This window comes from Neophocaena asiaeorientalis, unplaced genomic scaffold (genome assembly GCF_003031525.2).
Source record: "Neophocaena asiaeorientalis asiaeorientalis breed wild unplaced genomic scaffold, Neophocaena_asiaeorientalis_V1.1 scaffold497, whole genome shotgun sequence".
NCBI classification, from domain to species: domain Eukaryota; kingdom Metazoa; phylum Chordata; class Mammalia; order Artiodactyla; family Phocoenidae; genus Neophocaena; species Neophocaena asiaeorientalis.
Window position 1 is genome coordinate 255,117 of NW_020174568.1, and position 72,089 is coordinate 327,205.

General features: G+C 43.5%; 1 pseudogene; it reads left to right on the forward strand.

Annotated features, from left to right (window-relative positions):
* Positions 1–2,340: 2,340 nt before the first annotated feature.
* LOC112408373 (transmembrane protein 14C pseudogene) lies at positions 2,341–30,039 on the forward strand (annotated as a pseudogene).
* The last annotated feature ends 42,050 nt before the right edge of the window (positions 30,040–72,089 follow it).

A 72,089-nucleotide genomic window follows, 5' to 3' on the forward strand; every position in this document is an offset into this window, starting at 1 on the left:
GCGCCCCTGCGAAGATCTGATTCAACAGGGCAGCCATGTGAATGAGTAAATTCACGCTAGGTCCTGGTGTTCTAATACAGATCCCTGAGAGGCAGAGGTCTGTCCTTTCCTGAGCCACTGAATGCTTTGGTGGGAAGTAATTTTGAGCTGCCACACTCGGGCATTATAAGAATCAATTGAAAATACGATTGTTTAATTTTCCTTATAATCAATAGGATGCTTTCCTTGCTCGGAACCATGTGACGCTTTACTGGAGGGAAGTACTATTTCTGCTCCTTGGTTGCCAGAAGCCTTAGAAAAATGTAAAAATATGAAGAAGCCAATTTAAATGTATGGAGGAGACTGTCCTCTATTTCCTGAAAGGAATAATAGCAATTTTACCCATTCTCCTTGTTTTATCGTGGCCTGTAATATAAGAATATGAAAACCAAACAATGGAAATACTTTTTTTTTTTTTTTCTTCTGCGGTACGCGGGCCTCTCACTGCTGTGGCCTCTCCCGTTGCGGAGCACAGGCTCCGGACGCGCAGGCTCAGCGGCCATGGCTCACGGGCCCCGCCGCTCCACGGCATGTGGGATCGTCCCGGACCGGGGCACGAACCCACGCCCCCTGCATCGGCAGGCGGACTCCCAACCACTGCACCATCAGGGAAGCCCAATGAAGTTTTTAATTTAGCATTTATATTAGTTTCCTGGGGCTGCTGTAACAAATGACCACAAGCGTGGTGACTTACAGCAATAGAAATGTATTCTTTCCCAGTTCTGGAGGCCGGAAGTCTGGAATGAGGTTTGGGAAGGGCCTCTCTCAGTCTGAAGGCTCTGCGGAGGTTCCCTCCTCACCTCTCTGTTTCTGGTGGCTTCAGGTACTGCTTTCTGTGGCCGCACCACTCTGATGACTGTCTTCACGTGGCCGCCTCCTCTGTGACACGGTCATTGCATTTAGGGCAGATAATCCAGGATGACCTTGAGATATTTAATTCAACTACCTCTGCAGAGACCCTTTTCCCAAACAAGGTTACGTTCATAGGTTCCGGGGGGGTTAGGACTTAGACATATCTTCTTAGGGACCACCGTTCAATCCACTAGGGCATCTCTCTTTTTCTGAAAGACATGTGTCACTGGATTAAAATGGTAGTAAAATGAGGCTATATCAGAAAATCAAACACCTTTTCATTCCTTATTTACATTTTCCCTTTCCAGCATTTTTGCTCTTTGAGAACACGACATTGTTTAAAGACTTACAAATCCGTCTGAAGGTTTCCCAGTGCCTGCTGTTCTCTGCTGGTGCAGTAAGCATCCTGCAGGTGGCAGGGAGCAAGGGCTCCAAGTTCTGAGTCGGGATCTGGGGTGGGGTGGTGGTGAGGCCGCCGCGGACTCCCTTCAAGGCTGATTGGCTGGTCCAGTGTCACGCGACTGCCCCACAGCCTCTGCAGGGGCCCGTGGAACGAGTCCTTATGCTGAGCAAGGAGAAGACAGGTTTCCCCAGGTTCTGAACACAGTTCTCAGGTGAGGGATCCAGGGGAAGAGAGGGGGTCAGTTACCAGAAGAAGAGTAAAGGAGAGACTTTTCCAAGCGGCTCCGAAACCAAACCCCCGAAGTTGATCAGCCTCGGGGGGTTTTCCATGTGTTGAGACCCTGTTTCCTTGACATGTCTATACGGCCTGACAGTAATTCCTTTCTGGGGCTGCAGACACCCCAGGCCACCACCTCACTCTCCAAGGAATAACTCTGATGCCACATGCACAAATGAAATTCTGATGTCTGGGCTTCTCGTGCAACTCGCCAAGGGGGAGAGAATTCAGCAGCTGGGCTGACATAATTCTGTGGTCTGCTTGACCGTAAATATGAGAGCTGGCGTGCTGGCTGCATATTTCTGTGCCCTGTGAGCTGCGTATTAAGTGTTGTGAGGGCGGGATTGTGTGTCAGTAATCTCAGTTTTTGGCACAGAGCGTGCTGAGCTAAGCTTGCTGTTCTAGATCAAGGCTGCCCAACAGAACTCTCTGCGAAGATGGAAAGAGCCTGTATCTGTGCTGCCTGACACCACGGACAGTAGCCAACAGGTGGCTGTTGAATCCGTTGAAAGTCCTGTTGTGATTAAGAAACCGAATTTTAAATCTAATTTATTTTTAATTACCACAAATATAAATTAAAATGGCCACGTGTAAAACAAGGAGGAATGAGGAGATTGATGACGAATAGAATTAGAAAAAAATATTGTTAAACTTTGTGGCAGAAACAGTAGGGTTCCCAGGCCTGTGCACCCTCGTCGGCAAATGCAGACCCTGGGGAAGGAGGTGAAGGCCTGGTGTGATCTTCCATTTGGACGGAGTGAAAGAGAGCAATGCAGAAGGACTCCGGCCCCCTAGTGCCTTTACGTTGGATTGGCTTTGGCTGTGTAGCACTGGTTGCTTCCGGCGGGATCACTGGCTATGCAAAAGCAGGCAGTGTCCCGTCCCTGGCTGCCAGGCTCCTCTTAGGTGGATTAGTGGGCCTGGGTGCCTATCAGCTGTCTCAGGATCCAAGGAACATTTGGGTTTTCTTAGTTACATCTGGAACCTTGGCTGGCATTATGGGAATGAGATTCTACCACTCTGGAAAATGTATGCCTGCAGCCTTAATTGAAGGTGCCAGTTTGCAGATGGTCGCCAGACTTGGAATCAGTGCGTTGGGTAAGCCCGTCAGTAGGAGTCACGGCCCAGCTTGGACTCATGAAGAATTTTAAATTTTCACTATTTTTGGCATATTAAGATAAATTAGTACAGCATTTTCACATGTTCTGACATTTTGCCTAAAACAAAAACAAACCAAAAAAACCCAACTTTGCAGAGAAAAAAGTCAGTTATTATCATTACAACCCTAAAGGGGTGGGTAGAGTGTAACACAAGAGCTTCCTCCTATAGTAGAAGCATACAGTTTGATTCTTGTATGTTGGTGTTACCTTTTCTTTCTGAATCTGTAGGTGAAACCTCCAGGGATAAAATGTAAGGTGTCACCATTGGGGCCCCTGATAAACATCCGGATGCTGAGAACACATGTTAGACCAATGAAATCAAAATCACTGGGGATGAGACTCAGGCATCAGTAGTTTTTAAAGCTCCCCAGGTGTGATGATTAATTTTATGTGTCAACCTGGAGGGTGTTTTTGGATGAGATTAACATTTAAACTGGTGAACTTTGAATAAGCAGATTGCTCTCCATGGTGTGGGTGGGCCTCATCTAATCAATTGAAGACCCTGAATAGAACAAAAAGACCTGCTTACCCAAGCAAGGGGGAATTCTCCGTCAGACTGCCTTTGTTTTTTTCTTTTGTTTTGTTTGTTGGTTTTGTTTTTATAAAATAAATTTAATATCATCTTTTCAATATCCCCCCCAACACAGCCTTTTAATAATTTGGTAGAATATTCCTCTAAACCTTTCTCTGTATTGACACATATTGTTTCCTTATTCTGTCTTTCATTCTTTAATTTTTCAACAAAAAAGTTTACAGTCGGAAACTCCTGGAATTGATTTCCACAGTGTATGATAGCTTGTTCAAATGATAGGTGACTTTTACATTTATAGAAATTGTTTGACTGTTTTGCAAAAACTTTTGCAATCCACACTTTCCAGATAATAGTGGACATGCCCTTTTCTCCCCAAATTCTCTCCATCACAGAATACCATGGATTTTTTAAACTTTGGCTAATCTGACCATCAGACTACCTTTGGACTGGAACTGTACCATCCTGGGTCTCCAGCCTAGCAGCCCACACTGCCGATTTGGCGTTCACCTGCCTCCATGAATGTGTGACCCAATTCCTATTTACACACACACACACACACACACACACACACACACACACATTACTGGTTTTGTTTCTCTGGACAACCTCAACCTGACTAATATGCCAGGTGATTCCAATGTTGGAAGTTTAAAAATCAATAGTGAAAACCAATTAAGTTCATGCCAACCTCTGACCAGAGATTGCTGTAGGAAGGCAAATGTGTTTCTGCCCATTTCTACAGCAATTACCAGTACAAGGAACCATAGCTGTAAAATTCAAACCTATGTAACTTCTAATAGATAACACTGAGAAATTGTAGATAGCCTTAGGTTTGGTGATGACTTTTTTTTTTTTTAGAGTTTTAAAGTTTTATTTCTTTGTAAAATACTTACCGAGAGTTTAAACAGTGCTTGCCTTTTTCTCATTGTATAACATTTTTTTAAAATAGATCTTTATTGGAGTACAACTGCTTCACAATACCGTGTCAGTTTCTGTTGTACAACGAAGTGAATCAGCCATGTGCACACACGTCCCCATATCCCCTCCCTCTTGAGCCTCCCTCCCCCCATCCATTACTTTAGGAGGTGGTTCAGAAAAGATCTTGCTGTGGTTTATGTCAAAGAGTGTTTTTCCTATGTTTTCCTCTAAGAGGTTTATAGTGTCTGGTCCTACATTTAGGTCTTTAATCCATGTGGAGTTTATTTTTGTTTCTGGTGTTAGGTAGTGTTCTAATTTTATTCTTTTGCATGTAGCTGTCCAGTTTTCCGTGCACCACTTATTGAACAGACTGTCTTTTCTCCATTGTATGTTCTTGCCTTCTTTGTTGTGGGTTTATGTGCGTGGGTTTATCTCTTGGCGTTCTATCGCGTACCATTGATCTATATTTCTGTTTTTGTGCCAGTACCATACTGTCTTGATTACTGTAGCCTTGTGGTGTAGTTTGAAGTCGGGGAGCCTGATTCCTCCAACTCTGTTTTTTTTCCTCAAGATTGCTTTGGCTATTCAGGGTCTTTTGTGTTTCCATACGAATTGTAAGATTTTTTGTTCTAATTCTGTGAAGAATGCCATTGGTAGTTTGATACGGATTGCATTGAATCTGTAGATTGGGTAGTATAGTCATTTTCACAGTATTGATTCTTCCAATCCAAGAACATGGTATATTTCTCCATCTGTTTATGTCATCTTTGATTTCTTTCTTTTTATTTTTAAAGTGTTTTTAAAAATTTATTTATTTTATTGATTTCTGGCTGTGTTGTGTCTTTGTTGCTGTGCGCGGGCTTTCTCTAGTTACGGTGAGTTGTGATTTCTCCTCTTTCATTTCTAATTTTATTGATTTGCGTCCTCTCCCTTTTTTTCTTGATGAGTCTGGCTAAGGGTTTATCAATTTTGTTTATATTCTCAAAGGACCAGCTTTTAGTTTTATTGATCTTTGTTTTGTTTTCTTAGCCTCCACTGTATTTCCGAGATTCTGGATCATCTTTACTATCATTACTCTGAATTCTTTGTCAGGTAGGTGGCCTATTTCCCCTTCATTTAATTGGTCATGTAGGTTTTACCTTGCTTCTTCATCTGTGACATAGTTTTTTGCTGTCTCATTTTTTTTTTTTTATGAGTGGGATTGTGTTCCTGTCTTACTGGTTGTTTGGTCTGAGGTTTCCAACACTGGAGTTTGTAGGCTATTGGGTAGAACTGGGTCTTAGTGCTGAGATGAAGACCTCTGTGAGACCTCACTCTTTTGAATATTCCCTGGGGTCTGAGGTTCTCTGTTAATCCAGTGGTTTGGACTCAGAGCTCCCACCACAGGTGCTTCTGCCCGACCCCAGGCTCTCAAACCAAGATCCCAGAAGCTGCATGGGGTGGCAAAACAAAACAAAACAAAACAAAAGGACAATAACAAAGTAAAAAATAAAATTAGACTAGGAAACTAACAGATATGTTAGAAAGAATGTAAAAATAAAAATATAGATGAATCAGGCTTCCCTGGTGGCACAGTGGTTGAGAATCCGCCTGCCGATGCAGGAGACGCGGGTTCGTGCCCCGGTCCGGGAAGATCCCGCGTGCCGTGGAGCGGCTGGGCCCATGGGCCATGGCCACTGGTCCAGAGCCTGTGCTCCGCAGCGGGAGAGGCCATAGCAGTGAGAGGCCCGCGTACCACCAAAAAAAAAAAATATATATATATAGATGAATCAGCAACTGGAAAGTACATCAGTACCACAATAGTAAAAAAGAGGAGGAGGGAAAAGAAAAAAAAAAAGAAAGAAAAGGCGGGGGGAGGCCTTAGCTGTGGAGGGCAGGGCCTAAGCAAGGGTGAGGTTTGGGTGGTGGGTGGGGCCTATGCTCAGGACCCACAGGGCTGGAAAAGGCCCTGGGGGGTGTCCAGGGTGGGGCATAGGCTCAAGGAACAGAAGGGGCCTAGGCGTGCCCCCCATCCCTGGTCTCAGAGGGCAGGGGACCTCACCTGGGAGCCCAGCAGCCTTCCTGGGCTCGAGTGGGTGGGGCAAACGCCCTCCTCTCCTCTCCTGATCCTTCGGTCCCGGAGGGCCCCTCCCACCTGCTTCTCCTGATCTCCCCGGCCTCAGGGCCGATGACCCTGTCTGGCCTCCACTTCTCCTCCCCCCTCAGTCCCCCCACGTCCTACTGGTTCACCTTGGGGTTCCTCCCGTCTCCTTGGGCATCAGAGTCCCCCACCAGCTGCCGACAGGCGCCCTAGTTGTGGGGAGACGCCAACTCTGTGTCTTCCCACACTGCCATCTTGACTCTGCCCTCTCCGGTGATGACTTTTTAGGTACAAAATGAAAAGCATGATTCATGAAAGAGAAAAAATTATTAAGGTGGACTTCTTTAAAATTAAAATAAAATTAGCTTTGTGAATGACACTGTAAAGAAAATGTAAAGACCCCCTGGGAGAAAATCTCTACAAAACACATATCTGATAAAGAACTGTTATTCAAAATATTCACAAACTTTTAAAACTTAACAGTAAGAAAACAAGGAATCCAATTTAAAAAATGGGCCAAAGTTCTGCACAGAATTCATCATTGCTGCTGCTGGTGGTGGGTCTCTGAGAAGGTTTTCTTCTTTATTAAAAAGTGGTGCAAAGGAGGACCATTCTCTCCCCAGGTCTTGGCTACCGCTGTGTGAAGATGGAATGCTCACTTCAGCGAGCTGTAATCTTTTTGCTGGTAGAGGGGCTTGCCTTGAAGCCGATGGCTCCTGACTGATCAGGGTGGTGGTTGCCGAAGGTTGGGGTGACTGTGGAAATTTCTTAAAATAAAACAACAATGAAGTCTGCCAAAAAAAAAAAAAAAAGATGGAATGCTCAGACCTGCTCAGCCTTCCTGCAGTCATGAGGGGACAAGCATGTGGGTAAAAGACAAGCAAATGGTAAAACAGAAGGTGGAAAGAACATAGATCTCCGGGGAAGTTGTTGTGACTCTGTTTTCCAATCGTCAAACCACCTGACCCCTGATTTCTCATTACGTGGCATAATACATCCCTTTATCGTTAAAGACAAACAATTCAAAGCATAATGATTTGAACCATTTTTGGAAAAATGGCTTCTGTTGCCTTGGTTTTAACAATTAAGTTAGAAAAACATCATCATCATACAATAGCAGGTTCAGAGCTGTGAAGTGTCAGGGTAGCTGCTGGCCTAGGTGTTGCTTCCAATCCCTTCTCTAGCTGAAGGGATGATTCTGGCACCACCTCCCTTGTCATCCTCCTACTTTCTTCACAAATGGGGAGGTCAGATGACAGTGTTAAACGTAGTTCTCTACTCACTACTCGCGTTGCCTTTGTTGTCTAATTGGTTATAGTGAGCTGGGATGCTACCTTCTCCAGGTCAATGAATTCCTGTTCCCAAGCTTTACGTGAACTGTGAAAATCTGAGGTTGATATAAATATTTGAAAGACATTTGCAGAAAAGATAGATACTTACGGCATTGTAATGAAATAAGGTTCTCTCTAAAAGGTCAAACCAGAAGGTCTCCTTAGCATGAAAAAACTTGTATTAATGTATTACAGGGTAAAAATACTAAATGCTAGAGTACCACATGCTAACACTTAAAAATGTTTTAGTAGGACCTACTGTATAGCACAGGGAACTCTAGTCAGTACCCTGTAATAACCTATATGGGAAGAGAATCTGAAAAAGAATGGATGTATTATGTATAACTGAATCACTTTCCTGTACACCTGAAACTAACACAACATTGTAGCTAAACTCTATTCCACTATAAAATAAAAATTAAAAAAAAAGTTTTAGTTGCCAGGATCATGGTGAATAAAGTAAGTAGTAGAATCCCTCTCTTCTCTGCATTTTTCTGTGTCCTCCTCAATTTATTCATTATTGCTGACAACTAATAGCTAAGCAGTGGGATTGTGGGTTCTGAGATGTACGTAAACGGAGAGCAGAGGAAAAGAACAGCTGAAAACGTTCATGGTCATCAGATGGTTTGTATCTGCATTTATAAGCAGGAGCCATGAAAAAGACAAGACCAGCAGGGCACAGGCTCTGTCCTAGAGCAATAAACAGTAGTTATTCAACTAGTCACGTGTTGAGTGGATGGAAGGGATCCCCGGACAGAACACTCTAGACTGGAATGCCGCTGGTTTTCAGAGACTGAGGGGACATGTTCCACATGGTCGCCCTCTCCAGGACCACCCCTCCACACGGATTCAGGTATGTCGATTGGGTAAGTGGATCTCTGCAGGTCTCAGTGACCTCATCTAGTAAGTGGGACTGATTTCGTAGGTTGCCGTAGGACTAAATGCATAGGTGTAAACGTGAAGTGCTCAGAACAGTTCTTGATATACAACAATCAATCAGTAAGTCACAGCTGCTCTTTGCAGTAGTGTTAGCGGTATCATAGGAGCAGTACAGATTACATGCCGGGGGTATTTAGAGGCTTAATGAGGTGAATTACTTGGCCCCCACCTGTTGGAATGGATCCTCAGAGATGTTGGCTGTCAGTCTATCTTTGGTGGTGTGTCCTAGTTCACCTCCTGTCTTCTTGCTGGAGGACAGGCCAGCCCCCGAAGTGCTCTCCCCACGGCTGTTCCATTTCTCTGGAACTCTGCGCCCTTCTGAGACGTAAGATGCTCTGACTTTTTAAAAAAAATTTTATTGGAGTATAGTTGATTTACAATGTGTTAATTTCTGCTGTACAGCCAAGTGATCAGTTATACATGTATATACATATATATATTCTTCTTTTCCATTATGGTTTATTACAGGATACTGAATATAGTTCCTCGTGCTATGCAGTAGGACCTTGTTGTTTATCCATCCTATATATAATAGTTTGCATCTGCTAATCCCAAACTCCCAATCCATCCCTCCTGCATCCCTCCTCCCCCTTTGGCAACCACAAGTCTCTTCTCTGTGTCTGTGAGTCTCTGTTTGGTAGATAAGTTCATTTGAAGACACTGACTTTTATGTAAGAAACACAGGGCAGTTTTAAAGAGAATTTTAGCTCTGAAGAGGGATCCACTCATCAAAAGGTTGTGTTTGATGTCTCCAAAGACCTGAGTGTTTCACTTCATGACAATTCAATGACAGGTAATTTGCTTGATTTTTCTTTTTCAGTTTCCATCCAGGTGTTTGGCTCGGCTCCACAAGGAGAGAGTCTGAATGTTGCTCCCTTGTCAGTGTCGAACGCTATTTGCGATTATACTTGAAATCATGTAACAAAGATGTATTCTTCTGTAGCTCTTCCTCTGACTACCCAATCATGTGAGTATTCTTGAAGACTTTGTGTTTTACAAAACAAGCCACCGTCATCAGGATGGTAACTTACATCACGTGATCACGAGTCCCAGGCAAGCCTGATCCTCTGCGTTCTAATCTTATCTCAAACACACCTGAGAGGTATTGTTTGCAATATTCCTTCCCTACTTCCTCTGTGTTCATTTGAGCCACAAAATGAGGTTATGAAGAAAGAAAAATGAGGTAAGAAAAAAGCTGAAAAAAAAAAAAGACTAGAAATGAGACAGTAGACTTGAAAATTATAATATATGTCCACAAACTGGTAAAAATCCAGGGAGACTGATTTTTTTTCCCTCTCACGCTCAAGCCTGTCTGTCTGCATTTGGAACAGGGAGGCTAAAGCATGGTTAAACAGTAAATGCAAATGTCATGCTTGCTGACTTCATTTAGCCTCGCTGCATTTATTAAAGCTTATGTTTAACATCTTGGCTATCCAACATATAACATATGGACATGTGGGTGAGAGTGCTATAAGAACCTTTGCTTGTTCAGTCTTTGACTGCAAAGGCTTCAAAATAACCTGAATGTTAAATTGCTATTTTTTAAGAAAATGACTTTTTAAAACCCTAGGAAAAACACCATAGCCAAGAATTATTTCTTCAAGTCTCCAGGACAGGCTAACAGGGCCAGGAGACCTCTGGAGAGCTGGTGGCGGGGAGATTCTGAGATTCCCGAGCACAGGAGAGGGTCTGGGGGCAGGGGCAGAGTCAGTGCAAAGACTTCCTGAGAGGAAGCATGAGACCTTCGCTGCCCTTGAACTCAAACAAGGAATTTGTTCCAGCCATTGGGTGTGTGTGTGTGTGTGTGTGTGTGTGTGTGTGTGTGTGTGTGTGTGTTTAAAACTTGAGAAACAACACAACCTCTTTATCAGCATCTCAAAAGGAAAACCTCCACTGGCACACTTGAGAATCTAGCCGTTGTTTCTGCACTGCCTCTAAAAAGTTTGCATCTTTTGAAAGGAGACAGCCAATGAGCTTAGGTCAAAATCCACTGGAGAACAAATGAACTTTTATCATCTTTTTAGTGTATATTTTGAGTCAGTTATATTAACAGGCTTTGTGTGTGTGTGTGTGTGTGTGTGTGTGTGTGTGTGTGTGTGTGTGATTTTGATTCCCCAAATCTTCATGCTTCTTTTTAATGAAATCTGTATAAAGAAAGACAGTGGCCAGGAAGAGAAGATAAGGTCTGCCAGAAATCGAGGACATAGCAAGTTGTATGAATGTTATGGATCAACGTTCGTTCCATAAACAAGGTCAACCTCATCTTAGTGAGAACTTGAAATCTAGAACTTTTGTATACCTTTAAAATGTGTTTAAGTAATAAAAATAGTCTGTTTTAATTTTAGAAAAACTATATTCTCTACTTTTGAAATAGATGGAACCGTTTTAACACGACTTCTTTCTTTACAAACGTACAATGGGTTGCATTTTGCTGAGATCATGAATGTAATTTCAGCGCAGTTGTTAATCCAAGCTGTTTAATTCCATCATACAAGGTTTCTTCTCATCTTTGGGTGACAGATTTACAGAGTTAAGAGAATATCAAACATCATATTGTGAGTGGAGGCTAGGGTTGTTTGGTCACTGCAGGTCACTGTTGTAAATACACACAGCACCTGTCCTGAGACACCGGCTCTGGTCCTGGAACTGAGCCCAGGGCTACTGCAAGTGGGTAGACCTGGACTTGACATTGTCTTTTCCTCCCAGGAGCTTTGTGTTCTCAAACAAGACAGTTTGCAAACTTGCATCACTGTTTCTTTAGGTGTAAACTAGAAATGACAATGCCTGCTTTGCAGTGTGCTCTTTGAGCCTTAAGTGAGGGGGTCGGAGCCTCACTCACGGTCATTGTGGAGACTGAAGACCACGGTCCCTTCTGCTCCTCCCTGGGCAGGCTCTTTCCCCAGCCTCCACTTTCCTCTTCCCTAACTGATGTGAACATTTGCGCTTCCTTCCTTTGTGGATGCAGGCAACAAATCACATCGCCTTTGAGGTTGGTCCAGAGACAGAGCCTTGGGCTGAAGTATTGTTGGATTCGTTGGATGTTTCTAATATGCTCGTAGCCTTTTGAGGTGTTGACATTCTATGTCCAAGGTAGGTCTGTGGCTGGTCTCAAAATCCAGCCCTCTGTCTGTTTTTGTGAAGGAAGTGGTGTTAACACAGCCATGCTTGTTTGTGTTCTGTTGTCTAGGGAAGGCTCTGTCTGAAAAGGATAGAGTTGAGGACTTGCACCAGAGACCCCGTATCCTGCACATGTAAAACTGACCATCTGTCCCTTTAAGGAAAACTTTGCAACCCCTGGTATATTAAACACACCACTGCTACCTCGGCCAGGTCATTGCTGACTCGTGTGTAGCTGTTTCTCAGATGGGAGTCGACAGCCTAGGAAACATCAACATCAAGCCCTACTATGAGCCAGCTCCTGTGCTACATACCAGGGATGTAAAGATGAAAGAACGCAATTATTGCCCTAGGGTCTTTCTAGTTGGGTGGTGGACACCTAAGAAAACAGGGAGCTGCACACACTACGGGAAGAGCTATGATGTAGGAAGACATATGCGCTTCACGAGGACTTTTGACTGGCCAGTCCAGCTGTGTTGCTACCACAGTGAGTGGTCCAGTATGTACATCTATACTTCTGCCCTCAGAAAATTAACCGTTGCTTGAGGGATCTGATATTAACTCATGGAACCCTAGCAAGACCAGGGACAGTAGTTACTTAACTATGCATCAGACAGAACGTGGAGTTCAGGGTCACGGGCTCTCGCAGGCTGTGAGGATGATACTGGAGGCAAGCAGAGAGCTGAGTGTGCTTCAAGGATCTGCACCAGCTTCAAGGAATAGGCGGGATGTGGATCGGAGCCGACCCTCAAATATCTCAGTTTTTGCCTCTCACTGTGGATTTATTACTTACTCAGCTCTTGGTCAAATTTTTTTGATAGCAGGACCTTGGAAGAAACGGGGGCAACAAGATGGTCTCCTTCATGGTTACCTGACATGTCTGTTCTGTTATGATTGTTTCCATAGGGGACATTTCCTGACCTTGACTTTAAGTTTCAATGACACTGAGTAACTTACGATGTCCTTCTCAAAGGACAAAAATGTACTGATTAAGTCTCTGCTTGCCCTACTCAAATCCTTTCTGATTTTATAGGTATTTATCATCTTAATTCCCAAACCCGTTTTTTTTTTTCTTGTGGTAGTAAACAAAGGTCACTGAATGAAAACAAACAGAGGCTGTTTTTTTATGGCTGGGGGTTAGGCACTGTCACCGTGTTTCGGCAGAGACTCAAGACTCAGAGGCAGAGAGAGGAATGGGTAAGAGTTATGGTGGACTAAAGTGCAGGGCTCGGGTGCTCTGAGAGAGGCTGGGGGCCATACGCATATGACGTTTTCTTTATCAGTTCATCCATCGGTGAACACGTTCCACATTGTATCTTGGCTATTTTAAGTAATGCAATGGACTTGGGGGTGTGGATACCTCGTCATGTTAATGATTTCATTTCCTTTGAATGTATACCCAGTAGTTGGGTTACTGGATCATATGGGAATTTTATTTTTAATTTTTTAAAGGAACCTCCATACTGTTTCCCATAGGAGCTGGACCAATTTATATTCCCACCAACAGCACACAAGGGCTCCCTTTTCTCCACACCCTCAACATTCATCGCATTGGCTTTAACTTAATTTTAGTTTAGTTTAATTTATGTTAGTTGAGTGTTTTTTATGTTAGTTTAGTTTAGTTTGTCTTTGTAACATAAGGAGTTTATATTGACTCTTCATCCTTATTTGGGGTTTAAGAGCTAAGAACCTGTGGTCTAAATAGAGTGTTTTTGTTTTTTTTTTTTTAACACTTGTAAATAGCAAAATAATCATGAACCATGCTTACTGCTTCTTCAAGGGAAACATCTCCACTCCTGGTGCTTTTTGAGGAAATGTCCTCATCCATTTTTGTGCAGCAGGAAGGCATGTTTCTCAGGCCCTGACTGAGTCGGGGCGGGCAGTTCCTCCAAATTTGGGTGGGGTCTACATGCTTTTTAAGTGGCTTATGCCAAAGCTCGCTGGACAAGTCCGAATCGGTGTCTTGGGAATTTAAGGTGAGAAATACGGAGAAATACAGGTAGCTGGAATCAGGCTTAATAGGATGCTCCAAGAAAGGCCATGAGATAGACTGTGAGCCTGGAGGAAGGTGATATTCTGAGAAGCAAACGTTATGACTAACCAGAGCCGCGGTGGAGAGCCAGTGTCTGGGTGGAAGAGGAGGAAAGCCAGCTGTCAGAGGGCGGGACGTGCCATAGATGTGAACGGGAGCAGAAGCACAGTGGACAGAGTGCAGGCAAAGTGGAGACAAACTCACACTTCTGAGTATATAATTTCCTAGGATCTTTGAGATTTTACATTGTATGTTCTATACAAAAATATAAATTTGTTATCTGACTCCTTTAGAAGAATGCAAGCAGATGAGGTCAAAGGCTTTGATTTGCTAGTGTGTCCCCAAGGCCTGGCATAGAGCAGATAAATATATGTTGAGTTAGTAAAAAAGGTTTATAATTTTATGATTTTATACAAGTCACGTTTATTGGTTTGGAGCTTGTTCTTATCTACGGAGCAGATCTTAGGCAGGTGTGAACCAAGGGATTTTACTCTGCAATTTGAAAATCATTGATAAAAATAACAGATAAGGTAGAGTCCAGGTCCATTGTTTAATGAGCTCAGTACTTAGCCTTTTTCATCCACAAAATCCATTTCTAGTAAGTTGCTTGAGTTTGAGGAAATGTGAAACATTATATGAGGATATATATTAAGTAGCCTTCCCATAACTTCCCTGTTAACGGATTAGCCCAAGTCTTTCCCAAAATGAATAATTTGAGGTTAAATGCTGAGAATAAAAGGTGTAATCATAAAAAAAGACTGGAAAAACCCACTAATGATAATCAAAAGCATGTGATTCTACATATAATACGATAATTTTGAAAAAAATTAAGTTCTTTCAAAGAAATTATTGAAGTATGGTTGTGTGTTAATTTCTACTGTACTGCAAAAACTAAATTCTATGTTAAATAAAATTGAGGATAGAAGTACAATTCAGAACCTGAATATTAATAAAACATACAACCACAGCTAAGAAGAAACTCGCATTGTGTTCATGTGTACATATGTGCGGATGCATAGCCATAACATCTGCATCATCTCATCTAAAAAGTTGTAGAGAGTGTATCAGCATAAGTTAGGTCGTGCTGCATTACAAGCAACCCCACATCTCACCGGCTCACCACATCACAGTTTATTTCTCACTACACTCACTTCTGACACAGTCAGCAGATTTGTCACATTCGCTCACATATTCGTCCCAGCAGACTTTGATTTCAAACAGCTTGTGATTCCTGAGGTGGAGGGGGGATGGCGTTGTGATTCATACACTTGCTTTTAAAGCTTCTGCCCAGAAGTGATACTTGTTCCACTCGCATTTCATGACCAAAGCGTGTGACACGTCCACACCCAGTTTCAAAGGGTGAGGGAAGTACAGTCCTACCGTGTCATTATAAGGAGAAGAACCAGGATATATCGAAACGGCAGTAATGGCTGCCACAAAATGTATTTTTACTTTGGCTTTGAGTGAAGGTCTGTAAACAGGGTGGAATGGTTGGCTGTAGGAGTCAGTCCCTGGTTACTCCCCGTTCCCTTTCTGACACCCTTCTTCTCTTCAGGATAAAAGTGTCCTGGGCAAATGCATTATAGGTTCTAAGTTTTTTCTACTCAAGCCCTTTTGCATTTATTTATTTCATATCTTCCTTGATTGCATATTGAGTTAAAGTGCTTTTTCTCTGACTGAGAACAAAACAATGTTAGAAGAAGACAGGAAAAGAGACAGTGACCAAAAACAGAAAAGAAAATAGAAGAGGCATAACAAAATGGTTACCTTGACTTAACCTTATCAATAATTACTTTAAATGTAAATGATATAAACACTCCTATTAAAAGGCTGAGATTTTCAGACTAGATACAAAGCAGAGCTGACTCTATGCTACTTAATGAGAGAAAGCAGACAGAGCAGGAATCACTGAAAACGGAAACTGGCAAGTGATAAAGACAATTAGCCAACTCAAATGTTGCTTCTTAGGAACCCACCTCAGCAACCTTGGCCGGCCTAAACTCCACGTCTGTCTTTGAAGCTTAGGGTGCTGCTGAAAGCTTTACTGGCTTCTCGGCCTCCCAACACCTTCCCACTGACCAGCTTCTCACACTCTTGCCATGAGTCATGGATCCAAACACGTTTTGAGAAGAAGAGCTACACTCAGACAGGTAAGTACACCTTAAGAACTTCCCTTCTCTCCAAGATCTGGCCACTCAAATCTTGTCACAGCTGCTCCCCAGTTCCTTCAGAAGGATTTTTAAATGAATTTTAATCCAGATCTTGTAGGCAAGTAGGAGCATGGGTGTACTACAAGCCAGAAGTAGAACTTCTCTGTAAATGATTATGGGTTATTATTACTCATGGATTTGCCCTAGAAAGTACTGTCCATCCTCCACATATGTAGAGTTATTTGCAATAGAAATGGTAGTAGTAGAAGCCTTTGAAATTTAACTCAGTTTTAGATCTGTAAGTCATTGCTTAAGATATATTAAAACATAAATTTACAACTATAACTTTAAGAATACAGCCACTTCCTATGCCAAAAAATGCCTGTCACCTTACAGGCAATATAATCAAAGGCTGTAGGAATTGCCAGGAGTCTCAAAGTGGGAATTTGGAATGGTTGGCATAATGAACTCATATTCCTATCACTCAGGGAACGCCTGTCTGTCAAAATGTCTGTCCAGAAGAGCTGCTTAACGTTCAGCAAAATATGATTCAAGTCAGACAGAAACTAAAGCTACACATTTAATCGTAGGAGATTCATGCAAAACCATAATGTTACTGGACGTGTTTCAGAATTATGCTGTTGATTCTAAAACAGCGAAATGGGTCCAAAACACCAACAAGTATGGATTTTGTGAGACAATGTGCCACCATAATCTTATCTATGGCTAATGGTGGCCAAAAGTCTTCTAGAATAATCTTTCACTTCTGAAAGTAGGGAAACTTTTGTAACAACAGAAGGAAAGAATAATGAGTTAGTATGTGGTATGTGTGTTATTTTTGTTTAGTCAAAAAATCAACACAAAACCCAAACATATGTACATTCTTTTCTCCAAAAGTCTGTTATTAAGTTGATGAAGCAGCTTCTATTTGAGGGTGTCAGAGAATCAAGGAAATAGCAAACATCTGTATAATAAGGAAGCACAGGCTCTTCTTGTCGTTTTTATTTTCCAGTATTTTGTCTATGATCATTTTCTTCTAAACTCAAATCCCAGTTTTCTGATCTGTTGACTTCACTGACCGAAGGGGCCCCATGGCCTACCCCTCCCAACTCTCTTGTGGGGTGCCTTAGCAAAGAACAGTTTATAGCTAATGTGTCTCTTGCTTGTGTTGTGACTGAATCCTTCAGAAATGTATTTTTGTGATTTTAGATGCAAATTCAATCCTGTGGGAGAGAAAACATTTGGAAAAACCTTGCCCCTTCCTTGTGATTTGCATATCGGGATGACCCATGATCTGAATTTCCGATGTTGGCTGACCACAGCTCACATGATGTGCTCTGAACATTTCATAATTAAAATGGATGACTTTTACCTCTGGGGTGTCACTGAGGTTTTCAGTATATCCGATTAACTTTTACCTTTGAAGCCAAAATTACAAGAAGCGGAACGGTACATTGGATACTAGGTCTGGGTTGTTTGAAAATATTTAGAGATTATGTAGGAAGATACATTTTGTGTGATGGTGCTCTTTTTAGATGTGGCTGAAGTTATCACCCTGTAACGATTTCTAAATTACACGCATGTTCCTGGAGTAGTTTTCAGCACACACTTTTTAAAACATTTATTTTATCGAAGTATAGTTGATTTACAATGCTGTGCTCATTTCTGCTGTACAGCAAAATGGTTCAGTTATACACATATATACATTCTTTTTCATAGGCTCTTCCATTATGGTTTATCCCAGGATATTGAACATAGTTCCCTGCGCTATACCGTAGGACCTTGTTATCTACCCATCCTATATAAACTAGTTTGCATTGAGCAGAGACTTTTTAATAGTACATTATGGGCCAGTTAATTAAACTCAATGCGTGTCACCACTGAAGTGACACTGACAGGTGACAATTTTCAGGTTGAATGTTACATTCCCCATTATTTCCTCAGGTCATGTTGGGTAGCTCATCTAAATAAACACCTCATCTCCTCCTCTGAGGATTATCAGGTCAGTACCGTCCCATGCATTGTGCCATTTTTCTTATATCTGAATATTAGCAGACACATGCAGGAGAGAATTAGGTCCCCAGAACATCAAGATGAACATTTCTGAGCAAAGGAGAAAGCCATCCTCATCCTCTCAGAGCGAGTGACTGACCAGGCAGCTTACTTGAAGGCAAGACCTCCAGACACATGTTGCAGACTGTGTACATCCTCTGCGTACAGGGGATCTGTCAGACTCACCGGTCTCCAGGGAGCTGGGCGCGTTGTTCCTGGTGCAGCCATATAACCATGTGATTTGTCATCCATCCCCAAACATTTTTTTCAACCAAAGGAGGTGCTTTTAATAAGTACTTTGGGACCAAAGACTCAAATGGGGAACATCTGGGGAACGAGGATGGATGGCCAAGCTAAGTCAGCACAAAGTGGTGATTCCTGCCTGCCCACCTGCAGCTCTTATCAGGGCTTGCCTGTCCACTCGGAGGTGTAAGAATCGTGGTCTCAGCTCGGAAGTGTGAGAAAGTACCACTGGTGGGGCAAAGCTGTGATCACTGGGGAATGGGAGCCTGCACGCTGTCTTTCCTCTTCCTTCCCTGACACATGTAGGAAGAGGGCCCCTCCAAGACAGTGGTGGATGAGTGGACAGTGGGCCAAGCTTGCTGTGGAGCCGGGCAGCTCTGCCATGCACTCTGCTGGCCTCTCCCCCGTTCTCTGCTTCCTCTTCCTTTTTCCCACTCCTGATTCCAGAGATCTCACTTCCTAACAAAGCAGTAACACGTAAGCTCTCTGAGGAACCAGGCTAAGGGAATTCTGAACACTCACGTCCATAAAAAGCACGCTCGGACCTGTCTTAGGGGAATCCATTGAATGCATTTCAGTGAGTTCCCTGGGAAAAAACTACTAGCTGGTGGCAGCACGCAGCTGTAAACATGAGTGGCCGGGCTCTTAAGAAAATAGAATTTTTATGAGACCAAACCTATTGATTTAACGACCTGTGGGTGAATTTTCGCAAAGACAGAGCCCCGTGTCAACAGATTTTCAAGAGGCTCACAAAAGTGAAGTTTGAGGACATGTGGCTTTCACCCTGAGAAAGAAACTGTGAAAAACAATTACAGGAATAAGGTGACACAATACAAAGAAAAGCGGAGGAGGTGGACTGTGTGTGGAACTGCACAGAAACAGCAATTTTGCAGAAGGAGTTGCGTGTGGAGGCCAAGGAGTAGAGCACATGCTTTGTGGAAACACACCCGCTTCACCCTCACTCAGTCCTGCAGGCAACTGGCTCCAAATGCCCACTCACTTGACCAGCATGATGGAAAAAGAAGGAGAACCTTTCTGTACAGCACCCGTACAAAGATGCTGCAAAAGAAAAAAAAAGACAGTGAAGACAACCAACAGAGGAAGGGGATTCTCCAGAAAATCATTGCTTTGGAAGAGATGAAAATTGTAAAAAATAAAATTTTCATTAATTTAAAATAAGTGCTATTTTAAAAGGTATACAATGAAGCAGAAATGTAAGAACTCAGGTGAAAGATGATGAAACACAAATCATCACCAAAAGGAGGATGGAATTGGATAGAGTCTAAGGGCAAATAAACACTAAAAAAAAAATGAAGTGACATGAGTAGAAATGAGAAAGCTCAAAAGAAAACAGGGAAAAAAGTGTTAAAAACATTACAGGACAAAGGTGAGCAGGAAACTAGCCCAAAAAACTTTGAACACAATATTTTGACTATTTACCTCAGCCCGAAGATAAAAATAGTATATACATATGGAATCCTAATTAGTGACTGTGTTTTTCACAGTCATTTCGGTTACTAGCTCTGAAACTACCTCCGATTATTTTAGGATTGAGAAAATAAGTAAATATCTTGAGGATACTTGGCCTCAACTTTCTCCTCTCCTGTTGGATGGCTGAGCTACAAGTACAGAGAGGGTGGAAATTAAAACGAGCCCCATTGTGTGCAGAGGAATTGGAGGTGTCTGTAATCTCACGACTGTGTGCATGCACACGCACACACACATGTGCAGGTACACACATGTGTGACTCTATCCATAGAGTCCCCAGCTCTCTCAGCACCAGGGGCACCCGCATCTTGAGCTCTGCAAACCATCCTCTAACAAAAGGCTTGAAAAAAATGGTTTCCTTGGAGAAGTGGCTGATTCTAGGATTGCAGCAAGGAAAGTACAAGATGAGGAACAGAGCATCCTTTTGTGCTCAAAGTAAGAAAGGAACCAGAGAATGGAGACCTGCCAAAAGGCCCTACGAGCCAACTTACAAACACATTCCCCCTGGTCCATTCTGAAACCATTTGAGCGTCAAAATAAATAACAAGGGAAAGAAAGTATTATCCATCAAATAAGCTGAGAATCAGTCAATCCTTGAATGAATGAATGAATGAATGAGAAGGAAACACTCCTTCTTCATGTAGAAAACCAACAGAGAAAAGAGGAAGGGACAGTGGCCTTAGGAAATCACTGTTGGACAGCCATTGACTCGGGTCAAAACCAGGGGGAGAAAGTTTGAGCCTGTAAACATCTTGTTTCCATCCAAGTGTCTCCCCACAAGACACTTATTAGAGGCAAAGAAACCTTGCAGACACCATATTCCCTGAAGGATGGAAGTTAACTTCGCACCAAAGCGAGATCAAGTACCTCTTGCTATGATTCACTGAGAAGATCACAACATCACGTCTGTGGTGTTTCTGCCCCAAACATGTAAAACCTGCAACTAATCACACCAAAACATCCAAGTGCCCACATTGAATGATATTCTCAAAGACAACTGGTCAAAGTTATTAAAGAAAGCAAAGTGTAAGAACGCTTCAGTTTAAAGGAGACGCAAGAGATGATGATGAACTATGATGTGTGGCCTTTTATGAAACCCTGGGCTGGGCAGGGCTGGGGGGCGGTCTTTATGATAGACATTATTGAGACCGTTCATGACCTTTGAACAGAGACTGTGAATTACATAACTGTATTGTATCAATATTAAATTTCTTGGATTTGAACATTGTGGTTTTATAAAAGAATAGCCTTGTTGTCAGGGAATATACTGATATATTTAAGGTGAAGGAGTGCAAATAAAAATATATGTGAGAGGGGCTTCCCTGGTGGTGCAGTGGTTGAGAGCCCGCCCACCAATGCAAGGGACACGGCTTCGTGCCCCGGTCCGGGAAGATCCCACATGCTGCGGAGCGGCTGGGTCCGTGAATGCACAAACCATAAGGCAAATGGGGCAAAATATTTTAAAAATGGGTGAACCAGGGTAAAGGGAAAATAAGAGTACTGCAACTCTTGCAACTTTTCTGTATGCTTGAAATTTTATCAGAAAAAAAATTATAAAGAGAAAAATAAATATAGATGATAGGCAAAAGAGATCCAGCATGTGAGTTACTGAAAAAGGAAACCAAAATAACAGAATTGAAAAATGTATTTAAAAACATAACTTCAAGGGTAAAGAAAGAACTTTTAATGCAGCAGGGCACACTAAGACATAGGGGGAGAATGAAGTTTATTTTGTTCTTTTCCACAGGAACTTTTGCAGCAGGACCAAGACATCCGAAGAAATGAAGAGTGAGCTAAGGATTTTATACTCATTGAAATGTTAAAAGAGAAAAGGAAAAAGAAATTGAGAAAAATTAGCTATCTTATTTGTAATAACTGGAGTCCAAGGATCACAATTTTAAAACTGACATATTTAGGAGTAGACGTAAGATATGAGGGAAAGATACAAAATTGCCCATGGAAAAAAATTTTAAAAAAGGATTTGAGGAAAACTCTGAAGAAGAAGACTGATGGACAGGAATTATGCTTAGGAGACATAAAAAGTTACTTGTAAAGTCAGATACATTAAAACAGCATGGCATTGCTGCATAACTAGATAGACCAATGGAAAACAAAATCAGTTAGAAAAGAAACAGTCCAGCACCTGACCCTAATTCAAATTTTGTGTATGGTAACTGAAGAAAGACAAACTACTCAACAATTTGAGATGATACTACTGGACAAGCATCTGGGAAAAAACAAAGGTAAATCCTACAACAGAAACAGAGTAAAAGGGGCCCTAAAATCGCAGGGGTTTAGTTTAATCTAACTGAATTGAACAAAGGTTTATTACTCATTCACATTATTTATCCATCATTGAGCAGAGTGCAAAAATTTGCAGTTTTTAGGTAAATCTGAAACTATTCTAGAATTTTAAAAAGTTTATTTAAAAATCCAAATACCGTATTCTCCCCTGAATTGCTGCCTTCTCTGAAGTGGGTGGGGAGCCCCATGGCCTGGCGATGTCCATCTCCTGAACTTGCCCTCCCTCTGGACAGACTCTGACTCTTGTATTGTCTCCCCCACCTGCCCTTAGTCAGCAGGAAATGCAAAGGCACGAGGATTAGGCCATTGCTGTGGGTTATTGCTGTTCCTAGATCCGGAGGCCTTTCCAGAAATCCCTGGGGATCTGATCCTTTATTCCTCACCAGCAGCCAGGCCTCCAACCTCCTCTAACTCTGATCACCCAGCTCCTGGCCTCTGCTTTGACGTCCTTCTTGCCTCTCACCATTTGATTTATTTCTGAAGAAGAATCAAAGCCTGTTAGTTCTGGAAAGAAACTTAGACTGTGTAGTCAGATCCTTTTGAGTTGTATAAAAAATGAAACAGAGACAGAGAAACGGAGGGCTCAGTGCTAATCCTGACCTTGGGGAGATGTGCCCCGGCCCACCCCCTGCAGACCTGGCTGTCAAGGTTGGTCTTGGCCCTTCTCGACCAGCTGGACACTCCTGACAGCAGCTCTGTTTTAGATTTCGTGTTATATGTCTTGTGCATACACACAGAACCACAAGTGTGCGTGTGTGTTCGTGTGAAGTTTGAGGCTGAAATCAGCTTAGATCTTCCTCGTGTTTTATACACAATGTTTTCGGGAAAGGGTTAGCAGGAGTAAAGGAATATCAGTTGGCTAAAAAGACATACTTCTAATTTTTGAACATTCTGAACTACTTTTTCAATCTTTTGGAGTAAATGTAAGATAAAAGCTTTAGCTGGTTTCTTTCTCCTCAGATGTCAAAGCTCCTAAAACTCCTTTTCAAAAGAAAAGGTCATCTAGGTTGGATTCGTTAGTTAATGCAGCAGAGTGTAAAACGTAGAATTAATTTTGACTTTTAAGCCTCGGTCTGTATCTGCCTTTAGAGGCAGAGCTTGCATTTTTCTTCATGGAAATGAGCTTGAGAAGACCGTGCGTTTGAATGATGCGGTGACCACGTTAAGCTCTCATCTGGATGACGTGGGGAGGTGTGTGGAAGCATTTCCCAGGAAGCAATCTGAAAGCAGAGCTGTGCTTTGGGTAAGACGTTGCAGGCTCTCAAGATAATGTGTTTGCTCGAGGGCTTCTGCAGATGGTCCCAGTACTACCCCAGCAGTAATAAAAATGGGGACTCTTCTGAAAATATGCTCCTGGTACAGAGGCATGGGATTTCTGCCTCTTCCGACCGGTCATATATTTGAAAATAGGCATGCTGGCCGTGTGGTTTTTTTTTCCTTTCAAAAATCATTTTAGACCTTCTAGACTGAAAAAAAAAGGAAGACGGAATCAATTAGCACCTCCTTGAAACGGTTCCACCAAATCTGAGGGTGGGTTTCAGAAATGGAAGAAAATATACGGGATTTGAACGTGTTGTACACAAAAAGTTACGGTGACTTTTGAAAATACTGTTTCTCAGTGCTCAGAGGCAATCGTGTTTGATGTTTATTCTAATCCCATCAAAGCAACAGGACAGGAGTATCATCACTCACATTTCAAGGAAAAACACATTTGTGTCACCCCACCCCCACCCCCGCTCTCTGTTATCTTGTTTGATTTTCAGCTTTGAGAAGAAGTTACTTTGAAAATCGTAACTATTTCCTAGAACGGATCATATGAAAGTAGATCCAGAGCATCTTTTTAATGGAAAGGATAGATCAAACACTGTACCGGGGTGAGAATGAACGGACTATCATTACAAGCAACAGCGTGGAAGAACAGTTGAGTTGAAGGTGCCAGACACAGAGCACAGTGTGCGAGTCTGTTTGTGTAAAGCTCAGCGGCAGGGGAGCTAATTTATGGGGTCAGGGTCTGGTTGCCACTGGGGGACGGTGACGGGAAGGAACACAGAGGTCCCTCTGCCTTCTTATTCTGTCTTACGTTCTGTTTCTTCTTCTAGGTGCTGGTTACACGGGTGTTGGGCTGATTACACTTAGGTACATCCCTCTACCTGAATATAACATGCTTCAATGAAAAGGTCATTGAAACAGATGACTTTTAGCTTAGGTTTTTTAGTAAAGCCAATCCACATTCGATCAAGGAAGCTTAAGTTGTAATTATAAACCCACTAAAAGGTTTGCCTGGATTTTAAGGTTGTTCCTTCAGACGTTGGCTGTGGGTTCCATGATTACCAGGGTCTCCTCCAGGCAGGATCTGAGGAGACCACTTGCTCCAAATTCCAGTAATTATAGGCACCTCACTGCATTTTTAAAATGTTGGGTGTCAGAAGCATTTTAGATGTATTGAAGTCAAGGGTATTTTGCATAAAACTCAGAGAACTGAATCTTGGTTGCCTGGAAATGCTACTGTAGTATGGGTACTATTCATTCCTATTTCAACCAAAGTGAAATTGCTTTGTGGATACAGTATTTTCTTAAGGGAATGAGTCAAGTATATACAGCAAGTGAAGGTCAGAGGCATCCCACTGTGTTTTTACTATGTTGATTTCTAGAACCTGTCCAACTCCTGGCATTAAATTCACCTCGGAAAGAACTTCCTGTGATCTAGGGCTACTATACTTTTTCATTAATTCTGTCCAACCTTCCTGAAAGCAAGTAAGCAGAGCTGCCCAAAGAATGGGAGTTTTGACTTGACATGTGAATAAAACTGGTATTAGCGCGAATGGTTATTTAGGACTAAAAACAGTTCAGATTGTCCATCCTTTCAATTTTTTTTTTAAAAGAAAAGCATTTAAAATTGATCTTGAAACATAGCATTTAGTATCTCTCCACAGTGTACACATTTTAGGAGGTTTGAAAATGCTTATTGGATAACCCAGAAGCGCTTATCATCCCAGACCCCTGCACATTCAAAAATCTGTCCATCATCTGGTGGTTGCTACAGCAACAGCCTAGTTCCAGCTGGAGAGACCAGATCCCTTGTGTTGGCTCACATGGGACTCTGAGCTTGCTTTCCCCTACCCGTCCAGCTATAAACCATCATTTCTAGTGGGGCGTGTAACATGGTACCAAAATTCTGGTGGCTTGAATGGAAGGCATGTCCTTGTTGCTGCCTCTTGTTTGTTTCCTTCCAAGTTAGTAACGATGCCTTACCAGGTAGATGCCTTGTAATTACTTCAGATGCCTTGGTTTTTGATCAAGATTCTATATTAAGACAAGCAGTTTTACATAATTTAAACATAATTTTTGCCCTTTCTCTTCTGCTGGAAATCTTGTTAGCATCTCCTGGTTGTCCTCAGGCCCCTTCATGCCTGGAGGGCAGTTTTGATGCTACCAATGGAAATTCCTAGTAATGTTCTCCAGATGGGATGGGCTGAATGCGGTTTCCAGGCTGGAAGCTTGCTCTGAGTGGTTAGGAAGAGGCCCTCTTTGGCATGTCTGATACTGGCCCACTGTCCTCGCATGTTTCAACATGTGGATTTAATTCCGAGTCAGAACACTTGCAAAGATGGCTGTCTAGGGTCCTTTGTAAGAGCTCAGGGTCAGATACTTCAATAAATCCAGCAGGCATTGCAAGTTTCTCTTTAGATCTACACAGCTCTTGCCTTTAAGTGTCTTCAAAACTATCCATTAAAGAGTAAAGACAATAGAAATGAATCTTTCTCTGACTGATCTATGAGTTGTGATATTTTTGTCTCCTATTCCATTTTCTACAACCATGACATATTAATTTAATAATATAAAATAATTATACCTTATTATTTAAATCATCCTAATTTTTAAACCCTTCATCTTGAAATAATTTTAAGTTTACTAAAAAGTTGCCAAACTAGAACAAAGAGTTCTTGTCTTCCTTCATCAAACCTCTCAAATGTTAACATTTTCTGTAACCACAGTACAATTACTAAAAGCTCACTTATTAATTGGAATTCTACAGTAAGGAGGCGTTTTTCCTCCCCCTCATTTTCCTATCTATCTGTCTATCATCTGTCTATCATCTGTCTATATCATCTATCTTTATGTCAGTATGGACTCTCGTATATGTTTCATTCAAAGCACTACTTCTGCATGTAATGCTTATGAAATTAAGAATAAAAATATTTATGTGCAGAATGAAAATTTTAAAAAATTTTTTTAAGATATTCAGAGTTCATCTTGACTTTTCCCTGTCTCAGTCCCTGGAATTCGACCCCTAAAAATACCTGGTTTCTTTTATTGGAGAATAGTATTTGGAAAACAAAATCAGAGTGCTAGGTGAATTCTACTTTATCTATTTTAAATCTCAGAGAAAATGTTATGAGTTCACACTTTTCTTGCTGTTAATAGAAATTATGCTTTAGAATCAGAATTTATTTAAAAACTGTATTTCCAATACAGAATATCAATTTTTTTGAAAAAATGCTTGCTATTTCTTTTCTGATTACAAAAGTCATATATGTGCACTGGAGGAAAATTTTTAAATACAGATTTTAAATACAAATTCTCATTTGCAAGTGCTAATCACAGTTGATATTTAAAATATTGTTTTCCTTTGGATTTTTATTAATATTAAAATAAATAAGCAGCCATACTATGCATAATGCTATAACCTACTTTTTTTTTTTTTTAAGGCTGTGCTGTGCGGCATGTAGGATCTTAGTTCCTGGACCGGGGATTGAACCCAGGCCCCCTGCAGTGGAAGCACTGAGTCCTAACCACTGAACTACCTGGAAATTTCCAATATAACCTACTTTTTAAAACTTAATATAATTTCGAACCTTTTACCACGTTATTAAAAATTCTCCTAGGGCTCCCCTGGTGGCGCAGTGGTTGAGAGTCTACCTGCCAATGCAGGGGACACGGGTTCGTGCCCCGGTCCGGGAAGATCCCACATGTCGCGGAGCGGCTGGGCCCGTGAGCCATGGCCACTGAGCCTGCGCGTCCGGAGCCTGTGCTCTGCAACAGGAGAGGCCACAGCAGTGAGAGGCCCGCGTACCGCAAAAAAAAAAAAAAAAAAAAATCTCCTAAAACTCTCAAGAGTGTATAATATTGCATTGTATTAACTCTTTCTTGAAAATTTATGTTTTCCATTTTTTTAATCATATATAATCTGACAACAAATATTCTTATGTATAAATATTTGAGCTCATCTCTGTTTTCTGCAGATCACACTTTAAAATAAAAATATTTATTTTCTTATTTTTCCATACACTGGTTTATAAGTAGCATGTTTTAATAACTTTTAATTTAGGGAAGGGAGCTTTCCAGAATGCTATATAAATGAGTTACCACTTCTTAGTAGGCTGTCAAACTCAGAACCTAATTAGTCATACATCTCTAGCCTGTGCTTACCAGGATACTATATATATTCAGAAGGCCACAGTAGATATATATATAGTACCTAAACCATATTTTACTAAATCATACTATAAGAATGGTTTTAGATAAGATAGCAATTCAACTTGGGTCAGCATTGAGAGAATTCACATCCATTATGATAAAAATTTCACAATTATTGTTCATAAAATAAATTGATAGCGTTGTGGACGAACTCTCTATTATTGACACATTTCTGAATGATCAGAAATTCATTTTAAATTATTTGAATATCCCTGAAGTGGAAATTCCATAGCTGGAGTTCAGTCTTCAAGAGATATACAGATGGGTTGGGCTCATGGTAGCCGTGCTTAAAACCAAGTTTTATACAATTCAGTGTTTGAAGGAATGCTGTAAACTCTGGGTGCCTAGGAATTTTAGAGAGAGAGCATGTGCGGATTGCACCTTCCTGGGTGGCTTCCTTGAGGCAACTGAACGTATATGGTTCCTGAAATACAGCTCAACTTTCCTCTGGCAGTATTGTCTGTTCTTATAGCATCACAGCAGGAATTACACGGGTGAAGGGAATCAGGGGGATTTCTTGAATGGGGAGGAACAGGAGTTTCTTAGTGATGAGCCTGGTGAGAATCATCTCCTGTGTGATATTCTCTAAATTATCTTACTTAGACCTGAAGAACTTTCTCCCAAGATGGGTAGGTCGGAACCAAATGTCAACTCTCGAGCCTACGGCAGAATTTTATCTTCTTCTCTAACAATGAAAAATCTACAAGACCTGGGTTATTGGGAGACTAGACATCACTTTTTGTCATGGATTTTTGCAGGCTGGTTGATTATGTAGATACTGTCAGTAGAACATTACCATCAATTGCTGTGATGAGATTATACTTAGCTTGTCCCCTTTTTATTTCTTAAAATATATGTAATTGGGAGGAAAGCATCTCAAGAAGTTTTTATAATGACACATTCAATGTGCCATGAAAGGGGACACATGAAATTGATAATAGCTTGTGAAACTCGGTGGTCATGCACCTAAATCTACTTACAGCCCGCTGGGCTTCCAAATGTCGCCGAGGCGACTGAGTGATGGAGGTCATAGGTCACAGGGCACAGTGGGTGCAGACACTGTCTCCTGTACATGTCAGAGAAAGTCGGGGTGCTCCCCTAGTGGGGAGCTTGGGATTCTCTTCCTGGGCTCCAAGGGGCGCAGGGAACTTCTGAAGCCAATGAGGCCCCTGGAAGTGTCTGAAAATTTTGGAAGGTTCCCTGTGCCTGGTTGTGGAGAGAGGAACGCCTCAGATTCTCATCGCTGGGTGTGACTCAGTGGGTGAAGAGCCACAGTTTCTACGGATATGATCACGATGGGGAGATTTTAGGTACAGGGTTCTCACTACGTTTCGTACCTACAGTGAAAATATTTTCCTATCTTGAACCGTACACAGGAGCGCCAGCAGACATACGGTCTAACCAGGGTACGGAGTGTTTGCTTCATTTGTCCTAATTGAGGCTATCCGGCAAAATCTTGGACAAAGGACGGGGTGAGGTAACACACCCCCTTCTCCTTTCCGGTCTCAGTGGCTGATGCCCTTGAACCCCAGCCCCCAGCTCCTGAGCTTCCGGGTCAAAACAGAGACAAGATCCTGGCTTCTGTTCTCCAGGCATTTGCAGGTCTAGGGTAGAAACAGCCACAGAATCTCAATGACAGGCTTGCAGGGGGTACTTCCGAAAGGAAAAGGCCTGCCTTTGCGTGGTATGTCAGCTTAGATTTAGATATAATTTATCGAGGTGGAGCTGATTTGCAATATTATGTTAGTTTCACATGTACGGCATGGTGATCACAATTTGTGTAGACTCTACTCCATGTAAAGTTGTGATAAAACATTAGCTGTATTCCCCATTCTGTATGATATATCCTTGTAGCTTTTCCATTTCATCCACAGTAGTTTTTACCTCTTAATAATTTTATAGTAGAAACATTTTTAAAGTTATATATTTTAACTTACTGATGATTAATAAGAGTCAGATTTCATATTTGAAAACATTTAAGAATTTCTTTGTAGTATTTCTGCTGATGTCACCACCCCTTTTAGGAGTCTGAGTCTTGGAAATAAGGGATTTTAAGGAATCCGGGTTTTGCACAGGGACGTTCAGGGCACATCAGGCCTGTCAGTGGTGCAGACAGTCTGCCTGGTGGTGGCTGGACCCATGTCACATTATGGGGCATGGGGGACTGGGGGCCAAGCCCAACAGCCTTTCAGGTGACTCCTGATGGGACCTCAGTAAGTGTCGGTAAGTGAATGAAAGGCAGCGGCAGACTGATTTCGGGGGTTCCTGCAGAAGAGGAACACGGAGGGGTCAATTCTGTTGGCCCAGAGGCCGTGCTGGTTGCAGGCTGAGGGCCTCGGTCCCCCCGGCTGGGAGAGCAGAGCCGGCCAGAGGGGACGAGAGCTGAGTCCTGCTCTGCTGTCTGTCCTTCTGAACAGACGCAAGGTCGGGGAGACCGCACAGCCTGAAGCCTTCTCATCACCTGTAACCAGTTCCTGCAAGGAGGGTCACATCAGAGCCAGAAGGTCAGTGCCCGAGCCCGACACCACCCTGGCTCGCGCTGGCTGCTCTGTGGAGACCCGGCAGCTAGTGGAGAACTGAGACCCGGGCAGCGGGGCGCCCTGGCCTGGCTGCGGGAGCTTCCCGGAAGGACGCGGCTCCGCTGACTCATAAACCCTCCCTGTCCCGCTGTGCGCAGTGGGGGCAGGCCTCCGCCGCGGGCACCGGGATCCCAGATTTCCCGCGGGGATGGAGGCCCCAGGCCCGCGAGGGAAGATGCTGTGGTGGATGCAGTGGCCTGTCCGCCAGCACCTGCCAGCCCGGTCCCGCTGCCTGGCCTCAGGGTGGCAGCCGCCTCACATCGCCTCCAGGGATGCCCAGCTCCCACGGCCGGCCCGCTGTTGGTGGCCTGAATGGCCGGTTGCCTTGGCCTCCACGGGACCAACTCTCAGGGCCACGGGAGCCCGGCGTCCTGGGAGGCCTCCTCTTCGCCTGTCTCCCAGGTGAACCCTTCCTCTGCTCATTGCTACTCACAGGGCTGCTCCTGGGCGCCCTCCCCCTCGCCTGCACCTGCCCATCGCAAAGCCGGTCCCCAGGGAGCCCAAGGGCAGCGGGGGCTCTGGGATCCGACTGCTGAAAATGGGGGCTGCCACTGCCTGTGATGCTGGCGCGCCCTGCTTTCCCACCAAGGCTGGTTTCGTCTCCAGGTTTTGTCTAAAGGCGTGAGTCTCAAGCAGGGCTGGTCCTGTGCTCTGCAGGCCGCTGTTGCCGAGGGGGCCCCCGCTCAGACGGCGACTTCGGCTCGAAGCCTGGGAGTGACGGGCGTGGGGTTTAAGGAGCCGCCCCGCCCGGGTGTTGATGAGGGGCGGCTCCCCCGCTCCGCTCCCTGTTTCCAGGCCCTCTGACTCCGCTTCGCGGGAAAAGCGGGTCTGGCCGATTGAGGACGGTCACGTCACTGAGAGGCCAGACGCGGGCGTGTGCAGAAAATGCCAAAGGGATGGAAGGGCTGGGGCAGAGCCCTGGCTGCATCCGCTACCGCTGTTTACCAGCTCTGTACCGCGGGAATCTGGGATGAAACACACTTTGCCTCTGAGGATTCTTCTTGAACTCGAGGAAATTCTCTGAATACTGAGACACTGAAGAGTCGGTTGTTTCGTTTTTGTTCGCTGTACTAACTGCTTGTTATAGCTGCAAACTCAGACTCCCTAGTGAGCAGGTAAGTGCAGATCCTGGTCAGGATGTCACCCAGAACCTCTTGCCGTGGAACTTCTCCTGGATAGAGAGCCTGGCAGGATTCCGTCAACAGCAAACACGGAGTCACAGATGAGGGAAGCTTCTAGTTAACTTTCACTGAAACACGCTTAGGACCATGTCACTGTCTTGACTTAACTTTCTTTGAAACACTGTCAAGAACACAACTGGAAATAAAGGAGGTCGGGACTACCGGACCACCACATACAAAAAGTGAAACTGGACCGCCATCTTAAACCACACACAAAAACAAACTCAAAACAGATTAAAGACTTGAATGTAAGACCTGAAACCATAAAACTCCTGGAAGCAAACATAGGCGGCAAGCTCCTTGACGTTAGTTTTAGTGATTTTTTTTTAGGATCTGACTCGAAAGGCAAGGGAAGCAAAAGCAAAAATAAACAAGTGGGACTACATCAAACTAAAAAGATTCTATACAGCAAAGGAAACCATCAACAAGATTAAAAGTCCGTGTACTGAATGGGAGAAGACATTTACAAATCATATATCTGATTAGGGGTTAATATCCAAAATACATGAAGGACTCATACGACCCAATATCAAAAAACCCAAACAATCAGATTAAAAAATGCGCAGAGGATTACACCCGAAGCTAACATAACACTGTTCCTCAACTATACGTCAAAAAGAAAACGGGCAGAAGAACTGAATAGACAATTTTCCAGAGAGGAGATGCAGATGGTGCCAACAGGCACCTGAAAAGATGCTCAACATCGTTAATCACCAGGGAAATGCAAATCAAAACCACAATGAGAACCCCACACCTGTCAGAATGGCTATCATCAAAAAGATCACAAGTAACAAGTGTTGGTGAGGATGTGAAGAAAAGGGGACCCTCGTGCACTGTTGGTGGGAATGTAAATTGGTGCAGTCGCTATGGAAATAGTATGGAGGTTCCTCAAAACATTAAAAATAGAACTACCCAATGATCCAGCAATTCTACTCCTGGGTATACATCCAGAGTAGAAGAAAATAAAAACACAAATTCAAAAAGATATCTGCACCCCCATATTCATTGCAGCACTATTTACAGTAGCCAAGATATGGAAGCAACGTAAGTGTCCATTGATAGACAAGCAAATAAGGAAGATGTGGTATATATACAGTGGAACAGTACTCAGCCGTGACGAAGAATGGAATTTTGCCACTTGAAACAATATGGATGGACCTTGACAGTATTATGCTAAGTGAAAGAAATCAGGCAGAGAAAGACAAATACCATATAATTCCACTTATATGTGGAATCTAAAAAACAAACAGACAAAATAAAACAAAACCTAGACTCATAGATACAGAGAAGAGATTGGTGGTTGCCAGAGGGGAGGGGTTGGGGGGTGGGTGAATTGGGTGAAAGGGGTCAAGAAGTACAAACTTATAAAATAAATAAGTCCTGGGGACATAAAGTACAGCTTGGGGAATATAGTCGACAATATTGTAGTAACTCTGTACGTTGGCAAATGGTAACTAGACTTTTTGTGGTGATCATTTTGCAATATATAATATATTAAATCACTATGTTGTACACCTGAAACTAATATAATATTCAGTGCCAATTATACCTCAATTTAAAAAAAAGAATACTGCTGACATTTTCAGTTTTACGTAATTTATCATCAGGCAGCCAGTTTTGTACAAAATGTGCCAAAACTTGTTTGATGCCTCTAGGAACAGTGAAATGATGTGTGTAGAAGGCAGCTTAATTAATACAGTTTGCTGCTAGAGTCACGGTAATTTACAAATAAATTACACATTTCTTTCTAAAGGCAATGGTCAGCCATCTCCTTGATGAAGTGTAATTTTCTTCCTTAATCAGTAAAAGGTCATTATATGAATTAGATTTTACATAAATAGAACATGGGGATTATTATAGCAGTGTATATTTTCCCAAGAGTCAAGACATTTGAAGAGAGAGAGAGAGAGAGAGACAGAGAGGGAGAGAGAAGGGGAGGGGAAAGAGGAAGAAGGAGAAATCTAGTAGCTGTGTACATTTAAAGTGGGGGTAATTTGGGCTTTACTTCGAAAGGAAAGGAAGGCATGGAAAAAAAGTCACCTTATGGCTCTACTTTTTCCCTGAGCTAGTAGGACCCATATATTCTTTTTCCCTAAGGCAAGATTTTACTGAGGTAAGTTACAGCTCCTTTTCATTGACTTAAGGATGCCATTATAAACCTTGCCTTAGCTACCTTTTTGGACTATTGCTGCCAAAATGAACAGGAATTTGAGTTTTCCGGTTTGATCTCTGAAGTTCGCAGCTATCAGAACACACCCCCGACCTCTATAAGCCCGTATCCTATACAAGGGGCAGGGAGCAAAATAAGGGCATCTGAGCAAAATACTCACAGGAAGAAAATGTAATATTGACAAATTTTCATAACTTTATTAATTCAGTGAGTATTTATTGAATTCCTATCACGAGCCAGATCACAGGGTTGGCAAGGATGCAGGGGAGGCAGGCACTGCTTGCAGTTTTACAGAGAAGATAAATAAAGGGGCAAGTCCAGTGCCCTTTAGACTTAGGCGTTTAACTGTATCCAGAGGGTAATGTGGAGCTTGTGGACTCTTAGGCGTTTATTAGGAAAATTGCCCTCTCTTGCTTCTGATGTTTATGCGTGGCACCCTCCTCTATTATTCAGGCATTTTTTTTTTTGTTTTGTTTTGTTTTGTTTTTTGCGGTACGCGGGCCTCTCACTGTTGCAGCCTCTCCCGATGCAGAGCACAGGCTCCGGACGCGCAGGCTCAGCGGCCACGGCTCACGGGCCCAGCTGCTCCGCGGCACGTGGGATCTTCCCAGACCGGGGCACGAACCCGCATCCCCTGCATCGGCAGGCGGACTCTCAACCACTGCACCACCAGGGAAGCCCTATTCAGGCATTTTTATCATCCGTAGTGCTGTTAGGGCGGCCAGAGTAGGGGGATGGGAGTAGGATGTGGGAAAAACGGGTGAAGGGGGTCGAAAGGTACAAGCTTCCAGCTGTAATATAAATAAGTCCTGGGGAAGTTATGCACAGCGTGGTAACTAGGGTTAATAATACTGTACTGTGTGTTTGAAAGTTGCTAAGAGAGTTGATCTTGAAAGTTCTCGTCATGGGAAAAATTGTAATTATGTATAGAAACAAAACAAAACAAAAACAGTGGATATTCAACTAATTGTTACTTGAGAACAAACACATACAACTGGAGAATGTTTTCTCTCTAGAGGACAACTCTTTGGCATCCAAAAACCACAGCTGGTTTGACATAGCTATCGATCCTTTCGATTCAGGGTGCAATTTCCTGTCGAAAACATATTTAGCGATGTTCTCATCGCCTCTTTAAAAATTATACATGAGATCATGTTAATGGTCGTGTTCTTCAAATAGAACATCTGGGGATACTGGCAAACCAGATGGAGGATGGATCCTTGATAGATGTGCTACCCAGGGCAGCACTTTGCGAGCTCCGTAGGATTTGTTTTGTTCTATGAATCTTAACGCTGTTTTAATGCCATTGTTGGTTTAACTTCTTTTTTTATTGGGTAATAAAAATGAGGAGAATCGGTTCAGTGGGACTTTGTAAAGGTCTGCGCTCTGACTCACATGGTAAACAATGTATAACATCCTTTTTATGTTTTGAGGGATAGGTATGTACAAATGATCATAAATTAAATGTATGGAAGCAGGTGCGGGTCAAATAAACATCACGTGCCGGCCAGCCTTGGGTCCGGCACTGCCCTCGTTTCCGTTTCTTCCTTCTAACTCCGGGGAAGATGTGCTCTTTATCAGTGAAACCTCTATCGTGTTCTGTCTTTTCCCTGGTATGTTGAGTCTCCGGCATACGTCAGCTTTAGTCGCTGCGTTGATGTGAATTCCTGGTGGAGTGTGATGCTACCGAAAGCTTGCACATAATTAGGCGATAATTTGGATTTGAGAATTTTGGGCACGGGTTATTTTAAATTTGATTTCTCCAGATCAGTCCTTTACTCGCTGGCTGTTAGATTTGATTTCTCGAATTCAGATTAGGCATTTGGTACATTTTGGAAACGAGATCCCAGGAGCATCTTGGGCCTCTGGTCGGAGGCTGGTAACTGCTCCTGTGGGTGGACCACGGGCCCTGTGGAGAAGACACTCAGAGAATGAAACCGTGTAGCTCGAGAGCAGAGTCATTGCCTGTAATTGGGCTCAGATACCCGCTGGAAACCCCGTTCAATTGCAGAACAGAAAGAGAATGACATGCTCTGGGGCTGTACAAACAAAACCCGGGGCCAGGGGTAAAGTCCACGTCACAGAGTTGGGAAAACTGTGACAAACACTACATTTAGGAGAAAACACAAATTCGGGGAGATAATGCCAAAGGTAGGGCTTAGCATTTTTCTCCCTTACATAAATATCTAGACCCAGGCAGAACAAAAGCCAATCGTAGAATTTTTTCCTGAAATACATTTTTAGCACTCATCTTAGGACCTCATTTAGCAGGAGGAATAACTCAAGGAGGCGGGGACCTACCTCCGTTTGGTAACTAGAGCTGAAGCAGAAACAAAGGTTTTTCTCTTCCTACTTTCCTGTACAATCACCTGTGGAGGCTCTGGGGGGTGTCGCAGGGGACAGTGACGTGTTCTGGAGACAGACTGGGTTTTGGTGTTGGTTCTGCCATCTCAGCTGTAATCCCTCTTTTGTAAAAATGAGAATAAAGATGGCTTTTCTCTTGTAAAGCTGTCTAAAAAATTAAATGAGGTGATGGATGTAGAATGCCTGGTGCACAAGGCTGGGCACAAAAAACGACAACAAATACAGTTAATACACACGGAGACGTTGAAACGCCGTGATCTAAGACGCGGGCGGAGAGAGGGACTGACCAAGGTCATGAGACACTGGTCCAAAGCCTCTCAGCCTTGTGTCAGGACAGACCTGTGGGACATTTGGGGCACCTTAAAAGGAGCACAGGGAGCCCCTTCTCTAAACATCTCTAACCTGGAATTGCAAATTATGGACTTCTTTTTTACATAGAATGTTGAGCCTCCTGGAAGGAAATCCTTTCATACGTGTGTTTAATTGGGAAGGGTGATCGGGTTAGGGCCTTGCAGACTCTGGATGGAAGAAAATCCTGCAGCTCCCATGAGCAGAGATGGGAGCCTCTCTTAACTTTTCATTTATTTACTTATTTTTTATCGAGATATAATTGACATATAATACTGTACTTGTTTCAGCCTTGCATCATGTCTCAATATATGTATATATTGCAAAATGATCACTACCGTCATTCTTGTTAACATCCATCCCTCTCTTAATTTTCAATACTCCTCCAAGAAGAGGCAAGGATTAAAGATTATTGTTTGTTCCCATTAGAAGGAACCGGAAGAGGAAGTAAATGGATCTCTGGGTCTATTGCGTGCTCTGTTTCAGATCACTGGAAGCAATTACTTTTATGGAAAAGGATGCAGCAGAGGTGCTGTGTGGATGAGGCCCCACGCACATTCCAAAGTACCTGAGAGATGAAAGCTTGGCCACGCTCCCTGCTGGGGCTCCAAGGCGTCTCCTAATCCAAAAGGGAACTTCTACCTGCTTTTCTAAAGGATTGCAAACAGCAGTTTCATGCTTTCTGGTGTGTTTTCCCATCATTCCCATTTCCCCGTCACCTCCAGTTTAACCACAGGACTCTTATTGAGCAGTTCTGCACAGGGGAGTATGTTTCCACTCTGTCTTCCACCAGACGGAACGTGAATTAAGGGTGGATTAAGAAGCGGCTTCAACCACAGGCTCAAAGCCTTGTTCCCCTCACTCCCGATACGACCCCTCCCTCCTCCCTCTGCAACTTCAGTTTCCCTCCACGCTTTGTCATGTTCACCTCTGAGATCTGAGCTATCTTTATAATAATCAAGAATAGGAGGGCTTCCCTGGTGGCGCAGTGGTTGAGAGTCCGCCTGCCGATGCAGGGACGCGGGTTCGTGCCCCGGTCCGGGAAGATCCCACATGCCGCTGAGCCTGGGCGTCCGGAGCCTGTGCCCCGCAACGGGAGAGAATTGTGGTACTTATCTTCCATGGAACTCTACTAGAGTTTTTGATTTGCTGGTTGGGGAGAGGAAGACAATTGACTTAAGGCACCCATTCTCCACTTGAATTCAGATTCTGTCCTCAGTTTTGCAGGGTGAAAACTATAGATATCATAGTCTAAACTACTCGAATCTTGCATGTATGTCTGGAAAATTCAGAGAACACGTACCACCTTTTGTGTGTGTCTGAAAGTTTTTTATTTAAAAGATTCAGTGGATTTTTACTGCATGAAATATGAACACCATTAACCTATTTGTTTTCATTTGCCATAAAATACTAGGGGGTGGTTTACTTGTACGTCAGTGTTCAAAAAATGATCAGGATGACAAAGTAATTTGCTCTTTGTCAAACAGGGTTGAAATTCATTATAGGTATTTTAAAAAGATGGGAAAATCACTTGAAACACTCAGCTGAAAATGATTCCTTTCTGGCTATAAATCCATAAATAAATCTCAGAAACTGTCATGAACACCAACAGCACTTTTTTGAGTTTATATTAATCTCAGATTTTTACAACGATGCTCGTTTTCTTTGGCATGATCTGACATCTGTGCCACTGCTGACTCTAGCAAACTGGTGACTACATTCAATATTTAAAATAGGCATTTAAAACCACCCATGGAACTAAGACGTAAAGAGTTATTTTAGGTAAAACTTTTTGGAGGGTTCTTCTGAAATCATTTAAAAATTAACTTATTATGAGCACCTCATTTTTAGCACCTGACGACGGCAATTTAAAAAAGTATTCGTAAAATTCTTTTTCCGCTGAGGCCGCGAGCAGAACTGGTTCTGAGCGTCGTGTGCCGGCGGGGTATAAGTTGCTGTAAACTGGTGGTTGGAGTAAGTACTGTAGTAGCTCAGTTTTAACAGTCTTGTCACAAGCAAGACCCTGCAATGCATAGTGGGCTCCAGTGTTTCATAAATGTATCAGTAAATCTTGGTAGAGGGTTTCGAACATTCTAGCCAGACTTGTAGTCCTGTACCCAACTTCAGCATTTAATTTACCACTTTTGTGCTAAGCATGAGCCCTGCCCTGGGCAGAAGTTGTCGGTTCCCCTTCTCCTGGTGACAGCAGTGCCGTCTGAAATTTATGGTGGCGACCACACTGTCGGCCGATATACTTGGTATCTCATTCCATGGACGTGTTAATTAACTTACTGCAGACATTGAAGACTAAATCGCATCGTTGTGCCACTTGAACTTGTCGATGGAGAAGAGTTTCCAGCTTTTAGACGTATAGTGCGATTTATGGGTCAGTTACTACTTAGGAGGTCGTAGTCACCGACAATCACCCACAGGTGCCCTTTCTGACCATTGTCCTTTCTGAGAGTTTCAGCCAGAACTAGTCCAGACACTGGTCGCGTCTGCCAAAGGGATGGTTGCCCAGGCGGTTAGATGGCATCAATTCACACAGTCTCCGTCTGGTGTCTGATTCACTCTGGGAAGCTGCTGGATGCAGAGGGGGGTTCCACTGATGACTGTTACGAAAACGCGACCGTAAGCGTGTGTTTTCCGCCGAAGGGTGTCGACGTGGACGGTGACGTTGCCCACGGCTCCAATCCGCGTTCGTGAAGAGGCCTAACACAAACGCCGTGGTCCAGTGTCTCCTGATGGTGAAGGTGGTCAGACACTGGCACACAACAGCAACGGGGGTGGCAGCGTGCTTTACGACTGGACACACTTACGGGAAGGTTTAGAAACCGTCACACTGGAGACAGAGATTCCAGACGAAACCGGCAGGACCTCAAGAGACCCTGTGCCTTAGTCTGTTCAGGACGCTTTAGCAAAAAGACTGGGTGACTTAGAAAGAACAGAAGTTTACTACTCATGGTTCTGGAGGCTGGGAATACCACGATCAGATTTGCTATCTGGAGAGAGGTCTCTTCCTGGTTCACAGATGTTTGCCTTCTTGCTGGGTCCTGACACGGCAGATGGTGAGGGAGCTCCCCCGTCTCTTCTTACAAAAGGGCACTGATCCCATCTGTGAGGCTCCACCCTCAGAACTTAATCACCCCCTAAAGTCCCACCTCCTAATACCATTACATGAGGATTTGGATTTCAACATACAAGTTTTTTGGGGGACAGAAACATTCAATCGATAGCATCCTTTAAACCATGACTGTCAAAACTTAGAGATGGTAAGTATTCCCCGCCCCCCCCATAAAAACACCCCCCAGTCATGGCAAACCCATGAGCACAGTGACTCCCTCTGCCCATGAATTGTGCAACTGGCAGCCCAGAAATCCTCGAAATCCTCTGTGAATTTTAGGACTCCTTCTGCTGATTGCAGCCCACTCCCAGGAAAATCCACCATTGTCTGACCTCATGAAAGTTCATTATGCTTTTATTTTATTGCGTGAACTACCTAATGAATACAAAAAATAAATAAATCAAGGTCCTAGTCATGTGTTCACCTAGTTATACATTTTCTAAAACTTGCAAAAATAAACTTTGCATCTCAGTTGGTTAAGGCCATTTTTTTCTCTCCACTTTGTCTTTCCAACTGTCATACTTTCTCTCATGTCAAAGGTCACTGGAGGGTTAGCAGGCACTTCTGGGATGCAGATTAGGGGAAGTTCGGTGATGTTGAATCTTTTAGCGGGAGCTGTTCACGTGCTTTTGCGGGCAGTTTTGTGCGTTGTCCCACTACTGCCAGCTCTCCCCTTGTAGGACTGGCTCCAAGGCATAGTCTCTGGGCCAGTTTAACTCTCCAGGGGTAGTAAGGGAGGTGGGGGACTGGAGGTCCCTTGGCAAAAAGACCTGGCTCTAGGTACCTGGCGTGGAAGGTGAGGAAAGGCAGAGCCAGAAGCACCAACCATCTCCAATTCAAAGAGAATCTGAGTCATTCAGGGAGAAACCTTGAAAAACCCTGAAAATTAAGGCCTCGTGTTAAAAAGAAACTTGACGAAAGTTTTCCCAAATTTGACAACCATCCTTAAAATATGCGTGACATTACTAATATTGAGTCGGGAAGATGAAAGGAAGTTTTCTAAACTGTCAAAGGTCAAAACACGTTAGATCGGTCATGCGGCAAAAATATACAGACTGATATTTCCATTCATTCCATAGAACATTCAAAGTCACGGTCCTACAAAAGGGAGGCCAAAGAACACACAGATTAAAAAATAGAGGTAAAAAGTATCACAGAAGCTGCCAGGAAGCTAGTTCATGAAAACGTGTTATGTTACTGGATTTTATGGTCTCTGTGGTGTTGGCTTTTAAAGCCGTAGTGGTTTTTTTCATTTGCCTCTTTTCATGCCTACCTTCGTATTTGTGGTTTTGTATTACAAAGCGCCTCCAATTGTAAAAAGCTTCAGACCCCATGAAATCCAGTCTGCTCTAGGACGGGACTTAGGGCAGTTCTCTGGACATAGTTTCTGAGGCTTAAAAGTGGGTAATTGTGCCACTTAAAAGGGCTCTTATGAGGGTAAAATCAGGCAGTGTGATGAGTTTCTGGCACATAGTAGGGTTTCAATAAATGCTTATTTTCTTGTCTCTTATCTGAACTCAGGTGGTGTACATTTGTGATCTTAATTTTGACCTTTATGTCTTTTCTGCCTGGTTAACTCTTTTTATCTCCCCGAATGTGTTTCAAGTTCATTACATCCCTACCTGGCCTCTTCCCGTCTCATCCATCTTTGCTCTGCTGTCACCGTGATTTTTCAGAAAGTCCGACCTGATCAGAGTTAAAAATCTGACCTCCTTAAAAATCTTTAACGACTCCCTTTGACCAAAAGATAAAGCTGAAATGCCTCGGTATGGAATTCCAGGTCCTGAAAGTGACTCCTGCGTACTTTTCTTGCCTGAAATGATGCTTTCTTCAAAGCCTGCGATCCAGGCAGCCACACAAGAAACATACCTCCAAGCTTCCAGTCTGTTCAAGTTCAAGAAATGTTCTCTCCCTGCCTGTAATTATTCATTCATTCACCTACTCATTACAGCAAGACTGGGCTCCCGGACACAAAAGCCTTTCTGCGCGCCCCGTTTCTTCATTACAGGAAATGGGCTTCATTCAGCCTCCAGGACCTTCCCTGAGTTCCAAAGGGCAGGTTCACACACATGCGAATCAGGGAAGGGAGCGGATGCAGAGACCAGGGAGGAGCAGTCAGGACACAACAGCGCAGCCTTGGGGCAGGCTCCTTGTTCGCCCTCGAGGGATGCACACAACAATATCCTTGAGCTGTTTTGCAGGTACTGAAACCCCCTCCAGGTGGGAGAAGTTAACTGTCTGCTGCTCACAAGCACGGAGACCCCAGACCGGTTGGAACCAGAAGGTTGATGATGCCGACTCCCGATGACCTCACCGCCAGCCAATCAGAAGAGTGTCCACGAGCTGACCACGCCCTCTTTGAACCATTTCTATAAAACAACTCACAATCCCCTCCAGGGCAGGACACACAGTCTTGAGGGCATTAGCCTGCTATGGCCCCCTTTGCCTGGCAAAGCAATAAAGCTATTCTTTTCTACTTCATCGAAAACTCTGTCTCTGAGATTTAATTCGGTGTTGGGATCCAGAGGCTGGATTCACCTTCAAAACTTGTGGAGTCAGTATTTAATTTGTGCAAGACATTATGGTAACCGTGAGTATGTGGGCACCTGCTGGGTGGGGAATGAGCTTCATGCAATGGTCACCCTCAAGCACCTGAGCAGGCAAGCTCCCCCAGAGGACGTTCAAGACCTCATTGTGGGGTCCACTGGCTCCCAGGGAGAGCAAAGGGATGGAGATGGAGTAGCTCAAACTGCAAATGATGGCATCGGCCTGGCAGGCCCACGCCTAGGTCCCAGGCCTTCCTCAGTGATGGTGTGGGTGTGCGGCCCAGGGTTGAGGCTGTACTATGGGGGCCCCTGACAGGAGGTGTCAGGGACCAGCTCACGATCTTGCTATGTTGGGGAGCCCAGGCACATCCACTGCCCCGGATGTAGCTCCCCCATTCCTGTGCTGACCCTCAGCTGTGGGCTGTATTTATGGCTCTCAGATAGAGCATACTTGGGGTTAGGATGGTACCACGCTGGGGCCACTGACGTGTGCCTGGTTTAGGGGTGACAGAGCTGTCAGGCCCCAGGCAGCATGATGGTGACTTGGTTTTGCAGTTCTTTTGTTCCGTAAGTGACAGTCCAGTGTGTTCTACCGTGTTGTCTATGACGGCGGTGTGTCTTTGGCACGTCTTAGAGACGAGTGACTGATTTAACACGTCTTATGGCTTTTGTCTGTGACCCATGTACTACCTTCTTACTTATTACCTTTACTCAACACATACATTCCACCTCTATCCTTTGAGTTATTGGCTCACTACCTATACTAGATATTGTTTCCCTGTTTTCTTGTCTCTCTAACAGAATCGAAAATTCTTCAACAATATTGCAAATGCACATCATTCCGGGAGAAATGCCATTTTTCAGGAAACCTGTGAGAGAGAAGACCAAGAGGCCATGCTGTCCCTGCCATGTGTGCTGTGCGGTGGACACGGCCAGGTCTGCTCCCGTCTTGGCCAGGAGCAGAGAGGCTGCGCACGGGGCCAGCTCTGGGGTCAACAGTGGGAGTGACCCAGGCTGGGGGCGCTGGGCTGTTGCGGCTGGTGATGAATCCCACACAGAGGGGTGGGAAAGGTATGTCTGGGAGAGACAGCCACGGAGCTCCTGTTGACGGCCCGGCTGAGGAATTGGAGGTTATCATCAAGAAAGGATTGACAGTCTGGTTTTCCCTCTTCGGACCTTCAAACTCTTCTCTCTCCCTGTGTTGGTTAATTTTACGTCATCTTGGCTGGGCCACAGTACCCAAATGTTTGGTCAAATACTATTCCAGACGTTTCTGTATTTTGGTTGGGATTTAACATTTCAATCAGGAGACTCTGAGTAAAGTAAGCCACCCTCCACAGCGTGGTGGGCCTCATCCAATCAGTTGCCGGCCTCAGGAAAAAGACGGAGGTCCCTGAGCAGGAAGGAGCTCTGCCAGCAGGCAGTGTGGATGGAACTGGGGTTCCTCCCTGGGCGACAGCCTGGTGGCCCACGCTGCAGATGTTGGATTTGCTAGTCCCACGATTACATGAGCCAACTCATTAAAATAAATCTGGCTGTCTCTCTAGACACACTCATCCTCTTGGCTCTATGGGCCAATTCAAATGTTCCCCTATTTGTAAAATTTCTCCAGCTCCAAGTTAGTCTTCCTCTATCAGCCTCTTCTGTCACATTTCCTACCTCAGTGTTCCGGACTCAGGATCCACACTTATTTATTTACATCTGTCTCCCCGCTAAAAACTGTGAGTAACTAGGGGACCAGGTCTCATCCCTCATGGATGTGTCCTGAGACTAACAATTGGCTGGTCCTAAAAAAGATGCTCAGTAGATATTTACTGAATGAATGAAAAAGATGGATGAATAAAGGACCATTTGCAGTTGCAGTGTTCACAGCCGTTATGATGCCTGGCACATGGCGGGTGATGGTAAAGCAGTGCTGATACCATAGGCTCTTATCTACCAGGTTATGAGCCAAACCCTTGTCTGGGCTCTGAAAATACCCTAGAACTTGAAAGAGCTCACACAAATTTGTTTTTATTAAATTAAGGAGTTCTGCCAAAGAGCCCTAGGACCGGCCATGGCTCAGGTTACCTCCGCCACCATAAACCCTCTTCCCCACGCCCCCAGCTCTCCTCAGCACCAAGACGAAGCAGGCTTGTGCTAGGCAGAGGGAGAAAGGGAATGAAGGCAGTATTGGAACCAGAGGCAGTGGGGCCGTTGATGGAGACCCCAAGGTCACTGCCTCTCTACTCTGACCCTTCCCAGCTCCCCGTGAGCCCCAAGCTCCCATTCAAGAAACTCTGTTTCCCCGGGAACTGCTTTCAATGTATGTGTTTTGAAATAAGCACGTGGGCTAATCAAGCCCCAAGTAGCCTTGGGGGAAGGCTTAAGGAAAGGTAATAGGCTAGAAGAAAACACAGTAATAAATCATAAGTTTTTGACACCGTACAGCTGAGAGCAATGACGAAAGCGTGTTTGTAATTTATTTTCTCCTTTAAAAAAAAAAGAGTTCTTGCAGGGTGAACATCAGATCTCTAAAAACAACTTACTGGCTTATTTGTCACTGAAGAGGTGGGCACATCAACATCTACAGGGAATTCGAGTCTCCTGGGCCAGGTGCCTTCAAAGGGAAGACAATGGAAGTCAGAACAAAGACAAATCGCCCTGCACTGGGCTTCCCGGCTTTGCGGATCCAGAGAGAGACAGTACCGGGGGAAAGCCATTTCAGGTTTCTGAGATCTGATTCCTTCTTCACGGGATTCTGCGTTTCCAGAGGGCATCCGTGGCTCCCGCGATGACCAGTGCTCAGAAGCCTCGGTCGGTTTTGCGGCACTTTCCCTCCTTGTCTTTCCTTGCACACCCTTTATCATATTTCTCTCTACCCAAAGCGATTTTTCAATACTCCTAGTCAGGTGGGGATTAGTCGGCGAGAGGGGAATCCCACAAGACAAACAAACAAACGAGCCAAGCCCTACCCTGCCTTCTTGAAAGCCTGGCCAATTGCCGAATGTCTCTGCTCCTCAGTTCCCTCATCTGTTAAATGGGGTCATTTTCGTGCCTACTTCATAGCACGGCTGGGAGGATGAACGTGAGTTGCTCTGTGGAAAGAAGCAGCCTGCGCTCGGGGTTGATGGTACAAGGAAGGGACCCCGAATGCCTGGCTGAGTAAGATGTTTGCCGTCATAAAATGAGATCCCTCGTGCGCTACAGAAGTAGCTATCCATCCTCTGAGGCTGAATTTATACATGTAATTGGGCTGCAGGTGGATGCAGATAATCAAACTCATTGTCAGCATCTCCATTTTGTGAGTCTGACCACAAAAGGCAAATACGGGGAAGCAGGATTTACGTTTCCCCGTGATCCTGTACCACCCGCCTCTCTGATGAAGAGCTCAGGAAGTGGGCGGGGACTGGAGGGGCTGCAGAGCGTGGAGATGTTAAGCCGAGACTGGACAGATACCGCTGGCTGCTTTAACCTCTTCAGTGTCTGCCCAGATGCGCTGCGCTCCCAGCAGAGTCACCAGCCCGGAGATACGCAGGACACGCGGTTTTGGAAACACGCTGCAAATCTGAAAGCACTCGCAATGAAGAGGTCAGCCTCATGGCAGCAAGTCAGTCACCGGCCCCCGCGAAGCCTCCCCGCGCCGGGCCGGCCGGGGTGTATTCGATCCGATCCGTGATTGCAGACCCAGGCTCTGAATTTCCCTGCTTCTCCATCCCGTGTCCACCCCTTCCCCCACCTCTCCAGCTCTCCAAACGCAAAGTTGGACTTGGCTCAAGGGATTTCTTTAAATGCTCAAAGCAAAACCTTTGCTCATTTTACTGGAGGGAAAGTGCAGGGGAGCTGAAGCAGCCTTCCCGACGGCACATGCTTGCTCCCTGCATGAGGAACACCCGCCCTCTGGCCCAGAGCCGCTCAGCCCTGCATCCCCACCGGCCACTGGAAGGTCCTCCGTCATCAGCACCGAGTGAGTCGGCCGCCTGGCCTTGGTTTTCTCTTCTCTGGTTCCATGTAGATGAGGTCACCCACCTGCCCCCAGAGCTGTGGTCCACAGAGCATCTTCAGCTTGGCTTCTACCTGTGTTCTCAGAGGAAGCGATGGGAACCTCCAGTGGGGGTCTGGAAGTCTGCGAGTTTCCCACATGTTAAATAGTCACAGCAGCGTTGCCTTTGAAGGATTTTATGAATGATTGCGACACTGTTACAGAGGTGGCCTCTAAAACCAGCATATATAAAAATCCTGTTGAAGAACAGAAGAGGAAATTAATCCAGCTTGGAGCTCAGGGGTCAGTATATTTCATGACCTCAAAAGCTTAAGGCTTGAGGGAACTGTATTGGATATCCTGGGATAAACCATCATGGAAAAGACCATGAAAAAGAATATATATATATATATATATACACACACACATATAAGTGAATCACCTTGCTGTACACCTGCAACTAACACGACACTGTTGATCAACTATTCTCCAATAAAGTAAATTAGGGAAGCAGAGCTTAAGGTTTGAAACATAAGCGCCTGAGGAGAAGCTGATTTTGTAGCACTGCTCTATTCAGCAGATATCTGCTGAGACGTAGTCTGTGCAGGCAGGGTTCTGGCCCTCAGGTAGCTCACCGTCTGGAGGAGGAATCTGAGCACAGAGTAGAGGTCAGGGTTGTAAGATGCTGGGTCCAGGTGCTGTGGGGATATAGGATGGGCTGGCAAGCTCCCCACAGGGACTGGGCCACGGAACGCTTCCAGAGGGAGGGGTAGTTGGACTAAACTCGTAGCCTTTAGAGAGTCAAGGAGGCTATTTAGGAGGTCAGTGACATACCCACAGCTATATTTTGGGGAGGTGACTGTGGCAGCTGTGGGTGAGTGGGGAGGGCGCTGCAGGACGGGGGACAGAAGCCTCGGGGTGTGGGGAGACGGCAGATCCTGGGAGGAAGGAGTCCGCCGAGTCTGGTTACCAGTTTGTCCTCTGGGGAAGGAGGGGAGGGCTCCAGGTGCCTGATCCTCCCTGAAGGAGGGAGGTGGCCCGTGGACTGAGAAAGGGACACACAGCTTCAGACGTGGGTTTGAGATGCTCTTGGCCTGTGGGGTGTTTGAAACGCAGGACTCGAGTGTGAAGATGGAGTGGGTGCAGACAGTACCCCGTGGGACACACTGACGCAAATGGTGTCGATACGTGACACTCACAGCCAGTGATGGCCCAGGAGAGAATGCAGAGAGAGGAAGGGGGAAGGCAGGGGTGGGGTGAGTTAGACAAGGAATTCTTGAGAAGGGACGGCAGAAGCAGCAGCGGCGACGTGCCGGCATCAGAAGGGTACTGGGCGCTGTTGATAAAGAGACACCTCAGGGGTGACAAGGGGACACATGTGGGACAGGCTGGAGTGCGAGGTGAATTCCACTTCCCCCTCTGCCTCGTCAGTCCTCGTAAAGAGCATCAAGCAGCCAGGGTACCATCTGCACATTTAATCTCCTCCCAAGTTAAATCCACCCAATTCAGCCTCAGAGGATGGACGGCTACTTCTGTAGTGCACGAGGGATCTTCTTTTATTACAGCAAACAGCTTACTGTACGGGGCACTCGGGGTCCCGTCCTTGCACCATCAACCCCGAGCTCAGCCTGTTTCTTTCCACAGAGCAACTCACGTTCATCTTCCGAACCATGCCATGAACTAGGCGCAAAAATGATCCCATTTAACAGATGAGAAAACTGAGGAGCAGAGAGATTCAGTAATTTGCCCAAAGTCACACAGCCAGTAAGTACTGAGAAGTGAACCCCCATCTTAGTAATTTCGCAGGCTTCACATTGCGGTGGCTTCTCTTGTTGTGGAGCACGGGCTCTAGGCACATGGGCTTCAGTAGTTGCACGCGGGCTCAAGTAGTTGTGGCACGTGGGCTCAGTAGTCGTGGCACACGAGCTCTAGAGCGCAGGCTCAGTAGTTGTGGCGCACGGGCGAGGTTGCTCCTTAGCATGTGGTATCTTCCCGGACCAGGGCTCGAACCCGTGTCCCCTGCATTAGCAGGCGGATTCTTAACCACCACGCCACCGGGGAAGCTCATGATTTCTTGCTTCTAAGAAAGGTTTTGTACAACTGAGCCAAATCATCTGGGCCATCTTCTCCCTCTTAAGGAGAAACCTGACATTTTTCTATTGTTAAGAGCAAGGGAAATTGAAATCTGTATATCAGATTTTGCTCAAGACAGTTGAAGGTATGTGCACGTGAAGGAGTGAAAAAGGAATCTGATAAAATAATTCATTTTTGGAGCCAGGAAATCTACTAACTTCTTTAGAAAAAAATTGACTGGAGTCTAGTTGATTTACAATGTTGTGTTAGTTTCAGGTGTACAGCAAAGTGAATCAGTTATACATATATCCACTCTTTTTAAGATTCATTTCCCATATAGACCATTACAGAGTATTGAGAAGAGTTCCCTGTGCTATCCAGTAGGTCCTTATTAGTTTTTTGTTTTACATATAGTAGTGTGTATATGTCAATCCCAATCTCCCAATTCATCCCCCACCCCCTTACCCTCTGGTCACCTTAAATTTGCTTTCTACGCCTATGACTGGATTATCTGTGTTCTTTTAGGAAATCTACTAACTTCATCAAGCCTGAGGACTGCAGTACGTTAACTCTTTATTCTGGAACATTTCACACATACATCAAAGTAGAGAGAATAGGATAACAAGCCTGATGAACCCATCTCCCAGCTTCAACTGCTGTCAACTCACGGTCCGTCTTGCTTCATCTCCCTCCCTCCCATTTTCCTACCCTATCCTCGGTGAAAGGATCGAGTTTTACAGCAAAAAAGATAGCAAAGAGTAGGCATCTGGTTATTCCATCCATTCTGCCCATCTTGAAGATGACCTCAAGGTACCCGTCCTGGCACTGGGCTCCCAGACAAGCCAGGTGAGCTGGACAGCAGGCTCACACACAGACGTGAGAGGGGCAAAGTCCTCCTGGATTTCAGAAAAATGACTTCTTGCTTTCTGAGTCTTCATGGACATCAGTTCTAGAAGAGGAGAACAGTGTTCTGGGCCAGGATGAAGTGAACCCAACAGAGATGTTCTAAGGGAAACAGAACACTCTCATTTTTTTTCCTACAAGCAGCCACATGGTCCTTATTGCCTTTTCCCATCAATGCTCCTGGGGAGGGTGTCAGGGTCTTGTCCAAGACCAACTCAAAGAAAAGAACCAACCTCATTTGTTGTCACAGACTCACAGCTGAGATGTGCAGGACAGGGGCACCAAGCCCACCTCTCTGCCTTCAGGTAAGTCCCTGAGATAAGAAGCCTTCTCGCTTTGAAAAAATCCAATAGGGAAACTTCAGGACATATTCACCACTTAGTCACTCCCAGGAAATTCCGTCCTTAGAGCCAAGCTTCCTTACTCTGTCTGTTTCATCAGTTTCCTTTTTATCTGGTCCTTAAGTTTTTAGAGAAAAGACATTTACTTTACCTACAGAAGAACTTCTCCTACCCGTGATAAACTTCATAGCCTGCCAAGGCTTTTGCAACAACTTTCCTAATCCTTATTTAGGAGTTGTCTCTATTATAAATCGACATCCAGCCATCCTTATAAATCTCTTAGAATCTTCTCCAAGCTTCCATGTCGCTTTTAAGGTGTCAAGCCCCAAACCGAGAAAAGATGCTCCAATAGTAACTGAGAATGGAAACACGATGAGAAACTTACCATCTTTCTTTTAAGACTCGCGTGGGTTATCATTTTCTGTGGAGATCAACCTGCTTTTAAAAAATTGGACAAAAGTCCTAGAAAAGAGGAAGAAAGCGGGATGTGTTCAGACATAGAGCGCTTATCTTGATTCCGTCGGAGAACATGTAGAAAAATAATTCCACGTAGCAGCTTCACAAATTCCCAGTATTTAGTGGCAAAAACAGGGAGACGACAGGGACTCCCCTGCTCATCACCACGTCTCAGATCTTAGAATCGTCTAGCACTGAAACACCCTTTCCCTCAAGGGCTAGATAGTCAATATTTAGGCTTTGTGGGCGAGGTGGTCTCTCTTGCAGCCACTCACCTGTGTCCCTGTAGCCTGAGGTGGCTGTGGACAATAGGCACCGGAGTGAGCCTGGCTGCTCCAAGGAAGTTTTATTTATGGAACTGAGATTTGACGTTTGAAAGTTTCATGTGTCATGAAATTCTTGTTTAGCTTTTGTCAACCATTAAAAAAAATGTAAAAGCCTTTCTTGTCTCTCAGGCCATACGCAACCAGGTGTGTTGGCTTGTGGGTCCTAGTTTGCCTACGTGTGATTCAGCATCTTCTTTAAATGAGCTCCAAAAGAAAGCATGAGATGATTAGGGAGATAATCTGTGCCCTTTAATTTTTTCACTACAACAATATTTTAAAGCAGGAATGGCAAGTCACTATTCTTTGCTTTGAGCAGACAACTATGTAGGGACCCTAAATTGTAGGGTTTTTAACGGGGCCGGGCCGGGGGGACCTGGAGCGTCTTTGCCTGATCAGGAACTCTATCCCAGGAGGTCCAGGATCCTTTTATATGAATTTTGACTCTACTTTGAGGATCCAGAACCAAGAGTCATACATGGAGAAAAATTTATTTATCAAGATTTGTAAATTTATTTCCCCAAAATTATAAATCTTAAATGGCATTACTTATGTAATTGATTACTTATGAAAAGAGTTGGAAAATCTCTGGAAGCTTTAGGATTTATGGTATTTATGAAGAAATTCATTAACACGCAACTTATTAAGGGATCTTTTCCTGGATATATGAGAGCCGGGCCCCGCCCTGTATCAGGGCCCAGGACCTGGCCTCGCCTCTCTGACACTGAACCTGGCACAGCTCTTTTGCGGACGGGACTTGGAATCTGTTAGCAGGTCCTGCCGGGCTCACGATGGTTACTGACGGCCCCTTAGGGCTTTAAAACTTGACCGAGAATAATAGCACAAGACGTGCTGTAAACCAGCCTGTATCATTTTATCTCTCAATTTGCGGTTCAGAACAGACCGTAAAGTCCTCTTGTTCTAGGAAAAGTGATCAACTTTCCCTGAGCAGAGCCGGCGGACATCTCGTGCTACTTTTGTAAATGTTGAAGCTGAACGGCGAGCTCCTAGATGGGTCTTTGAAAATAGATTGAATTTTGGTGGCGACTTTTCTCACAAGTAACAGTGGTCTCTGAACAATACTTTTCTTTTTATACCTTTATTGGAGTATAATTGCTTTACAATATTGTGTTAGTTTCTAGTGTACAACAAAGTGAATCAGCTCTACGTATACATATATCCCCATATCTCCTCCCTCTTGCATCTCCCTCCCTCCCACCCTCCCTATCCCACCCCTCTAGGTGGTCACAAAGCACCGAGCTGCTCTCCCTGTGCTCAATACGTTTATGTGAGGCAGAATCCATGTAGATTTTAACGGAGTGGAAGTTGGGCTGGAATAAATAATCTTCAATTAGGGGGCAGATCATCCTCTTATGGTTAGAAAGTCAAGTGTTTGGCTATCGCGTATTACTTCCAGGTTCAAAAGTTGAGAGAATTCATAACTAAAATAAAAAAGATGTATCCGCTCAAAAAGACTTCTTTGTCGGAACACCATCGTGTACTGGAACCTTGAGTCCTGTTAAATTCTGGGTGTATGAGAGGCCGCCTGAGGCCGAGGCCACGTGCCACCCAAGGCGGACTGCTGACCCTCTGCTGTGCCGTGGGAACGCTCCCGTCACCCCTACCGCCTTCCCATCCGGCTCTCCGAGTGAGAGGTTACTATTTCATAGACGGGGGTATAAGATGGTTAGCTCAGAATTATTCTGAGTATAATTATTCCAGCACTTTGATCTCCTTTCCAAGTTAAAGACACTTCTCTGTGTTGCTTTCCTGTGGTGCAAATTTCAAACAGGGGAAAGTCCGCCGGCTCCGACAGTCACAAGGTCAAACACCGTCAGATCCTAGTACAGAGAGAACATTCTCTTTTCCTGAGGAATTAGAAGTTGGCAGGAAATGGAAATATCAGACAGGAAGGTCTGGGGTGGGGGACTCCTACCTTAGAGGCTCAGGACACCACCAAGTCCCGATGTCACACGTCTAGAGAGGGATTTAGGCATCTCATTTTTCTTACTCTACCTTCACTGCTGGTTAGTACCTGGAAAGAAAAGAAACTCCACCGTGTCAAGTTTGGGGAAGAAAGCGGTTTGCTAAAATTGGATGTCTAGGAGTCCGTTTATCCACGAGCGTCATTCATGAAAACTAACTCTGTCTCTATACCACAGGGAAATGAAGATTGATTGCGTTATTATTATTAATCTGGAACCAACCTCCCTCCTTCCTTCTTTCTTTCCTTTCCTTTATCTCTCCCTCCCTTCTTTCTCCCTCCCTCCCTCCCTCCCTCCCTTCCTTCCTTCCTTCCTCTCATCCCTCCTCCATACTCGATAAACAATACTGTGCTAGAATAGTAACAGCCTCTGGGTTCTGTCTGGGACCCCTGATAACTCTGCGGTCACCTGTTTCTTATGCTGTCCCTCTATTTGCAGTAGCTAGCATGCGGTAGGATCAAAGTACTTTTCAAAGTGTGCCGATAAATGACACATTAAAAAAACATAATAGCAGAAGAACCGTAGCCGAAATGTCCAGCTGAGAGTCGCTGAGTACAGAAGAGACAGCCATTAATTACGCCTGACAGGCTTAGCAAAGACTCCACAGACAAGGGCACCTGAGTCTGACCCAGAAGGAGCAATAGGATTTAGGCTTAAGGTAGTTGTGACCCAGTTGTGAAGGTCAGGAAGACGCTGTTCTTTTAGTCCTGTGATTTGCAGAATTTTTTGGTCCCAGACTTGCTTTATAATCTCAAAAATTACTGAGGCCCTCCCCAAAAGAGCCTTTATTTATGTGTGTTCTGTCTATTCATATGTAAAGCACTGGAAATTCAAGTTGAGAATTTTAGAAATATTTCTTTATTAATCCATTTCAAAGCGATAACAAATTCTTTACAAGTTGTCGTAAATAATATACTTAAAGAAAAATAAATTCGTTTTCCCCAACAAAACATTTAATGAGGACAGTTGCACTAAGCTGCGGCCAACCTCTTTCGTAAAAGACAGCTGGATTTTCACATCTTCGACACTTACTGTGGCTCTGACGGAGCAAACGTAACTTTAATTCCTGACTTCACGGAGCTGTGTTAACATTGGGTCATACTAAGTAGCGCGATATCACACGCTGGAAAGCCTTTGGGAAGCTCAATTGTGTATTTATGAAAGGAAGAGAGTCAAAGAGACGAACGACCTCCTAACACGAGGAGCAAATAGCTTTTATCTTTTAAACCATCTGAAAGGTTCTCAGAGGCCCTCAATGGACACCCAGGGGGTTCTAGGTGGAGAGAATGGCCTGACCAGAATACCAGATGCTTCTCTTAAAATGTATTTCCTAGGTTCTCCCCCAAATTCCCTCTAAGTCTCTTGGGGCCCAGCACACACCCATGTTCTCAGCTGGTCTTGGGTTGTCAAATATGGGCCTGTTATGTCAGCACCCCCCCACCCCAGTTTATAATCCTTGAAGGTTTCTCTAGAGCCCTCGAGATGAAATTAAAATTTTTAGTATATTTTAGGGTGGTGCTGGTCAAAATGCTACGAGTAACGGGTATGGGGTTCGTAGAATCAATTTAGCTGTCCTTGACCAGCATCTTATAAAAACTATGATATACTAGAATAGGAAATACTAGAACATTGCAAGTCAATGTTCAATAATCACGGTGTTGTCCTGTGAAACGAATGTTGCTGTTACACAGATGCGTGTACGTGCGTCTGTGGATGGGGTCTCAGTGCCAAAGGTACTTCTTACTGCGATTCATGGTCCAATCAGTTTGAAAAACACTTTCTCAGCAGCCCCCCTGTCTACTCCCGGGACCGCCCGACTCTCCCATGGGTCAAGTTACTTGCAGCTCTCCGGAGCCTTAAGCATGTTTTTCTTCCCTCTGGGCCTCTGCTCAAGCTTCTGTCTATATATATCAACGCTGCTCTTCTCTCCATCACTCAGATGATTAGGACTCAGCATTGAAGAGTCGGCTCATAGAATGCCTGCTGGGAAATTCTCTGTCCCCTGCCTACCGCCCCCGACCTTGGCCTCCCCCGGGGTCATCCCAACATTCCATGGGGGTTGGTGCAGGATCCAAAGAACCTAACACACACCGTCCACCCATCGCATTGCTCCTTGAAGACCAGCACGGCATCTGTCTGTGTGGCCCGAGTGCAGTCCTGACACAGAATCAAAGCTCCAGGCACTCGTGTTACCTGAAGTCATCAGTGATGGCCTCAAAAATTCTCGAAGGCATTTTTGATGTCTCCCTGTTTCCCAGGGGGGAAGGGAGACCCTGAGCACACTCTTAATGGGGGCTCCTGTAAGTTACTGAACATTAGGATGTGACGTGCGGCCGTGGCATCTTAAAGACTGACGGCCGCAGGGAGAAAGTGGGACCCCGAGGCACAGTCCAGCATGGTTACACTCTGCCCCAGCGCCATGCAGCCTCTCGCCTCGGGGAGACTTCCCCCTAGTTCTCAGACTCAGTACCATTTCTAGTTTATTGCCTCCACTGAAAACAGCTATCACCCTGGCAATTTTCCATTCATTTCTCTGTGTATCTCATTAATCTCTCTAGAGTTATTACAAGTTCCTCACTAGAATATATGGTCTGTGAGGTCACGGATCGCATTTATTCTTGCTCTATCACATCCACCATCAGTGCTGGGAGAGTGACCGATGATGTGAGCCCCTAGCAGGCCACAGACTGGGGAGGAAGAGCCCGCCTGAAAGGTACAAGAACTAGGCTGATGAAGGTTAATTTTATGTGTCAAACTGACTGGGCCTCGGCGCCCAGACAGTTAGTCAGTCATGATTCTGAATGTGCCTCTGAGGGCATTTTAGGATGAGACTGGCATTCAGACTGGTGGACTTGAAGTAAAGCAGGTTGCCCTCCGTGATATGGGTGGGCCTCACCCAACCAGTTAAAGGCCTGATGAGAACAAATGACTGACCTCCTCCAATCAAAAGGGAGTTCTGCCAGCGGACGGCCTTTGGGTCTAAACTGCAACATCGGCTCTTCCTGGGTTTCCAGCCTGAAGGCCCACCCTGGAGATTTGGACTGATCTGTCTCCATAATCGCTTGAGTTAATTCCTTAAAACGAATCTCTTCCTACAGAGAAGCATCCTAGTGGTTCTGGCTCGGCAGAGAGAATTGTGAAGGCATTGCCTGCTGTCCTGAGGCATCAGGGTTCATCCTCTCCCCACGGCTCCCCTCTGAGGGGCTTGATGCCCATTTGCAGGGGGCTGAGACGCAGCCATGTCAGCACGGAGCTACAGATGCACTCAACACTTTGGGGAAAAAACGACTGATATATTAAAACAAGCAGGGGGATCATGTAAACTAGAATCCAAAGTGTGTATACGTTGGAAAAACAAAGCAGGGGACTTCAGAGACACCTTGGAGAGGCAGCTGGCGGACTGGCCCTTGGCCAGTAGGCAACCATCGGGTGTGAGAACTTTAGCTTCTCCAGTGTCATGTGCTGAGAAGCAGTCGTGAGCACTGGAAGAGAAAGGAGGATTCTAGGGTGCATTTCAGGGATATTGCTCTGTAAGCGGCATGGGCTCCCCTGGGAGAGGCTGGTGGGGAAACCGGAAGAGAGGGGCTGGCCATAGTGCAGAAGAGACCCAGGGGCAGGGCCACGTGGAGGCAGAAAAATTCCAGTTCGTTATCTACGGTCAGTTCAGCATCATCTTCTTTAGGGACCCTTTCCTGACACTCCTGAAGGCACGTCCGCCCTTCCTCTCTGCTGGCCAAACACCTGCTGCTCCATCACACGGCGTCCCGCAGTGCATCACAGTTGTGTGTTCAAGAGTGGGCAGCCGCAGACTGAGAGCCCTTTGGGTGCGTTTTCTGGACCTTATTCATCTTTCATTCCCCGTGGCTCATCCAGAGCTGAGCACAACACAATATTTGTGGCATAAAAGGCTGAAAGGCTAGCCTCCAATGGCGGGCACCGCCTTCCACTGAGATAGGGACTCAAGAGATGAAATGGGTGTGAAAAACGATATACTAATTCACACATATCCCTCATCCTTTTACTATTATTGCTATTGATAGTTATTTGGTCAAGCAATTTCTTTTCACCTATATCCGGAAGGTGCGGCAGCCCAGGTACGCACAGTCTATAAATTACCAGTGATTTTGAGTTAGCAGATGCTTAAATAATGAGGATTCATTTCAAATTTAATTAGTGCTTATATACTGGGTCATAATTTTAAAGATAGGATTTCCCTAGAAAATGATAACTCACTTTAGTAGATTTAGAGTGTATCACTTTAGTGAATCTCCTTAGAGTATTATGGCCACTTGACAGAAACATTTAGCAGTATTCTTTCTCATCCAGGGACCATCCACAAAAGCCGAGCAGAGATGTTACGGGACAAGACTGCCTCAAAAGGAAGAATTATACTCCAGGTCCAAAGAAAAGGGACATATCATCTCCACAGAATAGTTAACTTCCATATGCATACATTTTCAGAGTTATCATAGGCTACGTGGTTTTTTGGGGGGACATGGGTATTTCTTCCCCTCATCCTTATTTCACTGTTTTAGTGTTGGACATTTAATCCAGTCCGATTTTTAAATATGAATGAGAAAAGCTGTGCTCATCAAGTTTCCAGATACTCCAAAACTTACAAAGACTATTGTCTAACAGCAAAGCCCCGTTTTGATAACAATTCACGAGGGGTCAGGTGTCTCGTCTATGCCTCGTGACTCTGGACTCTTGTGTTCTTACCTTGTCACCTCCCTAAAGACATGGAAAAACACACGGTACTTTCAAAAAGGCTTTGACTAAATTGTTTCTCGGATTTGAAAAAATCTCTGAACAATTATGATGGAAATATTGACCTATCTTCCTTCCCTCTATACCACACAATTAGGAGGTCCCTTTATAATGTGATATAATCATGCTGTCTTTCTCTTTTCTCCCATTTTTTATATAGTAAAACGTAGTCTGGATTCAACTGTAAAACGTGTATCTAATACACTAACCACGACAAAAAGGCTTCTCAAAGGGAAAAAACCCCTCCCAATCTCACACATCAGCTGTTTCTACCTTAGTGGTTGCATTTTCAGAAGCATACAACTTCTGACATCATCGCCATCGCTGTGTGAATACGATTTTTAGATTTAATTTCTTAAATCCACAAAACCTTCCGGGAGATCTGCCGGAGAGAGAAATTCAGAGGACTTGGCTGAGGGACTGGGCTGGGGGAGGAGTTCCTGATGCGGATGTGACGTAGTTCAGGGAGCAGACGGGAAGTTCTTGGAGGGTGGGGGAGGCCTCGGGGTGAGAGCTCCTGGGGCATCTCCTGGGGGACTGGGTTCTAGGAAGGCGGCTTCAGAGCGACTGGAGGGCATTCTCTCTTCAGAGACTCCTGGCCCCAAGTCGAGTCAAGACAACTCAAAGACTGGCTCCCAGGCCAACTCAGAGATGCAACTGGGAGGACGCCCGGGGTAGAACAGGGCTCGTGAGGATCACTGTCTACTCTGAGGCCCCAAGTTAATAAAAAAACCACCGTGTACCGAGCCCCTGGTGTGCACTAGGCAGGATGCTGGGCTCCAACAGCTGGTTTGCCATCATTCAGACCTGTCACTAAACATCGCTTAGAGAAAGGAAGGTGGACCATAATGAAAAAGGGCAGGAAAAAACCCCCGGATCCTTTAATAACTGTGGAGGGCAATATTACAGGTGAAAGAAAGTAGGTCTTTTCAATTGTTTCAGCATATTTGAAGCCTTCCTTTGGGTTCTAGACAACTCCTCCAGTACACACACTTACACACACTCACGCAGAGCTACACAGGGGTCTCGCTTAATAAGAAAAAGGAGATAAACTTTCCACACACCTTTCCTGATCTATCTAGGTCAGTTCTCGGTACCATCCTCACACCACGTAGCTCTAATTTAATAGCGCTTTTAAGGTTGTCATTTTATAAATGCAGAGCTGGTTTTTTTTTTTTTAAGTTACTGTTTCTCTCCATTTTAAATTCTGCGTGTTCCTCCCGGCCTCCTTTCTCTTCTTCCGGCTCTCCCTCCCTTCTCCCTCCCCCGCATCCACATTCTCCCCCAGAACTGGGCACAAGTGCCTGGGACGAAGCACCGGGCAGGACACTCAGTACAAGGAAGCTGACAGCTGCCCATGACGATGAGCGAGCCCCGGAGAAAGGAAGTCTTCACATCCCGGCTCTACAGGAAGCCATATGGCTTCCTGTCCCCATGTTGGGTTTTCCCACATGAGAAGAACGCCTGGGACGTTACAGTGATTTTTCCTTGTGATGGGATTGCTAGCGTGGCCCCAGAACCTCCCACACTCAGGTGGTTGAATTGCTGGCCTGGTGGGAGCCGGCCCGCAGAGGTCCCAGCTGTGATGAAGGCTTAGAGATGGTGCATGTGGCCCCTGGGCCCCAGGCACCATATACACAGATACGTGTGTGGCCATGCACAGGCACAGGTGCAGACTTGATATGGACCCAAATAACACTGATGGGTTTTGCAAATGTGCGTGTCCAGTGATGTGCACTGAGCATTACCCACCTGCTTTACTATGATTGCCGTTGACTGGGCTTGCCACACTTGTGTATTTGTGGCGTGCAGAGGCCAGCCCATAAATCAAGCTGTGTGTGACAGGATAGAAAAGAAAGTGACAGGGTTTGCAGTATCTGCTGGGAGGGCTTATAGGAAGGAGCTTAGTTACAAACTGGGAGTGACGGGGAGAAGACACATGTTTTTGGTTATTTTATGATTATTGGGCCCAATTTCCTTTCCATATGTAGAAGCACACAGGCCAGATGCTTTGAAATTGCCTGAAGCCCCATGACTGACGCACACGTGGGCCGGGAAAGGAAGAGACTAGGGCAAGGGGAGCATCTGCTGTGTCTTTGGGGGGATGACTCCTGGCTGGTCCGGTGTAAATCACGGTTATGTGCCATCAGAGCTAGAAAAGGTGGAGGGGCCATGGGGCTGTGACTGGGTGAGACATTGGGTGGGTTTTTGTAAAAATACAAAGCAATACTTGGTTGACTCTTGATTCCCCACCCCCAACAAAGAAAAGAAGATAAAAATGCATTGATCCTTTGTAAAAAGGAATTTGCTTCTATCAAATAGGAAGGAGGAATAGCAAGTGTTCACCGTAGAAATAACTTTGAGAAACCCAGATTGACGTAAATACGGTTTCCCAGTAAGACCATCAAGGAAAACACACCAGCCTTTGTAAGTGATGGGCTTAAAGGGCCTTAAGGAAATTGGGTGAATTTACAACTTTTTGAGGGTTTGTTCTCTGGGCAGCCGTTGGGCGGGAACTCAAGCAGTGATGTCGGCAGGACGCAAAGCGAAGTGACCGGAGCCCCTGTACCTGCGGGATTTCATTAAAGACTCAGAGAGTGAGATTAGTATAATGGGACACTTGCAAATTCAAAACCAAACGCTGTAACTGAGGTGTCCCCAAACCTCAGCTGATAATAAACCAACACAGTTGGCAACTGTGCCAATAAAGGGAGAGGAAATAGCCCTCCTCCAGGGTGACGAGAGGCTGCCAGGAGGGGCAGCCCTATCGCTAGCCCGAGGGGACCGTCGGTTACTACAGACACAGCCAGCCCTGCGTTGCAGCAGTGGCTTTGAATTCCAGCCTTGGAAGCCTGATCCCAACCTGATCTCGTTAAAGACAAAGCAGGGGCAAAGTTGGGACAGGACAGCAATGCTGAGGATGTGGCCTTTGGCACCTTTGTCTCTGTGCGGTTTGCTTGCTGCGAAATACCAGCCACTTGCAATTTCAGACCAAAGGTGGATATTCTGAGGTCCCAGTGGAAACGTGTGATGAATAGGGTGGGTCTAATCCAATCCACTAACCGTGGCCAATTCTGGTGGGGCTGCCTGGGGAAGTGGTCCAGGGCAGGGGGCTGCTGGGCCCCTTCAGCAGTGGCTGAGAACAGCTGACATTTCCATTCCTTCTGTTTGGGGTCAATTACTCATACAAACACGCAATCCACATATAGGATGGGTTTGCGGGCGTGAGTATGCAGACCAGGGGCAGGATTAGATGAATCAGGATCAGAAGGGATCATTGGAGCTAGTCAGTTACGTGACTCTTTTAAAACAAAAGTTGGTGTGGGTGCACGTGCGTGCATGTTTGCATGTGTGTGTTTTGTTTTTCCACGTGTAGTCGTATGGAGCAAACACCGGGCTTTTAATCTTAGAAGACTTAGGTTTTAATCTCGGTTTGATTTCTAGGTGTGCATTCGTTGGCAAATTGTTTAAATGTTCTCGTTCCAATTCTCCTTTTTCGTTTTCTTCTGCAATTGTTTATTGTAAAGCACAGGCTGAGGAAGTTTACTTCACTGTAATTGGAACGTGTAATATTCTCCCCCCTCCCCTGCATCATTTTCCTTTTCTTCCTTAAATCCCCACAACACGATTACTGTCCTAACATTTAGTTGAGAGAGGTTAGCATTGTTGAAGACTGTTTACTCGGCTTCCTAATTTGGGGATGAGAAATCTATATCCCATAATCTAGCCCTCAACTCCATGTCACCCAGCCCACAGAGCTGAGGAATGAATCAAAGAGCCCATACTTCTCTTTATACATTCTAAAGATGTAAACTCTGCTAAAGTTTTTCATTTTAAGTGATTTTTAAAATTGTGGTAAAATATATATAACATAAGCTTTTCTTTTCTTTTTTCTTTTCTTTTTTTTTTTTTTGCGGTACACAGGCCTCTCACTGCTGTGGCCTCTCCCGTTGCGGAGCACAGGCTCCGGACGCGCAGGCTCAGTGGCCATGGCTCATGGACCCAGCCACTCCGCGGCATGTGGCATCTTCCCGGACCGGGGCATGAACCCACACCCCCTGTATCGGCAGGCAGACTCTCAACCACTGCGCCACCAGGGAAGCCCCGAACTTGCATTTTAAAAGAACTACTCTGCTTGTTACCCTGAGTAAAGTTTCCACAAAGGGAACTGATTATGGACACAGTAAACCAAGTTAGAGAGCCATTGCAACATTCCAGGGTAAGATTAAATTTGCTGAGAATTGGCCAGGCTCTGGATTTACTTTAAGAGAGGGCCAACAGAAACTGTTGATGGTTTGGATGTGGGGTATGCAAAAAAAAAATAGGAGTCAGGGATGAACCTGGTGGTGTATATACTCAGCAAATAGAGGTGAAGTTGTCATTTATTGACAGCAAGAATATGGCTTGGGTGGAGAAGTGGAGGGATGGTGAGTATGTTGGACAAATGGTATAACAATGGAAAATTTCCCTAAAATCATCTTTAAATGTAACGCAATACCCACCCTAATCCCAGCATAATTCTTTATTGAAGTGTATTTGATTTATAGTATTATATTAGTTTCATATATTATAATTAATTGAATGACCATTGGTGCATGGGTTTATTTCTGGGTTCTTTATTCTGTTCCATTGATCTGTGTGTCTGTTTTTGTCCCAGTCCCACAATGTATTCATGCCTGAAGCCTTGTAGTATAGTCTCAAGTCAGGGAGCACGATGCCTCCAGCTTTGTTCTTTTTTCCTAAGATTGCTTTGGTGATTCAGTATCTTTTCTGATTGTATGTAAGTTTTAGGATTATTTATTCTGGTCCTTTGAAAAATGTCATGAGTATGTTGATAAATATTGCGTTAAATCTGTAGATTGCTTTGGGTGGTAGGAACACTTTAATAATATTAATTCTTCCAATCCATAAACCCGGGATAGCTTTCCATTTCTTTGTATCACCTTCAATTTTCTTAATCGATGATTTATAGTTTCCAAGGTATAGATATTTTACCTCCTTGGTTAAGTTTATTCGTAAACTTGGTTAATAAACTTGATTAAGTTTATTTCATTCTTTTTGATGCAATTTTAAATGGGATTGTTTTCTCGCCTTCTCTTTCTGACAGTTCATTATTAATGTATAGAATAGCAACGTATTTCTGTATATTAATCTTGCATCCTGCAAATTTACTGAATTCTTTTATTGTTCTGATTGTTTTGGGTGGAGACTTTAGACTTTTCTATATATTTTATCATGCCATCTGCGAATAGTGACAGTTTTACTCTTCCCTTCCAATTTGGATGCCTTTTATTTCTTTTTCTTGTCTGATTATTGTGGCTAGAACATTCAATATTACGATTTTTTTTAAATGAAAATGTAAGGTGTGGAATTCTACCTTTTAAAATTTAAGATCTATATGAGTAATTTTTAAAATCCATTTAATGATTTAAATTTATGTAATTTTGTTTTTTAAAAATTTTCTTAATATTGCTTAAATTGATAATTTGATGGATATATTATTTAGTAAATACTGATATGCAAATTCTATCTTTTTGACAAAATTATTTTCTGCCAGTTATTCACACCTGAGGAATTCCTGGGAAATCCATGTGACGTTACTAGAAGCATCGTGGTGGGTGGAAGCTTCCTAAATTAGAAGGACGGCGCTTAGCATAAAATAAACATACCAATATAGGTTTGGCCCTGCAAATCCAATGTCATGTGAAATCAGTTTAATAAAACAAGAATGTATATAACAAATATCATGACATGAACAAAATTGGTTAAAATTTAAAAGAGTGTTTGTGATTACAGGATAAACTTCAGTTACCTGAATTTACCCCTTTCCCCGACAAAACACTATGTTTCCATGCATTTGTTTTCCTTTATGGAAAAAGAGCCATATCAGAAGAAAAAGCATCACATTCACCTCAGTAGAGGAAGAATAACATTTTTTAAATTTAGGAAATAAACTTGGTTGTATAACTTGATAACGATCGAGTTAATAGGTTAATATTCACTAACGTGTTTTCTCTGCAGTGCTGGCACACGTATAGGAAACATATATCAATGGTGGAAGTTTCATTACAATTTTAGTGTTTGAGAACAAGGCGTTGTTTTGGTGTATATCATATATATTTAAGAGCTATGATCATTTAAAACTGCGAATGCAGGAATAAGTTTAGGATGCTGTTTTTTAAAGGAATGTGTTTAGTTACCTCTCACGAAGTAAGTATTTATTGAATATCTGCCATATGCCCATAAATTCTGTGCATTCAAATTTATACATTCAGAGGGAGAACTTTTAAAAAAAATGTCGTCTTCTTTTCGACAAGTTTGTGAAGTGAACGTGAGGAGGATGGATCTATTGTCATCTCACCCACATTCTCAAGGGCTTTTCACAGTGGGCTTCTCTCTGCTGTGAAAGCGTTTCTAGTGCTCACGTCTGCATTTTTTGGAGTGAGTCTAAGACGTCCCCTGAATGCAAATCTGTATGAATTATTCCAATGTTTGCAGAAACCCTGGAAGTGTTGGACTCATTTACACTCATGGGAAACTGGTCTCCAAAATAGTACTTTCCTAAGGAAATTTTATGCAAAATTTTGACCCTTGACATTTTTACTGTGGATATTCACATTAGCATGTATGCTTTTCCCCATCACACGAGTCTAATTGCCGGGACTGATACACATGGCTACACCGAAATTTTATCTCCAGGGTCATAAAAGAAACACCTTGCCCTTATTAACAAGAGTAACCAATAATTAGTGAGAATTTATTGTGTGCCAGGCACTGTTCTGAGACTTACATATGTTAATTTATTCAACCCTCTCAACCAAATTGTCAAGATATTCTTTCTGACTCAAGATATTTGAAACAGAGGCAATATATAGAACTCACAGACAGTTAAAGGAAAAATCATAAAAGACAACTGAAAAACTTTCAAGTGACACAAGTTGAAAATTCACAGAAGAAAAGCAATATGAAATGGTTAATAAACACAAAAGTAGATCTTTCATGAATAACTAAAGGAATTCAAATGTATATAACCCAAAGTCACCATTTTTCAGTTAAAATGAGCACATAGAAAATCATAACAGTACTGGTGAAGGTACAGTCAACTCAAACACCAATGGTAGAGACATAATTGTGCCTTGACAATACGCATACAGATATTTTTTAAAAAACATTGCCTCTAGCTATTAAACATATAATTTTACCCCCAAAATTTATCTTAACGGGACCTTGGAATTTTATAGAGGAAGTATTAGAATCTTTGGAAATAGAATGAACCATTTAGTAAGTGGTTTTGCAAATTGAAAAAAAGTGACCCCTTTGAACAGTACACATAAAATAAACATGGTGGATCAAGATTTTAATTATTTTAAAAAATCTTTAAAATTAGCAAGAGAAAATACAGGGAAATACCTCAGTGAGACACACAGTACAAATTATAAAGGTAAAAACTGATACATTTGAGGGTATAAATTTTTAAAAACCTGTATAACAAAAAGCAACACACATAATATTGAAAAGAGACAGACTGGAAGAAGATGTATCGGTCAAAGAACTGATCTATATTTAGAACTGTAAATAATTCATACACATCTATTGAGAGGTACATAATAGGAAAAATAGAAAATTGAAGAAAAAGGGTCAAAGGATATAAACAGAAAATTTACAGAAGAAAAATCTAGAAAGACAAAAACGTGAAAAGATTTTCAACATTAAGAGTAATCAGAATTCTTTCAGAATTTGACAGATTAAGAGAACAAAAATTAAACAAAAATCCAGGAAATTAAAGCAACACATATAAAATGTTGTATTCTAAGTAGAATATAAGTGGTATAATCCCTGGTTTCTTAGGCAAATACTGGACCATCAAGCAAACCTTAATGCTGAGCAACAAATGTTCCACAAATGGCCCACAGATCTGCTGAGATGTGGCTCGTCTTAGTTATCCAGAAAATGGGGCAGGGCCTGGGCAGTTAGCACCCCTACCCACAGACAGTCTCATCCATTTATCCAGTGTGCTGTGCAAATATTACCATTTCTGTGTGTACCATAATGTAAACAAAATGTCGGGAAGTATCGCTTTGATGATCTCCAAAAAGCTGAGATTTTGCAGATCACATTTTCTCACCATATGAACAGAAATCAACAGTGAATCTATGTTAAAAATAAAAAGAAAAGAAAAAGAAAAATACCCTCCCAAACAAACAAACAAAATCAATGATAATAACAAAACTTAATTTCTTGGAAATTTAGTAACATCTTTCTAAATAACACTTACATCAAAGATGTAATAAGAACCAAAGAGCCAAAGTATCTAAAGAGGAGATTACTTCATATAAACACTTAGGGAATGCAGTCAAAGCTAAAATCAGGAAGAAATACATAGTCTTGGAAGTTTTTATTAAATAGAAGCCTCCTTCTTGATTATGAAGGACGCACTGCTAGATAATCAATTCTATGAAATCACACACCTCCTATAGAAGCAGGATCTATTTTATATTTCCTGATACAGTTGTCTGTAAGAATTTATGTTTGGAAATAAAGTTATTTTTAAAATAGGGGATTTCAGAGCTGGGCTGTAATCCTTCCTCTAGCCCCAGGGATGCTTCAGAAAAATCTGATGCTCCATCAACCTTTTTGCAGTATCAACTCAAGGAATATATCTACCAGAGAGATTCCTAAACACGACTCTCTTGGTTGTCGGGATTGTGTATTTTGTCATCTGTGACTTGCTGTCAGCTGCGTTAAACAATGGAAGTTGGGCAGTTACCCATCCGATGTGACACAACCAGCAAGGTGTTTACACCGACAAACCCCAGATCCGGAGTTACCTGTGCTGATGGGATTTGCATTTATGTCAGTGGTCAATGCTCATCTCTCAAGTTCAGTATGGATTTGTGTTGGGAGATTGGAGGTCTTGTCTGAGTGTCGGAGACCTTCCTAATGCTTTGTCTTGTGCAGGCCTAGCTACTCTCCTAAAGCCGAGTGTGGTTGGTGCTGGATAAGCCTACCTTGTAAATTTGAATGACAGTCCCGCCTGCAATCCACGACTGCTGTCTTTAGGGAGATAGATAGTAAAATCTCTGAACAGTACACTGTACATGACAAACATGTGTCACAAAAGAGAGAATTAGCTCTGGTGAAATGGGAACCGCAGTTGTAGGTCATTAGATATTAATTCTTTCTAGATCAATGAAATAGTAAATAAAATCGCTTATTCATAACGAGTGGATATTTAGTCTGTAGGCATAACAATATTTAGGGCTAATTCTCAACTTAGGTATTTGGGTCCCAAAGAATAGTCTGTGATTAACCAATTATGCAGGGACTTAAAAACTCACATCAACACTCACACAACTTGAGTTCACGCAGGTAGACTGCTCTTTGAGAAGATAAAATTTCAAGATGGTAAGAGAAATTTATCTGGTCAGAAAACAGAATTTTAATGGAAATATAGGGAATGTGGGCAGGGTGATGAAAGTAGAAGTGTTCAGGGAATTGTCTGGAAAGTTCCTCAAAGGAAGTGATTCAAATGGAAGGAGGACTCCTCTTCCTATGCATCCCTTCTCCACTTGGTACTTGCTGATGTCAGGAAAGAATATGTGATGTCTGGATCTTAGTAAGCACTTTGTGAGCTTGAGGTTGGGTCCAGTGTGCTGGAAACAGCAGAGCAGAAAGATAGATGCAGCCTGGGAAAACGATGGAGTCACACATCTTCCTATCAGGCCTGAAGTGACAGCTCAGGATTTATTTTACATGAGAAGAAAAAAAAAATCCTTATTTGTTTAAGCCATTGTATTTGGGTTTTCTGCTGTGAACAGCATAACTGAATCCTAATTATTCTACCACCTCCCTCCCCCTCCCTCTCTCCTCCTTTCCTTCCTTCCTTTCTTCCTTCCTTCCCTCCCTTATAACAAATATAAAACTGGGGGTGGTGGTGAGGGATAAATCAGGCATTTGGGATTAACATATACACACTACTATATATAAAATAGATAAACAACAAGGTCCTACTGTATAGAAAAGGGAACTATATTCAGTAACTTGTCATAACCTATAATGGAAAAGAATCTGAAAAAGAATATATATATGTATAACTGGATCACTTTGTTGTACACCTGAAACTAACACATTGTAAATTAACCATACTTCAATTGAAGAAATGGTTAAAATTTTGTAAAATGTATGAAATCACTTGTTACAACACATATGATTCTGATGAGTTAAAAATAAGAAAGAGAGAGAGAGAGAGAGAGAGAGAGAATCAGAAATTAACATATTAAGAACCTGGGATAAAAGTTGTAAATGGAAATTGATGTGACGACTTAAAAATTTTTTTAAATGTCTGCAGACGAAGGGTATCAACTCTACAATTAATAAATGCATTTATGTGTGTGTGAAGTTGCATTTTTGGTGTGGTTTTCCTGACACAGTTTGACCAAAAGGAAATTCCTCCCATAGCTCTTATTAAGCTATACACTTCCAAGCATTGACTAGCTTTGATTAATAAAGAGAATATTTACCTTTCTATTTTGCATAAAGGGAAAGCTTTGCAGTGCTCTTGCTAGGTGATGACAATAAGTTAAAGCTTCCTAGTCTAGATCTGATTCCTTTTATAACAACCTCCTCCGCTACCTGATAGAGTTTCCATCACCAGGAAGCAAGGCACCAGGTCCAGCACCAATGGTTTAAAAACACATTAAAAGCAACATGTTAAGATAACACATGTGGGACTTCCCTGGTGGCGCAGTGGTTAAGAATCCACCTGCCAATGCAGGGGACACGGGTTCGAGCCCTGGTCTGGGAGGATGCCACATGCCGCGGAGCAACTAAGCCCACGTTCCACAACTACTGAGCCTGCACTCTAGAGCCCGCGAGCCGCAACTACTGAGTCGGCGTGCTGTAACTACTGAATCAGCCCGCATGCCTAGAGCTTGTGCTCTGCAACAAGAGAAGCCAACGCAATGAGAAGCCCACACACCACAATGAAGAGTAGTCCCCACTCGCCACAACTAGAGAAAGCCCACACGCAGCAACGAAGATCCAATGCAGCCAAAAATAAATAAATAAATAAATTTGTTAAAAAAGAAAGTTAAAAAAAAAGATAGCACGTGCATGATATTAGTACATGAAAGTACAGGACTGTATTCAAACAACATCAAAATTCGTAAAAGGAAAAGAAATATTTTCCAGTCTATTTTCAGAATCACACAGTAACCAAGTTCCAGTAATTTTGTGTTTCTTTTCAATTCTTTTGTGGTTATTACTATAGTTAAAATACATTTGTGCTACTGATTCTTGATTTATCAACTTTAGTATCTATGGGCTCTCCATTATGAAAGATGAGAAACTTTTCCTTAAAATTTATTCTTTTGGAGGCACTTTTTTTGCCTTATGAGTTGTGCATTTGGAGCTTCATTTAAGAATTCCTTCTTAAAGACTTCCCTTTAGTCCATCTCCTCCCCTAACTCACAGTAATAGCCTGCTGCATTGTCTTCTACCAAAGTTATAAGTTTACTTTTAATCTCAAGATGCTCATCCACGTGGCTTCTACATGGTGTCACGGAGGATGTGCTGGCTGGATATTTTCTCCATGTTTTCCTACCACCATTTACTGAGGAGTCTCTTTCCCTGTCTGTCTTTGCACTGTCCCCTTTATGATATATTTATTAGATGTAGACGTGTGTATTTGTAGGTACACATGGGTGTGTGCGTATGGGTGTGTCTCAGAACTAATGTGTTCCACTGCTCTATTCTGTTCCCTGTTCTCATACTAGCTTTGTGCTGTTATCCTAACTTTTATTACCCTGGCTTTAGAGACTGTCTTAATATCTAGAAATACAAAGCTTGCTTATTTGATGTTCCTCTTCAAAACTGAATTAGCTCTTTTGCCATATGAATTTCGGGTGGAATTTTTGTTGGGATTGCAGTGATTTTACTGATTAATTTGATGAACACTGACGTCATGACATCCCATCTAAGAACATGTAATAGATGTTCTTCTATGTTACCTAATAGAGTTTAAAATTTTTCTCTATGAAGCCTTTGGCATTTAAAAATTTCATTCCTAGGTGTTTCATAGCTTTATGGCCATTGTCTCTAAGATTTTATTTTAAATTATGTTTTCTACTTGGTTATTACCCTTATAGAATGATGCTGTTGAGTTTTACAAGGTGATATTTTATTTGGCAACTTGCTGACCTCTTGTTTCTAGTAGTTTAATTTCGTTCTGTTCCAAGAAATGACAGTTTTACCTCTTCTGTTCCTCTCTTTTCCCTTCTTATTTCTTTTTCTTTCCTTACAGTGTTGGTAAGGCCCGTTGATTTTAAACCTTCATGGTAATGGTAAGATAAGATTTGATCTTAAAGGATATTAAGAGATGTGTGTGTCTAAAGTTTCTCTGTTAAGTGTGATGATTATTGTAGGTGTTGCTATAAAATATTTATTTATGTAAGGAAGTTTTATCTTATTCCTAATGGCTAAGATTTCTAGTGTTGTTAAGGTGTTGAATTTTCTCAAAGGTAATCCACATACTTTATGGACAATCTCTTTGCACCCTCAACATAAAATGATGAAATATCCCTCCTTCACTCCCTCCATTTCACCAACTTTCCTTCTAGCTCTGTCATGTTTATATTACACTTGCATTATCAAAGTTTCTTATTTATATTATGTTTGATAACTAAAATTAAATCTTTCATATTTTTACTTTTTGTATATCACAAAATTTAAAAAATAATAACCTTTAGAATTTTATAATTATAAAATAATATGCACTCTAGAACCAGGTTTTATGATTTAGTCCTAAGATAAATGAATGTAGTTTCATGTCATTAAGTTCTGCTCAGATGTGAAATTGCAAGAGTAAGGTAAAATTATTTCTCTTTTCCATATTCTTCAATTATTTCGTGTCATTCCACCTTTTAGATTTCTCCATGTTTAGACAATGCTTTTTTGCAAAGTACTTCGTTTTCTTGATTTTCTAATTGCATTTTTCAAATTTCTTCTTAACAGAAGACACCTAGCATTCTTAACAAACAGTAGCATCTTTCACATCTTGATTGTGTTGTCTACCTGCTCAAGGGAACCTACGTATTTTCTCTGAAAATATTTTTCTCAAATTTGCTTCAGTCCTGGTTTGGACGAATCACCTTCTTTCCCTCCAACTTAGTCATCATTCTGATATGTGTCTGTGTACACCCCTGTTTCCCTCAAGCTTCTTCTTTCTCAGATTACCTTTTTGTTTTCATGGAATGTATTCTGGATGAAATTTACGAGTGTCATGTTCTTATTTTTTGCGTGTCTCAAATGACCTTTTTGTTTGTCTTTACAATCTTGCTGACAGTTGGATCTGGTTTGGATTTCCAGGTTCAAAATAAGTTTTCCTTAAAACTTTGGAGGCATTACTTCATATTTTCTAGAATTCAGGATTGCTGAAGAAACCTGAAAGCATTCTCGTTGTTACTCCTTTGTAGAAAAGGTTCCAGTGATAGTGTTCAGGTTCTTTTTATGAGTGTGTAATATTGATACCTTTATACCAAAATGAAACTCTACATGCTAGTCAGTGTTCAGGTTCTTTTTGTGAGTGTGTAATATTGATATACTTATACCAAAATGAAACTCTATAGACATTCTAGTAGAGACAATATCATATGAGACCTAGAATTGGTTGAGACAAGAGGTTTATTGTTTCCTAACATCAGGCAAAGTTAGCTAATAAAGTACTAACTATGTGTTCATAAAATAGGTCCCTGATAGATGCAAGAATAGCATTTACTACACACCAGACACCTCACAAGTCCTAACTCCTTTAATTGTCACAACAACCCTGTGAAGTGGGTAACTATCTTCATTTTGCAGATGGAGAAACCGAGGCCCAGAGATGTTAATAAATTTCCCAAGGTCATAGGGCCAGTGAATGGCAGTCAGAACTTGAGGCCAGGCAGTCTGGCCTTGAGTCACTCCTCCTTCTCCCCCCCCAGTCCTGTCTCCTTCCCTCGCTCACCCACACCTCTGTCCCCAGTGTCACCCACCCTAGTCCCCACTCTCCCACCTCAAGGCCTCGGCCTGCCCCCTTTGACCGGTTCTGCCCACACCTGCCCACCCTCACCTGCCCACAGTCCCCTCTTTCAGGCCTGGCCCAGTCGTCATCTCCTCAGGAGGGCACTCTTGATACTTTTGGGTGATGCACCCAGACTGAGGGGTTTCCTGGGCTGGAGACTTTCGTGCCAAACCTCGGGAAACCTGCCCCAGTCCCGACCTGTTTTTTCTGATTCTGATCTCCAAACGTTTATATTTTCCCTGCCTGTCTGCCTTCACCAGGCCCTGAGACGAGGGCCCTTTGTTCCTTTTCTTTGTTTGTTTTGTTTATTACTGTTTCCCGGGACATTAGAATAACACCTGGCACAAACTATAGGTATTTGTTGAGCAAGTAATTCAAGTGGGTCAAACAATTTTTTTAAAAATCCACCACTATAGGCAATGAGGAACCATTACATCTTGCGATCCTTTTTGGGAATACGAGAGGTCAACTCTCTAAATACACCTTTGTCCTAGGATGTTACAGATTTAAAAAATCCTCTTGGTTCACGTGGCCACCACCTCCCATTCTGTCTCTCATTTACTTAGACATTTCAAAAAATTTAAATATTTTTGGATGCATGTGAAAGAGGTGAGGACATAGGAAAAGGAGATGTAAAGCTGTGAAGAGAGAAACAAGGGAGATTGGAAGAAGTTCCCAGGAGCTTTGTTCCCCTGAAAAACGGGGAGCGTTCTGGACTGAGGCCACCTTAGGAGCGGGTCCCACTCCCGTGGGAGGGGACGCGCCCAGGACCGGAGCTGGGCAGTCTCCCCTTGAGCAGCTCACCTCGTGGAGAGCATCTTTCCTTCACGCCGGGACTTAGATGTAACACTAACCGGTCTTTCTTTCTTGAACCTGTGACTCTTTCTTGCTAAATTCAACTCACATCCTTTTTTCAGCTTCGCTATGCAGGGGGTAAAAGTTATCTTGGAAAGCGGTCTGCACATTTTCATAAAAATCACCTTTTCGTTTTTGATTCCAAAGTCTTCGTCATTCTGGGAAGCCTTCTTACCTTGTTACAGAGATGATAGCGGGAGCCGGAGGGATGGCTCTGGAGTCATTAACTTAAGGGATTCAGGGGGCATAAACCCTCCACTCACATTTCCATACCCCCTCCCACCAGCAGAGCTCTGCGAGAAGTGGCATTTCGATTGTTCGAGAACTCTGCCTTTAATGTACATGCTGGGCGACGCGTGTAACTGCTACAGTGCTAACTGTCTCACCCGTCAGGTCTGTGTCCCTCCTGGGGGCGAGGCGGGGGCTTCAGCTCCATGCCCTCGTCCTCCACCCAGTCCAGGAGCGATGCTTTCAGGGCTGGGAGGCTGCTGTGTTGTCCCCGTATCAAGCACTTGCTCCCTCAGCCGTGCGCAGCAGCAGGGGAGAAAGAATTTCCACTTTAGATTAAACATCGATTATATATAAAAAGCGCCCTGACGTGGAAGTCTTGAAATGGGAAAGTTTGTCATCTTCATTATTCCTTCCCTGCCAGGAGGCACT